Raw genomic sequence first — 72,089 nt, forward strand, 5'->3', positions numbered from 1 at the left:
TGGTAGGGCTGATGATAAGGAGTGTGTGAATTTACCCTCCCTACTCATGCAGACTGCTCTGTGCTTTCCCTATTTATACCCTTTTACAGAGCAGATCCTGTGATCTGCCTTTCTTCCCAGCGTCGAAAGAAATCTCCCAAAGTGCTTTCTTGAAATTCAAGATCTAAAGGGGTCAATTTCTTTAGGAACTCTTGTAGTCTATGTGGTGACTAGATTCTCATCCACTTCTCTCAGTGTTCTTTGGCTACCCTGAGTTAATCTTGTATTGAGAGAAGCAGATGATAATTTAGTTAACATACCCTCAATCTGGAAACTGAAGAGAATCCTGACAGTGTGCTTAGTGCACACTGTTTGCAAATCTCCAGCTACAGCAGCCACAGAGGTACCATGCAAAACTACTGGTGTCGCGGCTTAGTAGTGAGTGGTGATAATATGTGACTAGAAGAAGTCATGATTTGGCCAATTGTAAACAAAAGTGGTAGGAACCTCCAAACCCTCTGCTCTATATCGGGGAGGGATGGAAGACTCTATATATGTTATTGACTTTCAGCAATCGCTCCTTTTTTTGAAGACTGCAATTATGCAGGTACATTACAATCTCATTGAAGTCCATATGAATCTAATATATAAAGCTGAGTGTGGGTGTGTGTGTGTGGATGTGGGTGTGTGTGTGGATGTGGGTGTGTATGTGTGTATGTCCGCTTAAAGAATCTGCACTGTCGCATTTATAATCACGAAATTTTGCACAGACACCCCATGTGACTCATGAGACGTCATAGACTATGTTTTGTTGGGAAAATTTAGCCCCACACTTTACAGTTACTCTCCAAAATACCTGCCACCATTAAAGTCAATGGAGCTGTGAGCTACAGGTTAATAATAGGAGCTGTGATTGGTTGCTATAGGAACAAAATAAATTGTTAATATAAGAAGCTTATGTGTGAAGTAATAAGATGTCTGTGGGGAGACGGATAGATAGACAGAAAGAGAGACAGAGACAGACATAGGCATAGACAGAGTAAGAGGCAGACAGGGAAAGGGACAGACAGACAGGGAAAGAGACAGAGACAGGGAAAGAGACAGAGACAGGGAAAGAGACAGAGACAGGGAAAGAGACAGAGACAGGGAAAGAGACAGAGACAGGGAAAGAGACAGACAGGGAAAGAGACAGACGAGGACAGAGACAGACGGGGACAGAGACAGACGGGGACAGAGACAGACGGGGACAGAGACAGACGGGGACAGAGACAGACGGGGACAGAGACAGACACACAGACAGACACACAAAGACATACACACAGACAGACAAAGACAGACACACAGAGACAGACACAGACAGAAAGAGACAGACACAGATAGACAGAAAGAGACTGGGAGAGAAACAGAGACAGTTACTATCCCGGGCAACACCAGGTACTACAGCTAGTATATTGGAAAAAGTATTTTTAGGTTTCTGGCATATGTTTGCATACTATAATGTTTTTTCTTCAATATTTTTTACCATTTTCTACAGGTCACTCCCCTGAGCAAGCTTGGTGTATACATTTTTATCATTGTGTACATTATTTCTGACAAGCATAAATCAAACGCTGGTGTGAATGCAGCCTTCCATACTGACATCATTCTCCCATTATTGCGCTGATCCTGGCGTTTTAGGCACCGGCTGGTTTACAGCCTAAAATACTTTTTGTACTTATCATTCAAAAGTAAACTTAAAGAAGTGAAGTGTTAATTTCTGCAGGTCTTCTGTCGGTGCTGTCGACTTAAATTACAGGGATTAGGATATAGCGCTGAGTGATTTCTTACACAGCAATGTCTGCAGGTTAATTGCTTATTTTACTAACCACAAGTTCATTCCCCTGGGCAGTCCTCTGACTAAAAATATAATCTTTCCATGAAAAAAAAACCTGTCGCTGCATTTCTTCTGTCATTTTATCTGAAATTGCTTCAAGACTAAATGTAAACTGAAGCGTTCAAATTTTACCTTTTTTACTTGAGGCCCCAACAAGCTCCACTTCTACCCAAAAAGTCATTAGCTCAATGATACAATAAGGCAAGTGTTATGCCGGCGTCACACGGTACGATATATCGTGCGATATGTCGGCGGGGTCACGGAATTTGTGACGCACATCCAGCATCGTCAGAGATGTCGTACCGTGTGACAGCTACGAGCGACTGTGAACGAGCAAAAATACTCACCTTATCGTTGCTCGTTGACACATCGTTCATTTTGAAAATGTCGGTCCTCCTTCTGTGCTCCGGTTGTTCATTGTTCCTGAGGCAGCACACATCGCTCTGTGTGACACCCCGGGAACAACAAACACAGCTCACCTGCGTCCCGCCGGCAATGCGTTAGGAAAGAGGTGGGCAAGATGTTACGTCCCGCTCATCTCCGCCCCTCCGCTTCTATTGGCCGGCGGCTGTGTGACGTCGAACGTCCCTCCCCCTTCAGGAAGAGGATCTTCGCCGCCCACAAATCTCCTTTGATGTTTCTTGCCAGTCTGTCCTGAGGAAGGGAGCTGAATCTCCCGAAACGCGTTGACCTGTGCATTGAATAAAGCAACATTAATCTCTAATCTTCATGATCGGTTAGTCATTGGCGCGGCTTGGACACCCTATTCTACTACTCTCTGTTATCTGCCTTTTGGGGACCGCTGCCATGGCTCGGAGTGACATACATGCTGTTATAGGAGTTGTGACTTTCACAACCCCTATAGGTGAGTAATACCACCCTCCTTCACACCCCCCCTTGTCTACCGGGGTAAGACCCTATTGCGCTTCTTTTTCCACAGTTTTTCCTATTGAATATCTATGGACAGATCTTAAAATTATTGTTTGGAAACGTCACTCTTCAAATATGAGAGAACTGGAGCAGTTTGCAAAATAAGAGTCCAAAATTCCAGGTGAGAGGAGTAAGAATCTGATTGATGGTTATAGGTAGCTGTCACAAACCACCGGGGGGGTCACTCAGAAATCCCCCGCGCTGGCTACCAGTACGTCACAATCGGGGGGGTAACAAGTGGGGGTCACCCCTCCTTTATACCTCCCGACCGACAGACAGAGCACGTGACGCGCTCTCTAGCGCCCCTCTTATAGTCAGGCCAATTATGGAATTGCCCGACCATAAGCAAGGAGGCCGCTATACTACTTATGCCGATTATTGAAGGGTCCCCGGTGAGAGTAAGGTATATATTCCCCCGACCTCCGCGGGCGGAATATATAAAATCTCCCCGAATCTCACTGGCCTCCCCACTTTAATCCTTGGCACAATTCGCTGCCACCAACCGCTTCACGGTAACTATTAGCCGAACACACAGACGTGGGATTCAAGATCGAGATAACAGAACAGCCCAAGATTAATTATATAATTTAATCAGCCTAAAGCACACTAGAAACTACAATATATACAATAGGGAATCTACAGAATATACATATGTCAGAGTACAGTTACAATCAAAGCATGGGTTACAAACAGGCATACACAGTTCCAGCAGTTACCTTGTTGCGTCTGGCCACAGGGGGGCGCTGTAGGCCAGGTTTCTAGGATCCTTCCCACAGATGTTTCCTACACGTGCCCCCAGCGAAAGAACCCTGGAAAATGGCCGAAGTAGGGTTATCAACCTGGGCAGATCCAGGTCCCCTCCTACCTTAGTGACCTCACAGGGAGCACTGCTCCACCCCTGGCTGGAGTTATGGACAATATCCCAACATGGAATATGGGCCATAACTTTGCCTGGGAGCGTCGTAGGCGGACGCCAATGCTCTCATTGTGACAGTTATGAATTTAGCTACAGAACGAGAGGTTTCATGACTTGTCTACTAGTTCCACATTGGCTGATATCACGCCTGGGGCATTTCCCAATGTCCTGCTCCCATAAAAAGGGTGTGCCGGCATCGTCCGCATGCGGAGACACCATTTTTATGGTTGCCGTATTTATCGGAAATATGGCTTGCGAGATATGAACCATTTTTTACTGGAGTCGTTCTGTCTAGCTAGTTCCATAGCCTTGCTAATGAGATACAACTCTTGTTACAGGGTGACGGCAGGGAGTCATCCTGTGTCCATTGTTCCCACACCACCTCATTTCCATATCACAGGACATGGCCATGGAGGTGTAAGTGGAACACTGAGAACAAGAAGGGAGGGGGCACTGCCAGGGAGTGATGAGGGATTATGACTGGAGTCATAATTCATCTTCATATCCCGGGATTTGCCTCACACCTCCCCCCTTTTGAGGGCGCTAGGGGGCAGCACACTCCGGTGTTCCCCCCGTGCGCCCGTCCGCGACCTCTCCTTGTCGGGACAGCCCGTCTGCGTTACCGTGGTCACGGCCCCTTTTGTGGCGAATGGTGAAGTTGTATTGCTGGAGCGCAAGGCTCCATCGCAACAATCGCCCATTCGTCCCAGAGACGGTGTGCAACCAGCTGAGGGGATTGTGGTCCGTCTCCACGATGAAGTGGCGCCCGTATAGATAGGGTTGCAGACGCTGCAGGGCCCACACTATGGCCAGGCACTCCTTCTCCATCGTGGAATAGGCAACTTCCCTTGGTAACAGCTTCCTGCTCAGGTACAAGACTGGGTGCTCTTGGCTCGCAGAGTCCACCTGGCTGAGCACCGCACCGAGGCCGAAGTCACTGGCGTCGGTCTGTACTACAAACGGCCGCGTGAAGTCGGCTGCCTGTAGCACGGGCGGGCTGGACAGGGCGTCCTTTAGGGCCCGGAAGGCTGTCTCGCAGTCCATTGTCCAATCGACTGCAGAGGGCAGCTTCTTCTTGGTGAGGTCCGTCAAGGGCTTTGCCAGGCTACTATAGCATGGAACAAACCTCCTATAGTACCCAGCGGTCCCCAAGAAGGACATCACCTGCTTCTTGGTCCTGGGGGTGGGCCAGGATGCGATGGCTTCCACTTTCTCAGGCTCGGGCTTCAGTGTTCTCCCACCTACCCGGTGACCGAGGTACTGGACCTCGCTCATGGCCAGCTGACACTTTCCCGGCTTGATGGTCAAACCTGCCCGGTGGACCCGCCTGAGCACCTGTGCTAGATGCTCTAGGTGATCTTCCCAGGTGGGACTGAAGACGGCAATGTCATCCAGGTACGCGGCCGCGTACCCTTCAAGTCCCTTGAGCAGGGTGTTGACCATCCGCTGGAAAGTGGCAGGGGCATTCCTCATCCCGAATGGCATCACCGTGGACTCGTACAGTCCAAATGGGGTAATAAAGGCAGAGCGTTCCCTGGCCTTGCGAGTCAGGGGGATCTGCCAATATCCCCGGCTCAGATCCATGATGGTCAGGTACTGAGCCCCGGCCAACTGATCGAGCAGGTCATCGATGCGTGGCATTGGGTACGCATCGGCGACCGTGACCGCATTGAGCCCCCTGTAGTCCACGCAGAACCGAGTGGTTCGGTCCTTCTTAGGGACGAGGACTACAGGCGAGGCCCAAGCGCTGTTGGATGCCTGGATCACCCCCAGCTTCAGCATCTCGTCAATTTCCTGGCGCATGTGTTGCTGCACCTCCGGGGAGACCCGATATGCTGAACGCCGGATCGGGGGATGATCCCCAGTGTCCACGTGATGGACAGCCAAGTCAGTCCTTCCGGGCTGGTTGGTAAACAACCCCCGGAAGGGGAGGAGGGTGGCCCACAGCTGGGACCGTTGGTCCTCCAAGAGCTGGTGGCCAACCTCCACATCCTCAATGGATCCGCCTGCCCTAACCTGGGCTAGCATATCCAAGAGGGTTTCCGCTTCTCCCTCCTCGGGCAGGTTGCACACGGGGAGCGCACATGCCTCCCGCTCATGATGTGCCTTCATCATGTTCACATGGAAGGGCTTCCGCCTTCCACGGGCAGGGTCCAGGGTGACCAGGTACGTTACAGGGTTGAGCTGCTGGTACACGAGGTATGGGCCTTCCCAGGCTGCCTGAAGCTTGTCCTGTGGTACGGGGACCAGTACCCACACCTTTTGACCCACTTGGTAGGTCCTCTCACAAGCGTTCTGGTCGTACCAACGCTTCTGATCGGCCTGGGCTTGAGCCATATTGTCGTGTACCAGTTGCGTCAAGGCCTGCATTTTGTCCCGGAAGCGCATGACATACTCGATAACCGACACTCCAGGGGTGGCCAAATCCCCTTCCCAAGCCTCTTTCACCAGAGCCAGGGGGCCCCGCACACGTCGCCCGTACAGGAGCTCAAACGGTGAGAATCCTGTTGAGGCCTGTGGAACCTCCCGGTAAGCAAATAACAGGTGTGGGAGATACCGCTCCCAGTCACGCCCATGGGAGTCGACCAACATCTTAAGCATCTGCTTTAAGGTGCCATTGAACCGCTCGCACAGGCCATTAGTCTGTGGATGGTACGGGCTGGCCACCAGATGTCGCACCTGGACTTGCTTACAGAGGGCCTCCATCAGCTGGGACATGAATTGGGTCCCCCGGTCAGTGAGCATTTCCTGGGGAAAACCCACTCGGGAGAAAATCTCCAGCAATGCGGTGGCCACCTTGTCAGCCTGAATGGACGACAAGGCCACTGCTTCTGGGTACCGGGTGGCATAGTCCACTACCGTCAGTATGAAGCGTTTCCCGGAGCTGCTGGGGATGGCCAGCGGGCCGACCAGATCCACAGCCACCCTCCTGAAAGGCTCATCGATGATTGGCAGAGATACCAGTGGGGCTTTGGGGCGTGGCCCCGCCTTCCCCACTCTCTGACAGGTTTCACACGAACGGCAGTAGGCAGCCACATCGGCCCCCATTTTTGGCCAGTAGAAATGCTGGTTTAACCTGGCCTTGGTCTTAGCGATCCCTAGGTGTCCGGCCATCGGAATCTCATGTGCGATCCGCAACAACTCCGTCCGGAACGGATAGGGTACCCCCAACTGTCGGTCCCTGGGCCACGCCTCCGGTGAACCCTGCTGGACCGTGGCCCGGTACAGCCGTCCTTGGTCCCAGACCACTCGCTCCGGGTCCGAGTCCGAGGGAGGCTGGGCCGCCTGCTCCTTAAGAGCTTTCAGGCTGTCGTCAGCTTCTAACGCTGCCTGAAACCCCTGACTAGATGTGGCCAGAATCGACGAGACTGTCACATCTTCGGTCAGTACCCCGGGACCTGTGTCCTGGCCTCCACCTGACTTGGCTGCCACTTGGTCAGAAGGGGAAGAGCTATCGGACCTCCGGGAGGCCCCTTGGATTCCAGCACTCCCACTGCGGGTGACAGCGGCCACAGCCGCTGCGACCGTGGGTCGTGCCTGCTCCTCCTCCGTTCCTGACCAAGTCGCCGGTTCAGGCAGACTGACCTGGCTTCCTGACACCCCGGTTGTGGGGGAACCATGCACCGAGATCTTACCTGGGAGCACTTCCGCTCCGGGACCGGCCCCAATCTCACCTGCCTGTTCCCCTCCTGCAGCAACAGAACCCCGCTGTGAAATCTCTGGGGACCCCACATTTGCTGTGGTAGCCCCCACCCCACACACTGGTCCTCCCCCTGCAGCACCCTGCTCTCTGCTTATCCCTGCAGAGGGCAACAGATCCCAGCTCACAGGCTGGTTACTTGTAGAGGCATTGTCACACCTTTCTCTGACCCCCTCCCCTGTCACAGCTGCAGCTGAGTGTGTGTCTATGGTGTCTATGCAAGCAGAAATATCAGAGTTCACTCCCTCCTCCCTTACATCATTCATAGATAACACATTAACATTGTCAGGAGTCATGTCAGTACTGGCTGAAGGTTCAGCCCTTGGGGGGGGCCCAAACTGGGAGGTTATCTGCCCCAAATCTGTCCCAAGTAGCACGTTTGCAGGGATCCGATCAGTTACCCCCACCTCCCTCACCCCTCGCCCTGCGCCCCAGTCCACATAAATGTCAGCAACAGGCAGCGCCGGGTCAATGCCTCCAATCCCGGAGACAGCGAGGGTTTTCCCAGGGATCAAGTCTTGGGGGGACACCATCTCAGGCCGCACCAGAGTCACCTCCGAGGCGCTGTCTCGCAGTCCTATGGTCACAGACCGGCCGACGGTGACAGGTTGGAAGCTGTCCAGGGACCTACCACCACCCCCACCCACACAATACACCTTGGGCGGCCCTTGGGACGGGGACGGAGCCGGGGCCTTGGGACGCTGAGGGCACATGGCCTTGAAGTGTCCAGGTAGGTTGCACTGGTGGCACCGTCTTGGTTCTGCCACGGGCCTGGAGAGGGGAGTTGAGGGGGACACCCCCTGCAGTCTAGGGGCAGGTGGGGCAGTCGCAGAATTCATCTTACCCCCTCTCCAGGTGCTGCTGGTGGCTGCTCTCCTGGCTTCAGGAGCCCGATTGTTGGTGTAGTCATCGGCCAGGGCAGCTGTAGCCGTGGACCCCTTTGGCTTCTGGTCTCGGATGAACTGGCGGAGATCCTCAGGGCAGTTCCACAAGAGTTGCTCCGTGATGAACAAGTCCAGGATCTCCGGTCCGGTGGAAAGCTGCAGGCCTTGGGTCCAGTGGTCGGCAGCTCGGGCAAGTGCCCGCCGGTGGTCAGCCCAGGAGTCCTTTGGTCCCTTCTGTAGGCTCCGGAACTTCTTGCGGTAGGACTCTGGAGTGAGGTTGTACTGTTGGATCAGGGCCCGCTTGATGGTGTCGTAGCCCTGATCTGCCTCAGCAGGCAAGTCCCCAAGGATTTCCAGGGCCTTACCCCTTAAACGGGGGGTCAGGTATTTGGCCCACTGGTCCTTGTCCAGATGGTGCTGCAAGCAAGTCCGTTCAAAAGCAGTCAAGAAAGAGTCCAAGTCTCCATCCTTCTCCAGCACTGGGAAGTCCTCAACACGGACCTTTGGAAGTTTGGTGTCTCGAAGGTCACGTGTGGCTGATGAGGGCCGGAGCTGAGCTAGCTGCAGCTGGTAGTCACGGTCTGCCTGTCGCTCTCGCTCTCGCTCTTCACGCGCTGCCTGCCGCTCTCGCTCCGCAGCCTCACGCTCTGCGTGCCGCTCCGCAGCCTCAGCGTCACGCGCTGCCTGCTGCTCTGCCCTGCGCTCTGCCAGGAGTTCCTTGTAGCCCTTCTGGTCTCCAGCCTGGAGAAGGGCCATAGCCATTTGAAGAAGGCTATCCGAGCCTCCCAGGCTCGGTGGAATGGCACGTGGTGATCTGCGGCACGCTGCAGAGCTAGGCGATTCACTGTCCCTTTCAGAGCGGAGGGCTGGCATCTGGCTCGTTGAGGAACCTTGGGTGAGCTCCTCCTCATCTTGTCCAGCAGTGCCAGGTTGTGCAATGTCCTCGGCAGAACGGTTTTCTGGCGTCGAGCTCCTGGAGGACTCGTGGGCAACCTCCTCATTGCTGTCCACAGCACCGTCCTCCCTCTCTTCGGCTCCTGCCTTAGCATTGGCCAGTTGCATAGCTCTGCTCCTGGTGCCATCAGCCATTCTTGCAGACTTTTGGTCACTGACACAGAACTGACACCTGATGCCTCCACACACCTTACAGTATCTGCACTCTGACACTCTAGTGTTGAGCTAGTCTGAAGACCCCAGCAGCCACAGCTGCTGCAGGCAGTCTTTAGTGTCTGGGAGTATGGGTCTCACACTCACACACACTATTATCTCGATCCCACCGCTATGCCACCAATATGTCACAAACCACCGGGGGGGTCACTCAGAAATCACCCGCGCTGGCTACCAGTACGTCACAATCGGGGGGGTAACAAGTGGGGGTCACCCCTCCTTTATACCTCCCGACCGACAGACAGAGCACGTGACGCGCTCTCTAGCGCCCCTCTTATAGTCAGGCCAATTATGGAATTGCCCGACCATAAGCAAGGAGGCCGCTATACTACTTATGCCGATTATTGAAGGGTCCCCGGTGAGAGTAAGGTATATATTCCCCCGACCTCCGCGGGCGGAATATATAAAATCTCCCCGAATCTCACTGGCCTCCCCACTTTAATCCTTGGCACAATTCGCTGCCACCAACCGCTTCACGGTAACTATTAGCCGAACACACAGACGTGGGATTCAAGATCGAGATAACAGAACAGCCCAAGATTAATTATATAATTTAATCAGCCTAAAGCACACTAGAAACTACAATATATACAATAGGGAATCTACAGAATATACATATGTCAGAGTACAGTTACAATCAAAGCATGGGTTACAAACAGGCATACACAGTTCCAGCAGTTACCTTGTTGCGTCTGGCCACAGGGGGGCGCTGTAGGCCAGGTTTCTAGGATCCTTCCCACAGATGTTTCCTACACGTGCCCCCAGCGAAAGAACCCTGGAAAATGGCCGAAGTAGGGTTATCAACCTGGGCAGATCCAGGTCCCCTCCTACCTTAGTGACCTCACAGGGAGCACTGCTCCACCCCTGGCTGGAGTTATGGACAATATCCCAACATGGAATATGGGCCATAACTTTGCCTGGGAGCGTCGTAGGCGGACGCCAATGCTCTCATTGTGACAGTTATGAATTTAGCTACAGAACGAGAGGTTTCATGACTTGTCTACTAGTTCCACATTGGCTGATATCACGCCTGGGGCATTTCCCAATGTCCTGCTCCCATAAAAAGGGTGTGCCGGCATCGTCCGCATGCGGAGACACCATTTTTATGGTTGCCGTATTTATCGGAAATATGGCTTGCGAGATATGAACCATTTTTTACTGGAGTCGTTCTGTCTAGCTAGTTCCATAGCCTTGCTAATGAGATACAACTCTTGTTACAGGGTGACGGCAGGGAGTCATCCTGTGTCCATTGTTCCCACACCACCTCATTTCCATATCACAGGACATGGCCATGGAGGTGTAAGTGGAACACGGAGAACAAGAAGGGAGGGGGCACTGCCAGGGAGTGATGAGGGATTATGACTGGAGTCATAATTCATCTTCATATCCCGGGATTTGCCTCACAGTAGCTATTGCAAATATTACCGTATTTTTCGGACTATAAGACGCACCGGACTATAAGACGCACCCTGGTTTTAGAGGAGGAAAATGGGAAAATAAAACTTTAAGCAAAAAATGTGGTCATGACACACTGTTATGGGGCGAGGATCTGCTGCTGACACTGTTATGGGGGTAATGTCCCCAAATTCTCTACTAAGGTACCCCATCCTGGTAATGATCCTCCTGCCTTGTATATGATCCTGCTATAAACCCCCATCCTGCTCCTATACCAGCATCCTGCTCATATTCCCCCATCCTGCTCATATACTCCCATCCTGTTCATATACCCCATCCTGTTCATATACCCCGATCCTATTGATATACCCCCCATCCATCCTGCTCATATTCCCCCATCCATCCTGTTCATATACTCCCATCCTGTTCATATACCCCCATCCTGTTCATATTCCCCCATCCATCCTGTTCATATACCCCCATCCTGTTCATATACCCCCATCCTGCCTGCTCATATACTCCCATCCTGTTCATATACCCCCATCCTGTTCACATACCCCCCATCCTGTTCATATACCCCCATCCTGCCTGCTCATATACTCCCATCCTGCTATATGCCCCCATCGTGCTCATATACCATCCTGGTATATGGCCTGTATCCTATAGCACAGAGAAAAAAATAAACGTTTATACTCACCTTTTCCTCACTCCCTCCAGCACCGATCATCTTCCTCTCTGCGCCACTGACCTGCGTGTGTGGAGCCGTTCCCCTGCTGCATCGCGATGTCTTCCTGCCTGTGCCGATCAGCTGACCAGCACAGATCAGCTGACCGGCACAGACAGGAAGACATCGTGTGCAGCGGGGGAACGGCTCCACACACGGGGACGGGTGAGTACACTGATTCACTGCACCCCGCGCTGGTAATGACGCGCGGGGGGCAGTGAATACAGCCGCACATGATCACTCCAGGCTGTAATTGACAGGGGTGATCATGCTGCCGGCTCTTTGCTATGCGCGCGTTCCCGCTCGTCCTCCCGCCCACCTGTCAGTGCCGGCTTCAGCGCTGAGAGATGGGCGGGAGGATGGGCGTGCATATGTAATGACCGGGCCCACGTGGTCACGGCAGGCGCTGCTGCTGCCTGCTCGTGCCCCCGATGACCCGCAGCACCCTCATTCCCAGCCGCAGCCCTATAGTCAGACCATAAGACGCACCCCCAACTTTCCCCCAACATTTGGGGGAAAAAAAAAGTGCGTCTTATGGTCCGAAAAATACGGTAAGTTGAAGGTGCCAACAATTTTGTCCAAAATAATTTTGGAGTTTTGTGTGAAATTATGTCCAATTTACCTTTTTTCTCAGCTTTTTTTTGTGTTGTTACAATAAACACAAAGGAAATAAACATGTGTATAACAAAACATGTAATTGCTATAATGGAAGGTCAGCTCTTCAGTAAGCCTCAGACTTTTTAAGACAAATACAACATAAAAGTTTTATTACTCATGCAAAGGTAATTTGTTCCTTAAAGTTACTCATCTTTTCTGAGCCTAGATGGTAACTCTGACGACTTATGAAAAGGGTTTGACCTAATGTGAAATTGTGCACTCAAAGTATTTGCAAAAATTTGGTGTAAATTTTTGCTACAAAGAATGCTAACGGGTCGTGTAAATTTATTTAAGATAGTCTTAAAATACGCCAGATTTATCAAACCATATGAACCACTGTATTTGAGGACTGTCTATTCTAAGTTTTCACTAAGTACTGTATTAATACACCAATTTGTCTCCATCATTTGTTGTAATTTTGGCCATGTTCTCTTAATTTCATATGATCTGACCTAATTTTATTGCACAGCTGCTATATGCAATTAATTCTCTTTCCACATTAGATGATATCTCCCGTGTGTGATGGTAATATCCTACTTTTCCAGATCAAAATTATTTTTTGTTACTTTTTATTTTCAAGGGATCTGCTGTATAAATATGTATGAAAAGCCAGAGATTTGCATATATTTTTCATTACTACATTGAAAATCACCATTATAATCATTTTACTCACCAGGTAAACAAAATGGGATTGAGAGGCAGCAATAATGAAACCATTGGATTACACAGAATCTGCCAACAGGTTTTTACCACTTAATCTGAGAGCAGCAAACAGTAGATACAAAGACCCTGATTTCAGAGATGTGTCACTTACTGAGCTCCTTGCTGTAATTTTAATGAAATCACTGTTTCATCAGCAGATTATCACTAGAGGACTAGTAAACCTGCTGACATCTAGTCCTCCATATCCATGACCTCTGTTTAACCCTCGCCTCCAATGATAGCCACTGTTAACTTTCTGTCTATGCACAGTTTACAGAGCGCTGTCAATCAGTGGTGTGGGCGGGGCTATCCTGAGCTCTGCATTCAGAGAACTGCTAAATCTACAGCAGATAAAAGTGTGATGTTATCAAAAGTACTGTAAAACACATACAGCTTCACACTAAAATGCTAAGAATGAACAAGAAAACTCTGGTATTGCATTATTGCTATAGGAACACTTGAAAAAAAGAGAGATTTAGTTGATGTATTGGCCAATGCATGCGAGTCCGGTAACCAACAGCAAGGTGTATCTCAATATACCGGGAACCTAACTCAAAATGCCTCTACCTGGGTTAAAAATCTACATGTCTGGGTAGAAAGAATCCAACTATAAAGGAGGATGGACACAGCCTTGTACAGAGCCTCAGTCAGAAAGAAATGCACTACAAATATATCAAAAAGACTGACCTGCACATCCAACAGGTGTGAATAGGTGCCACCTGAAAACACAATAGAACTACAAAATGCATACAGCTGCACTCTGCCCCACTTTGCCTCTCTATATACAGTGTGAGCCCCCACATAGCTGGTATACAGTGTGAGCCGCCACATAGTATACTATATACAGTATGAATCCTCACTCAGCCCCCTATATACAGTATGAGTCCCCACAGTCTGCTAAACACAGTATGAGCCCGCACATACCCTCCTACATATAGCATGAGCCCCCACATAGCCTTCTGTATACTTTATGTTCCCTAAAATAGCCTCCTATAAACATAATGAGCTCCACAAAGCCTCCTATATTCAGTGTGAGCCCCCACATAGCCTTCTATATACTTTATGAGCCCCACATAGCTTCCTATAAACATAATGTGCTCCAGAAAGCCTCTTATATACAGCAGGAGCCCCCACATAGCCTTCTATATACTTTATGGGCCCCAGCATAGCCACATAATGAGCCACACACAACCTCCTATATACATGCTAATGACACACCCTCCAGGGCCGTGGGGCCCTCAGAACCGGGTCGGTTCTGTTGGAGGTCACGGCTGCAGGGCCGACTCCGTGACCCTGGCGGTGTCATTATAAAATGAGGGATATTTACAGGGGATATGTATCGTGACGCCACCTGTGGTATTCGGCAATGTATGGCCAACGCTGCTGGATGGGACCACTGGCGGAGCGAGGCTCCAGGGTAACCGTTATAGGTTTTCATGGAAACATATTCGTGTGGTGCGGGGCTAGGGGCGCACACAATGAGTCCAAGACACAGCGGGGTGGAGTCATGAAGTGTTTACTCACAGTTGGCCTTTCCAGGTTATTGCTGCCCTTAAAGTGCTGAGTTCTGCGGTAATGGGATCCAGCCAATCCCCGAGTAACTTGGAGGCATTTATTCGATGTCCCTTTCTGCAGTCCCTTTCCAGGTCGTCTTCCTGTGCTGGCTTTGCCCTCTTGCCCAGTGCCTCATACACAGTGCCATGAGCCAGTGTCCACGGGCCTTGTCTAGCAGGCTTCTCTGCCCTATCCCCAAGCCCTATGTGGTCACCTTTTCAGCGAATTCGCGTATGTCTGCAGCTTTGGCACTTAAAGATACCTCAGCCTCCGGGTTGCTAGCTGAGCCTGATTTTTCTCCGCTAGTCTAGGGGCCAGTTCCCCCTTGCAGCCTAGTCCCTCCACACCGGTGCGTCGGATGTGGATACGAGCCTCACGGGTGGATCTCTCCCTGCCCGTGACTCTGGGACCCCTTCTTCCTCTCCTGTTTCCTTCTTGTCCTGTTCCTCTATACCTACCGTCTACATTGTTCTTCTACTCCCACCCTCTACCCAAGCTCCACCCCCAGGCAGACTCAGGGGCTGTGCTCTCCCTCAGGTGCAATCTTGCCCTAACCCTAGCCTGAACTGGTGTTGCTATGGGTATGGATGTGTGTGGACAATGGTCTATGCCCCCTCCTTACCAGAGAATGGGGTACCACACCACTGGCTGAGGTGGAGTTCCTCTGTGGCGACTGGACCCTCAGGGGTGCTACACTAACATTACATACACATGAAAACAAACAACACATACTCTCCTTGCTCCCGTTCCTTCGGCGCTCTGCTCCGGCCTCCGCTGCACTGACGCCCTGCTGTAACAACAACACAGACTTAGATATTTTATGGACCTGTCCTGATGGCTGGATATTTTGGAACAGAATGGGTAATCTATCTGCTCAGTCATGTCCCCTTGAGTATTAGTATTAGGAGATAAACCTACTACCAGGCCCGGACTCACCATAGGGCAATTCTGGCAAATGCCAGATGGGCTGGTCCCTATGGTGGGCCGGTGCCTGTAGTGGGCCGCTGTATATGTAGACACCGTCGTGCTCCTCAGCAGTGAGTGCATGCCGGGCACATTAGCTGCAGCAGGAGGCAACGCTGTGCTGTGCCGGCCATGTTGTGTGCTGCTGTGCCAGCCCGGCATGCACACACTGCTGAGGAGCGCGGCGGTGGCGGTGCCGGTGATCAGCACCTTGCTGACGTCATCACAGTGCTGCGGGCGCCGGCACACAGGAGACATCAGGAAGTGGTACGCGCTCCATGGAGGAGCCGAAGAGACAGGTTTAATTAATGGGGATGAGTGGGGAGGGGCTGAGGACACATAACGGGGAACATTTGTGAAGGAACACAGCTTTGTGACAGGCAGAGGGGGAGCACTGTATTCCGAGGGAGGGGGGAGGCAGGAGTGTGTAGTGATGGGGTAGTGTAATTTGTGTGTGATGGGAGGTGCATTGTATTGTGTGTGGGGGGAGGGGTAATGGGGGGTGCATTGTATTTTGTGTGTGTGTGAAGTGGGTGATGGGGGGTGTATTGCATTGTGTGTGGTGGGAGGGGTAATGGAGCGTGCATTGTATTGTGTGTGTGTGTGGTGTGTAGTGGGTGATGGGGGGTGTATTGTATTGTATGTGGGGGGAGGGGTAATGGAGCGTGCATTGTGTGTGTGTGTGGGGGGGGAGGAGGGGTAATGGGGGTGCATTGTATTGTATATGTGTGTGTGTCTGTGTGGGGGGGGAGGGGTAATGGGGGTGCATTGTATTTTGTGTGTGTGTGTAGTGGGTGATGGGGGGTGTATTATATTGTGTGTGGGGGAAGGGGTAATGGAGCGTGCATTGTATTTAGTGTGTGTGTAGTGGGTGATGGGGGGTGTATTGCATTGTGTGTGGTGGGAGGGGTAATGGAGCGTGCATTGTATTGTGTGTGTGTGTGGTGTGTAGTGGGTGATGGGGGGTGTATTGTATTGTATGTGGGGGGAGGGGTAATGGAGCGTGCATTGTGTGTGCGTGTGGGGGGGGGAGGAGGGGTAATGGGGGTGCATTGTATTGTATATGTGTGTGTGGGGAGGGCTAATGGGGGTGCATTGTATTGTATGTGTGTGTGTGTCTGTGTGTGGGGGGGAGGGGTAATGGGGGTGCATTGTATTGTGTGTGTGTGTGGGGGGGAGGTAATGGGGGTGCATTATATTGTATGTGTGTGTGTGGGGAGGGGTAATGGGGGTGCATTGTATTGTGTGTGTGTGTGGGGAGGGGTAATGGGGGTGCATTGTATTGTGTGTGTGTGTGCGTGTGTGTGTGTGTGTAGGGAGGGGTAATGGGGGTGCATTGTATTGTGTGTGTGTGCGTGTGTGTGTGTGTAGGGAGGGGTAATGGGGGTGCATTGTATTGTGTGTGTGTGTGTGTGTGTAGGGAGGGGTAATGGGGGTGCATTGTATTATGTGTGTGGGGAGGGGCGCGGAGTCATTAATTGAGGACTAATTAGTGTGATATCAGTGATATTAGTCCTGGACCTGTCCGCACAGTTACAATCCCCTGTAGTGATGGCAGCGCTTGTAGAGTGATTAGGACACAGGTATGTGGCGGAACAATCCACAAATCAGTGAAGCAAAGAGCAGAAAATACATCAAGGTCTGCTACACACTGCAAAAATGTGTCACATAGTGCCATACAGTACTCACATAGTGCCATACAGTACTCACATAGTGCCATACAGTGTCACATAGTGCCATACAGTACTCACATAGTGCCACACAGTGTCACATAGTGCCATACAGTACTCACATAGTGCCATACAGTGTCACATAGTGCCATACAGTACTCACATAGTGCCACACAGTGTCACATAGTGCCATACAGTACTCACATAGTGCCATACAGTGTCACATAGTGCCATACAGTACTCACATAGTGCAAAACAGTGTCACATAGCTCCATACAGTGTGGCAGAGTGATACAGTGTCACATAGTGCCATACAGTGTCACATAATGCCATACAGTACTAACATAATGCCATACAGTACTCACATAGTGCCATACAGTGTCACATAGTGCCATACAGTGTCACATAGTGCCATACAGTACTCACATAGTGCCATACAGTGTCACATAGCTCCATACAGTGTGACAGAGTGATACAGTGTCACATAGTGCCATACAGTGTCACATAATGCCATACAGTACTCACATAATGCCATACAGTACTCACATAGTGCCATACAGTGTCACATAATGCCATACAGTGCTCATATAGTGTCATACAGTGTCACATAGCGTCATACAATGTCACCTAGCATCATACAGTGTCACATAGCTCCATACAGTGTGGCAGAGTGATACAGTGTCACATAGTGCCATACAGTGTCACATAATGCCATACAGTACTAACATAATGCCATACAGTACTAACATAATGCCATACAGTACTCACATAGTGCCATACAGTGTCACATAGTGCCATACAGTACTCACATAGTGCCATACAGTGTCACATAGCTCCATACAGTGTGACAGAGTGATACAGTGTCACATAGTGCCATACAGTGTGACAGAGTGATACAGTGTCACATAGTGCCATACAGTGTCACTTAAAGCCATACAGTACTCACATAATGCCATTCAGTACTCACATAGTGCCATACAGTGTTACATAATGCCATACAATGCTCACATAGTGTCATACAGTGTCACATAGCGTCATACAGTGTCACATATCGCCATACAGTGTGACAGAGTGATACAGTGTCACATAGTGCCATAGAGTGTCACATAATGCCATACAGTACTCACATAGTGCCGTACAGTGTCACATAGCGTCATACAGGGTCACATGGCGCCATACAGTGTGGCATAGAGTGATACAGTGTCACATAGTGCCATACAGTGCTCACATATACAAGTGCAGAAATATATTACACATTCACCACGCGAACAGTGGGCCGGTGTACCCCCAAATGCCAGGGCTAAATTTTAGTCCCAGTCCGGCCCTGCCTACTACGCTAACGAATGATTCTTTTAAAGATTTGAAATATATTGTCATCGCAGCTCGAAAACACATCACTCAGCAGTGCCTCCAACTATATCGGTTGACATGCTTATTCATCAAGGAAAATTAAAAAACATTATGCAAAAAAATAAGATAATTTATTTGATAATATCCTGGTCCCCCTGATTTCATACATCAACAAACAGAGTCTGAATTGCTATGTAGAACACCACAAGACTTCTAAATACTGCCATGTTTCATATGTTTGTGCTTCTGTTATGGGGTATCTTTAGCAGGTTGTTGTCACCATACTTTTTTAAAACATAAAGTGATTGTACTCCAATGTAGGAATAGGAATTTTTTTTTGTATTTTTTTCTGCAATGATAATATATGATGGTTAGTGTTGAGCGGACCCGGATCCCCAAAATCCGGATCCGCACGGTTTGAGCGCCCCATCCGAGTCCGACCAGTACCCGGGATTCGGGATGCACGATCCGGATCCGTTTTTTTTTTTTTCTTTCTCTCTCTCTCTCTCTCTCTCTCTCCCTCTCGTCCCAGATCCGACTCCCCATTGATTTACATTGCAGCGGATTCCGGATTGGATCCGGACTTCTACGGCAACCCGATCCGGATCCGCCGGACCCGGATTATGACCGATCCGCTCAACTCTAATAATGGTTCATCCTTTACAAATTTGCAGACTGACATAACCAAATACCTCCTCCAATGTCAATACCACTATAACACAAGACAAACTCTCTAGACGAATTAATCTTATGTATCTCGCCAAAAGAAAACACAGAGAAAACAGCCCAGAAGCCAAATTATATTTTTTCAAAGTAACATGTTACGCGATTCCACTTTGAAAAAGAAAAAAACTCTCCATGATTGAATCAAGTAGCTGAGGAACAATTATACCCAAATATTCCTAAATGAGATAAATTGAGAAAGAACACTTTGACATGACTGTGTCCTTGTAAGATATTGCCGCCAGGCATAAAGATAAGCCCGGTTATCTCACAATGCACACATTATTATTCATTTCTTCTGGATGACATCATATCGCCAGTCCTAGAGATGGAGCAAGACAGAAAGTGTACTCACACGACCCAAGATGACCAGATATATGTCCACTACACTGTTATATCGGGAAATTTTGATTTAGTGTTACAGAGCAGAAGATACAGAAAAATGTAGTATCAATTCTTTCTAAACGTAGTGTAGTGTCTTACTTCCATCTAATGATATTAACACATCTTGCTGCCAGCAAGGGCAAGCACAATCCACAATCCACCACTATCTTCATTATTGCAGTTGGTAATGGAATACTAGCAGCAGAAATAATAGAATATCAAAGTGATGAAAATTAGCTAAATATTATTCTACAAAGAACAACACCCCAAGGCCTATGTGAAGGCTTTGCCATTAGGCTACTGTCACACAGAAGAAAAAACAAAAAGCCAGCACTAAATGTGCACTTCAGCACTAAAAATTCCAAACTGTACTTATTATAAAAATTTTGAGATTTTTGGCAAAAAATTGCAATTTCTTGAGCTGCCTCGCCACGTCACGGCAAATCTCATTTGAGGTAGTCCTACACTAAAATATTTTTATAAAATGTGCCATACGGCCTCACATATGAATAGTAGAACTGCTCTTAGCAGCACTCACCTGGTCTATTTCAATCCCGTACCCATGACTGAGTCATGGCTGTGGGCGGGACAGGTCCAAGCAAATGCTGTATGAAGTAAATAGCCTGTGGACCAGGCCTGATGACTTAATGTGAACAGTCACCAACCGCTAAAATCTAGACAGATGGAATACATCCCAAATTGGGGTGCATAGCAAGGTGGGGGTCAGCCACCGACCAATTCAATGAAGAACAAACAAAAAGCCAGCACTAAATGTGCACTTCAGCAAACATCAGTTTTCTGCATTCAGGCACAATCCTTTTTTTTCCTGATCCAACGGATCCGGCAAAAAATGTAAAAACCGTATCCACCGGATCCGTTTTTTAACGGATCCGGTATGCTGGATGCGTAAAAAACTGATCCGTTTGATCCGTTTTGCATCCGTTTTTGCATCCGTTTTGTTCGTTTTTTTTGCTGGATCCGTTTTTTCAAAACATTGCAGCATGCTCAGTTTACAAAAACGGATCTGGCAGCCACATCCGTTTTTTGACACATTACGCCGGATCCAGCGTCCATAGGCTTCCATTGTAAAAGACACCGTATCGCGCCACATCTGGCGCAATGCGGTTTTTTTGCCGGACAAAAAAAGTTACAAGATACGTTGCCTCCGGCCGCCGCTTTAATTAATTTTGCCGCATCCGGAAAAAAACGGATGCAACGCAAAGCCATTAGGCACAATCCGGTAACAATGCAAATCTATGGGGATAAAACGGATGCGGTACCGGATCCGTTTTACCCGTTTTTTTCCGGATTGTGCCTGATGGAAAAAACCTGATATGTGAAAGTAGCCTTAGTGAGAATGTGGCACTGACCAAGAACCACCGTTGTGCAGAGTTCAATTATGGTACGCAAGGCGAGGCAGCAGAAACAAGGGTACAGCTTTATTCACATGCAGTGAACAGGGGTAAGTATTGTGGTAACAGTCAAATTTTCATAATGTATATTGTAGCCGGAGCGCCCCAACTATATGTAAACCCAGCTGTAACAAAGAGCAATTCAACAGTACAAACAGGCTAGCACAAAATGTTCAAAACTGCACTGTGCTCACAACCTAGTGGGCCACCACTAATCGGTCCATGTGGTTACTGTGCTCTGGCTACTGAGGCCTATGTTATGCCCTATTAAGTGCGCATGACTCGCCCACCCCAGGGCTATGGGACACCCGGTGCCGGGCTGGACTAGTCCGGTGGTAGTCAGTGGTGGCTGGGCCCGGCTCCGTGGCCCTGGTGGGTGTCAGTAGAATATGTGGCTTGCTTGTTAATGGTTGTGTTCGTGACGCCACCTGTGGTATGCGGCTAATAAGCCGCCGCTGCTGTGTGAGGCCTCCGGGATGATATTATGGCAGCTATGATGGTACTGCTCCCCACAGGTGGAGCAATGCCCGGGGCACAGTTGGTGCTTGTGAAAGTCTATGGTGCTGTGTGACTAACACGGTGCAGGGCCGACAGGCGAGGAAAGAACCAGGCACAAACAACAGTCTCTTTACCTTTTCCTCTTTTACTCTGGGAACAGTCCAGTCCTGGGAGACCGTTACAGGTGGTGATGGGGATCCGGTCGGCCTGGAAGTACTTGGGGTGATCTTTCTGGCCAGCTGAGTATGAGGCCTACTCCTGTACCTTTCTTGGTGATGATAGGACCCTGCTTCTCTGAATCCAGCAATGGCCCTCTTCGCTGCTGGGACCACTAGCACGTCCCTTCCCTCTGTAAGTGGCTGCGCAGGCCCACTCCCTGGTGCTTCTCCACTGGGGTCCACACCGGGCCCTGATGCTGCAGCTGTACCTTGGATGTGTCTGGGCCAGGGGCTTGCAGCTCCCCTGCCCTTCGGATTCGGCTACCAGGGACGGATTTTATACCCTGGCAACCACAGACTCCGATGTCCGAGTCTCTCTGCTGCCTCTCAGCTACTCCTGCTTCTCTGGGCCAAACTGCTCCAGCTCTAGGCCCCAGATTCACAGGACAGCTCACTCTGTGTCTGTTCACTTCTGCTGCTCCCTACAGACTAACTAACTCCTCCCCCAGGTCAGGCTTAAGGAAGCTCCCTGAAACTTCAGGTTCAGAGCTCCCCCTACTGGCCTGAGGGAGAAACTGCGGTGGATGTTAACTTACTGGCCAGTAGATTTCCCCATTACCTCCAGGCTCAGCATTAACCCTCAGGAGGGCAATGCCGTTGTGGCGACCAGGTCCTAGGGCGCCACACTCCCCCTTAGTTAAATTCAGTACTCCCGGACTGTAGAAACAAAACATAACATGTCATACATTTCATCCCAATATGGGAGGCACATTCTCTTTAACGTTACAATCTTAAACATTTCTATAAGAGTCCAGTGTGGCTCCCTGCCGGGTGTCCATTACACTGCTCCATGGGGGACCCGCCGCGATCAAACCCCCAACGTAGGCTCTGGGCGTGCGTCAGAGCATTGATGACCCCACTCTATGCACGCCGGACGGGTTTTTCTTCAGGGGTGTTTGAGCACACTGGTGCTAACTATGAACAATTTAGGTGTTGGCCACCCATAGTCCAGTGGCCCAATTGTCCATTTTCGCAATCAAAGAAAAAGAAAACATTTTGTGCACAACATGACAGACATTTTGCATAACTATTTACACTCTAATAAGTACTCTTTACTTTATACAGTAGACTCCCTATACCTTAGAGGGGGTTGTCCCCGAGTGCTGCGCTGGGACCTACGTAGCTCTGGTGTTTGCCCCTGACTACGTGGTACGTCTTCTATCTCAGCACTACAGGTGGGCCTAACCCCAATAGGTAAGCGTGATGGTTGCCTTTGTGGTCCAGGAGTCGCCAAGGGTATGACAGGTTCACCACTGACAGGGGGTTGATCCTCCTGTTCCACTGCTGGCGTGTCATCTCGTGCTGGAGCGGACGATTCTTTAGGTGGATCCGGAACCTTTTCTGTTTCTGGCTCGACCAACTGCGGAAACGCCAAAACTGGTACCACTATGGCATTGTTGATTCGGGTCCAAGTTTTGGGGAACTTCCCAAGGATGGTTTGAATCATCTCCCCTTCTTTCTCTTGACTTTGGGGACTTCCTTGTACTCCTTCCATTTCTCTTTGGATTCGGCACCGTTCAGGGCACGCTTTCAGGCGGTCTCGGGAAATTGCTTGACAGGTCTTGCCTTCATCTTTGCTTATGAGGCATACCTTACTATTGTCAAAGTTGGAGGGGATAATGGTGTAGGGCTCGTTTTCCCACTGATCATCCAACTTATGCGTCTTCCGCTTCTTCTTGAGGACTTGTTCTCCAGGTGCTAAGGGAGTTGCTGGGGCTGTTTGATTGTAATGCTGTTCTTGTCTCGTTCTTGCTTGAGACAGGCTCCTTTCCACGCACTCCTGGATATTACGGTACCGCTGCTGCCGTTCTGCATCCCAATCCTCTATTTCTTGAACCGCCTCAGGCGACACAGTCCCCATCTCAAAGTCTACAGGCAACTTGCCTGGTCTGGCTCGCATCAGGTAAGCGGGGCTGCAGTTGGTCGAATTCACTGGGATGTGGTTGTACAAGTCTACCAGATCTGGCAACTTTTCTGGCCATTGGTTCCTCTCTTCCAGCGGTAGGGTCTTCAGCATATCAATAACCACATGGTTCATTTTCTCGCACAGTCCATTGGTCTGGGGGTGGTACGGTGTGGTTCGAATTTTCTTACAACCGTACATGTTACAGAACTCTTGGAACACTTCAGCCTCGAATGCAGGACCCTGATCCGTCAGTACCCTTTCCGGATAGCCGTGCGGTCGACAAAAGGATGCCTGGAACGCTCTAGCTGCCGTCCTGGCTGTCTGGTCCTTCACAGGCACTACTAACAGGAAACGAGAGTAATGGTCCACAATGGTGAGGGCGTACACATAGCCTGACCGGCTTGGTGTTAACTTCACGTGGTCCAGGGCCACCAACTCCAGGGGCTGCTTCGTGACAATTGGCTGTAGGGGAGACCTTTGGCTGGCATCATCCTTCCGCCTCAAGTTACACGGGCCACAGTCTCGGCACCATTTCTCGATCATCTTTCTCATGTGCACCCAGTAGAACCGATCACGGAGTAAGGCCTCCAACTTCTTCCACCCGAAGTGCCCGGCGTTATCATGATACGCTGCTAGGACCATTGGAGCATCCCTCTGCGGAACCACTATCTGCCAGACAAGTTCATTTGTTCGATAGTTGACATATCTCTTGCAGAGCTTGCCCTGGTAGGTGAACAGTCGTCCCCTCTCCTTCCACAGCTGCTGGGCTTCCTCTGGAGCGTCTGGGCCAAGATGGGTCTCAGCTTGCGCTAGCTTCTCTTTGACCAATCGCACGGCCGGGTCACCATTCTGTGTTTCTTCCCAATTATGGTGGAGTAATGGATTGACCGAGACCTCGTGCTGGTTTAAGCGCTTCACTCCCACAGCATGCTCACACTGTGAAACACCCTGGTGATGGAAAGCCGGTAACTCTATCTCTTCGAGTTCATCCAGGTCTTCTCCAGACTCGGGTAAGTGAGGCATTCTGGACAGCGCATCAGCATTGTTATTCTTCTTGCCAGCCCGATACTTGATGGTAAAGTCAAAGTTAGACAGCCGGGCCATCCATCGCTGTTCCATCGCACCTAACTTGGCTGTTGCCAGGTGTGTCAACGGATTGTTGTCCGTGAAGATGGTAAACTTGGCCGATGCCAGATAGTGCTTGAAGCGTTCAGTCACTGCCCACACAATAGCGAGGAACTCCAGCTTGAAGGAACTGTAGTTTTCTGGATTCCTTTCCGTGGGCCGAAGCTTCCTACTGGCGTACGCTATTACCCTCTCTCTGCCTCCCTGTACCTGGGACAGAACTGCTCCCAGTCCCACGTTGCTGGCGTCTGTGTACAGTATAAACGGTTGGCTGTAGTCAGGGTAGGCCAGAATTTCTTCTCCCGTGAGAGCCCCTTTCAGCCGGACAAAGGATGTTTCCAGTTGGCTGCCCCATTCAAATGGAGGGCTCTGCTTCTTAGCCTGCTTCGGCTGGCCCACCAGGAGATCTTGAAGGGGCGCTGCTATCTTGGTGAACCCATCAATGAACCTTCGGTAGTAGCCCACCAGTCCAAGGAACTGCCGCACCTCCTTCACCGTGGTGGGTCTTGGCCAGTCCTTAATTACCGTGACTTTCTCCGGATCAGGTGCCACGCCTTCTGCGCTGACCACATGACCCAGGTACTGTACCTTTGGCTTCAAGAGGTGACATTTGGACGGCTTGATCTTCAGGCCATATTTCGACAAGGACTCAAACACTTCTGCTAAGTGCTTCAGGTGGTCCTCATAAGTCTTGGAGTAGACTATTACGTCATCCAGGTACAGCAGCACGGTTTCGAAGTTGTGGTGGCCCAAGCAGCACTCCATCAACCGTTGGAATGTCCCTGGGGCGTTGCAGAGCCCGAATGGCATACAATTGAACTCACAGAGACCCATTGGTGTCGTGAATGCAGTCTTCTCCTTGTCCGCCTCTGCCACGGGAACCTGCCAATACCCACTGGTGAGATCCAAGGTGGAGAAATAGTTAGCTGACTTTAAGGCTGTTAGTGACTCCTCTATTCTGGGTAGTGGATAGGCATCTTTATGTGTAATGCGGTTAATTTGCCTGTAATCTACACACATTCTCATTGTACCATCTTTTTTCTTTACGAGCACTAGTGGAGCTGCCCAGGGGCTACAACTATCTCTGATAACCCCAGCCTCCTTCATTTCCCGTAACATTTCCTTGGCACACTGATACTGTGCGGGGGGTACAGGGCGGTATCTTTCTTTAATGGGATGATGATCACCCGTGGGGATTTGATGTTGAACCCCTTTCACCTGCCCAAAATCTAGGGGGTGTTTGCTGAAGACCCGCTCATACTCCTGTACCACCCGGTAAACCCCATGCTTTTGGTGTGAGGGGGTGGAGTCGGTGCCCACATGTAATTTTTGGCACCAGTCTTCCGGCTGCCCCTTGGAGCCATTGTCTTCCGCCTGGTCGGACGGGATCAAGGGTTCCACTGCTTTAATGGTATTGTTGCTGACAGTGTACAATTTTGCCACAGTGGCATACCGGGGCAATTTGGCCTCCTCCTCCCCACAATTCAGGACACGGACGGGCACTCTCCCCTTGCGGACGTCCGCTACCCCTCTGGCTATCAGGACTCCAGGCCTACTGTCTGAATACATTGGTTCTACCAAGGCATGGTAATCCTGACCCTTGAGGCCTATTGCGGCCCGACACCATATCAACATTTCACTTCTTGGGGGTATTACAATGGGGAGGGGGTCACTTACCCTCACACTGCCAATTTCTCCTCCGGCCAGCACTACCTGCTGCCTCCTCATCAGGGCTCTCATCTCCCTCTGTAGGACACGCTGCTGCCCGGAGCTGGCAGTTTCAGACGCCTGCTGTAACAAAATTATCACTTCGGCAATACAATTTTCTATCACATTTGTACCAAGAGTTAGCAGTGGGTCAGATTCTTTGCGATCAATATCTACAATTATCATCCCCTGACATGGCAATTCCACCCGCCCCACTTTAATGGTTACTTCTTTGTACCCAATCTGAGGTAAGGGCTGACCATTACTGGCCACAATTGTTAAATCATCATCTGGGCCATGGTCAATGTCTGAATCGGCCCAATATCTTTTGTACAGTTTGTGGGGGATGGTTGTTACCTGGGACCCCGTATCCAGGAGGGCATTCAAAGGGATTCCATCCAGCACAATAGGAAGGACCGGTCGTCCTCCCACATACTTGCTGCGGCTGGGGGTTGAGCCGGGCTTCCTTACACCTGGGGGTCGGCTCCTGGCCCCAGGCTCGGCCCATTTAAAGGACAGCGTCGTGCAATGTGGCCCGCCTGGTTGCAGTTGCGGCAGATCGGTTGTCCTGTTGAATCGTACCGGTCTGTGTCTCTGCCTCGGGTCGGCGGAATCCTTCTCTGTCGCATCCATGGGACGTCCTCTGGGCTGGAGGCCAACTCGATTTTCGCAGGCGAGGGGGTCATTTGTAGAGACTGCACGGTCTTGGCAAGGGCAGCCACAGTCTTGGTCAGCTCCTGGACCTGTTGTCTGAGCTCCGCAGTGGGATCCTTATCCAGGGACTGCGCCTCAGCCCCTGCAGTGGCTCGTGTTGCAGGCACCACCCCGGGGTACGTGATAGCAGGAGGCCGGAGGGGTACTGGGTCATTCGGCGTAGATTCTCTCAGTACCCTGATGGCCTGGTCCTTAAACTTGGCAAAGTCCAGAGCAGGGTTCTGCAGGACCAGGATACGCAGCTGGGTCCTGTGGGCATCTGACAGGAGCCCCTCTATGAACTGCTCAGTTAGGAGTTTGTCTTCTTCACGTACACTCTCTGGGTCCACCTGTTTAACTGCTTTCAGGGCCTCTTGCAGGTTTAGGGCATAGTCCCTTATGCTGTCTGTGGCCCGCTGCTTGCACCCAAAGAATCTCATCTTTATCTCTGCTGCGGTGCAAGTGTCAAACGTACTCTTTAGCTTGGCCAGTATCTGGGCTGCTGTCCCTTTATCTGTATCAGGCCATGACTTCGCTTCACGCTGGGCTGCGCCGGCTAGCTGTCCCATTAATATGCCCACCTTCTGGCTCTCAGTCAGCGGATACACCCGGAATAAGCTGTGCAGGCTTTCTCTGAAGTCACTCAAGGTATGGGACTCCCCGGAGTATTGCGGCAGCCATTCTGCTCCCGGTATGTACGGCATGGTGATCGGCATTACCGGCGCTACAGTGGGGGCCGGGGCGACGGCGACTGGGATTGCTTCTGCTGGTGCGGCGGCGTCTCGGGCTATGGCAGCCACCTGCTCTCCCTCTGAGTCGGACATCTTCCTCCCCCTTAGTGAACCTTACCAGGCTCCGTTCACTTTTCAAATTTTCTTCCGGGTCGCGCGGGGTTAACAGCGCTCTGCTCTGATGGCGCGCTCCCTTCGCGCTCTTTGTCAGGCACGCCCCCCTTCTTCCTGCGCTCGGCGAGGCTAATGGCGGCGGTGGTCTGCAGCCAGTACACAATCTTTTAAGCACAATTCCGGCAGGCGCACAGTACCCGGTGGGACCGGGCACGAAATCCTGTTCGTGACGCCAAAAGTTGACTCGCCCACCCCAGGGCTATGGGACACCCGGTGCCGGGCTGGACTAGTCCGGTGGTAGTCAGTGGTGGCTGGGCCCGGCTCCGTGGCCCTGGTGGGTGTCAGTAGAATAGGTGGCTTGCTTGTTAATGGTTGTGTTCGTGACGCCACCTGTGGTATGCGGCTAATAAGCCGCCGCTGCTGTGTGAGGCCTCCGGGATGATATTATGGCAGCTATGATGGTACTGCTCCCCACAGGTGGAGCAATGCCCGGGGCACAGTTGGTGCTTGTGAAAGTCTATGGTGCTGTGTGACTAACACGGTGCAGGGCCGACAGGCGAGGAAAGAACCAGGCACAAACAACAGTCTCTTTACCTTTTCCTCTTTTACTCTGGGAACAGTCCAGTCCTGGGAGACCGTTACAGGTGGTGATGGGGATCCGGTCGGCCTGGAAGTACTTGGGGTGATCTTTCTGGCCAGCTGAGTATGAGGCCTACTCCTGTACCTTTCTTGGTGATGATAGGACCCTGCTTCTCTGAATCCAGCAATGGCCCTCTTCGCTGCTGGGACCACTAGCACGTCCCTTCCCTCTGTAAGTGGCTGCGCAGGCCCACTCCCTGGTGCTTCTCCGCTGGGGTCCACACCGGGCCCTGATGCTGCAGCTGTACCTTGGATGTGTCTGGGCCAGGGGCTTGCAGCTCCCCTGCCCTTCGGATTCGGCTACCAGGGACGGATTTTATACCCTGGCAACCACAGACTCCGATGTCCGAGTCTCTCTGCTGCCTCTCAGCTACTCCTGCTTCTCTGGGCCAAACTGCTCCAGCTCTAGGCCCCAGATTCACAGGACAGCTCACTCTGTGTCTGTTCACTTCTGCTGCTCCCTACAGACTAACTAACTCCTCCCCCAGGTCAGGCTTAAGGAAGCTCCCTGAAACTTCAGGTTCAGAGCTCCCCCTACTGGCCTGAGGGAGAAACTGCGGTGGATGTTAACTTACTGGCCAGTAGATTTCCCCATTACCTCCAGGCTCAGCATTAACCCTCAGGAGGGCAATGCCGTTGTGGCGACCAGGTCCTAGGGCGCCACACGCACACCAGTAAAGACTCACAATACAGTCAAGGGAGAACAAGTCCACGCCCGGGAGTTCGGTGCTGTGATACTCGTCAGTGCGAACATTATCTTGCAGTACAGGGGGAACTCTTCTTCTCTCAGGGGCTCGTGGTCTTCCGACTCCTCCGGGTGACATCTTCTTCTTGTCTTTGGATTCGCACTCCTAGGAGTATCGGAGTCCAGTACTTGCTTGGTGGTGAGCAGGGCTCTCTCTCAGTCCAGCTCACTGTATCTCTCGCAGCCAACACCGTACCTTTTCCCAAACCGCCGTTTTTGCATAGACTACAGGCAGCATCTCCTCTATCATACACTCTCAGGCAACCCAACTTCTCCTGCAACCTATAAAAGACTCTGGAATCTTAGTTTTAATGTTCAAAAAGGTAGAAATTTATTAATACAAAAGTGCTCGTGCAAATATTACATAAAATTCATTGTACATAGGATGAAATTTGGAATATTGGGAGGGATGTATGATCGCACTAAAGGGAGTAGTGCAACTCTGGTGGCAATTACACTATCTGGGCCAATTAGCCTTCAGTAATATCCTATATGCAAATAGACATGTAGTAAATAGGCATATTTTAACGGCACAGGGACTTCAATTAATGGGGCATAGTATATATATTGATCTTTCGTTTTCTAATGGCATGCTATTGATTATATTGTATCATGTGGAGGTACCCCTCGTGGCCACAATGGTCAAGAACAGTCCATACCACATATTTATTCTCCTATAATTAGTATGGGGTTGGTCGCCCACATCAATAGCTTCCATTAACAGTATTCCCCCATAGATAAGTCAATTTACCTGTAGCCATTAATAAACAGTAAATGTGACGCCCTGGGCAAGCCAGGGGTCACAGGTCAAGACACCACCACACACCCTACATTCCCTGCAGGCACACCAAGGTCAGAACACAAATCCTTGTTGCCTTCATCCAGGGGCTGATGTCCACACCAGGGGGTGGGCCAGGCGGTTGGCTCCGCAGGGGGTGGGCTCAGACAGCAAGGTTGGCAGACGGTGGTGACCGTCTGCAGGAGTGGCCTATTGGAGTCTACCGTAAGGACCGTGGACGGGTGGTGGCGTGGCAGTACCGGACCGGTACACAAAGAGAAGCCAGCACCATTGGCAGGGGCCTTTCGGATCCCAGCAAGGCTTGGAGTCGCCGTACAATTTGCCAAATCCGTCAGTGAAGGGGACCTCCGGGTCTCCCAATAGCCAAAGTCCCGATTGAAGGCAACCGTCCAACCATATTGGAGAGACACCGCCACCGCCAAGGCACCAGTTTCTCAGGGCCAGTGCCTGCGGGCAAAAGAGGGGCTCCTCCGGCTCATATCCAAGCTGGGGAGCGGGTTACCGGTGGGAATCCATCGCTATCAACAACCGTATCTAGGTGCAGGGAAGAGACAGTCACCACTAACTTACAGGGAACATCTACACCGCAGCCGTCCGAGGGACCGGTCCAACCAGCCGTTTGTCTACCATGAACTGTGTCTTCATCCTTGGGCTGAGTGAGTACCTCCGTGCCGTGCGGCACCGCGCTGCCCCTGCGCCCCTGCACCTCCACAGGCCCCATAACCCGCCTGTCAACCATCCTAACTCCCCATCAACGGGCCCCGGGACCACCAACCCCCCTACTCACGGAGGGGAGGGCCAACATCTAGCTGCTCCATACCACCACTCCCGGGATCCCCATACAGGGCAGCGGTGGTGTCCACACAATCACCACAACCGTGGGTGGCGTCACGGACAATAAATCCCCAAAACCAAACCCCCCTTTTCACTCACGGGCGAGGAGCGCCGCTCGAGTCCCCGGGATCCGGCCCATCGCTCGAGCCACCGAGCAGCAGCGGCCGCGGCAGCAGCGGCAGCCGGACCCGAGCAGTGGGAGAGCGCGGCGTCCCCTCCTCCACCCGCGACATAAAGGTCCTATGTAATGCCACCGATTGCACCTGCCCCAACCTCGACGCGCGTTTCACCGCACTGCCGGTTTCATCAGGAGGTATGTGCCATACTTGTTATGGTTACCTTATATAGCACTCATGATCTGATCCAGGTGCGCATTCCCCATCCGGTATTTAGGCACACATGACTAAATGATGCGCATCCTGTGCGCGAGTCGCCTATCGAACGCGCCACATGTGACATGACCGCGAGTCACGCGGCCTGCGAACATGTGACACGAAATCGATATGAAAGACCGGATGTGACATCCAGATGCGCATTCCCCATCCGGTGTATGGGCGCACGTGACCGCGTGATGCGCATCCTGCGCGCGAGTCGCTTGTCGAGCGTGTCACACGTCACATGACCGAGATTCTTGCGGCCAGCGAACACGTGACACGGAGCCGGCATGAAAGACCGGATGTATCATCCGGTCTCCATGTCAACTCTCTCTGTCAGCGAGTCACGCCCAGGGAATGCAGAGCGCACCCAGCCACTGCGTCCCCCCGGACCGGTTAGTAACTGGATCAGATCATGTATCATAAATCATATGTTACAGTGATGGGCATTGAATTATCAAATTTTATCACTTACTTAGAACCATTCACATGTGAAATCATACAATGTGCAAGGAATATCTACATATACCGTCATATAGTGCACACGGAATAACATTATTCATACCAAAGCACAATTTCTTTACAGTAATATAAACAGTCCCTATGCACATCTTACATATGTATATATATGCTCATATATATTCTCAGATCCTGATGAACATTTGCAGAGTAATAAATACGTTCATCCACAGATACTGTTATCTCGTAGATTTTCTTCATCAATATGAGCTTGATTAGATTTTTGTACTGTTGTTCATATTTCACATATGAAGAATCCATATATTCAGGACGCTGGTTATTCCTTACCCATGTCCATCACCTTTATGGTGCTATAAACTGGGACCCAGACAAACAAGAGAGAAAGAGAACAGGGAAAATTAAAATTCTGTATAATGAGAAAGTGTCTATTTTAAAATTCGCGCTATACAGGCAAAAAGGGCTTAAAGCTCAAGGATTCATTTAACCCCCTTGGGGTCATAGTGTCAAGCACCACTATCCATTTAGTTTCTTTCTTCAAAAGTTCATTTTTGTAGTTTCCACCTCTGGCTCCTAGACTCACATGGTCAATACCTTTTACTTTAAAGCTAGTGGGGTTGCATTTATGGTGGGTTAAAAAATGCCTTGGTATGGTTTTTAGTTCTTTTATGTCTTTGCATCCTTTGGCATTAATAATATCTCGGATGTGCTCTAAGGTTCTAACCCTCAGCTGTCTCGTGGTCATGCCAATATATATCATATTGCATGAACAACTTGCATGGTAAAGCACCATTTCGGTCTTACAGGTTATATTAAATGTGATGGAATAACTTCTTGTATTTCCCGTATTGTCAAAGATGGTACATCTTTGCACATATCTACATGCCGAGCAGTTCCCACATTTAAAACATCCCCACTTGGGTCCCCTTTGACTAAATGGGTTGCTGATTGGAGGGACATAGTGACTTCGAGTCAGTATATCTTTCAGATTTTTTTATCTACGCCAGGTCATTGACGGATGCAAAGTCAAATGCCTGGCCAGATCCTTATCTGCCAAAAGTACCTGCCAGTGTCTCTGAAAGATTGTTTTAATATCATGCCATCGGCTATTAAATTCTGTGATAAATCTCACAGGTTGCAACTCCCTACTTTTATTCTGAGTTGTCAAAAGGGCTTCACGATTACTTTTAGCTGCTCTAATGTATCCTAATCTGATGTTTTTAGATTTATATCCTCTTTCAGCCAAGTTCCTACTCAAAAGTGTGGCTTGATTTTCAAAGTCTCCTGCTCTGGAGCATATTCTCCGCATTCGCAAGAATTGCCCTGTAGGTACTGCTTTGATAGTCTGAGGGTGATGGGAGGAGGACGCATGCAGCAGTGTGTTTGTAGCCGTCGTCTTTCTAAATACATCCGTAATTATATGTCCCTCCTTATTTCTCATGATTTGAACATCCAAAAATTCCACCCTCCAATAGTCATATTTCGATGTTAATTTAATGTTTAAATCGTTTTTATTCAAATTTTGCAGAAATATCTCCAGGGATGCCTCAGAACCCTGCCATACAAACAGAACATCGTCAATATATCTATACCATGAAACCACTGCACAAACCCCTCTACGGACTGAACCACATCTCGTTCCCACAGCCCCAGGAAAAGATTTGCATATGAGGGCGCACAAGTCGCCCCCATTGCCACTCGCTGGAGCTGTAGGTAGTAACGATCTTTAAAAATAAAATAATTGTGAGTCAAAACAAAATTTAATAATTTCATAACAAATTCTACTAACTCATTATCCATATTTGTCATCCGCAGAAAGGTGTTACATGCAGTGGTTCCATGGTTGTGAGCAATAGATGTATACAGCGCCTCGACATCACATGTAACTAATATCATGTCTGGATCTAATTGAATGCTGTCGAGGCGCTTCAGTATATCTGTCGTATCTCTGATATGTGAAGGCAGGGTCCCGACACATCCCTGGAGATAAAAGTCTATGAATCTGCATACTTTTTCATTTAACCCCCCAATCCCAGATATTATTGGGCGTCCCAGGGGGTTATCTCTATTTTTATGGACTTTTGGAGACCCAACTTCTCCTGTTCCTGCTCAAACTTTTCTCCCACTTTCCCTCTTTTCCACCCTTTTTAGGCTGACAGTCCAAGTCTGCAACTTAGAGGGGGAGTGCCTACTTAGCCGGCTAGTCCATAGTACACAGAAAAACAGTGGAGCACTGTCTCTTAAAGTCATAGCACTCTTAACGGTTTTGTAGGGGCAAACCACTAAAAGAACATGGCACTAAATAAAAAATTTGAAATAGGGGTTCTTCTGTTACTGTCTCATACCTTCATTGTAATGCCCAACTTTTGTTTCCCCTCTTTGCCCGCTAATCTTGTTTGTTAAATTTACAGTTCCTAAAAAAAGGGATGAGCTCAATCTGAACCGGAGTCATGCTCCTTCACAAGCACATGACCACTACAGTAGTTACTTCTGTGATATGTGTACATCTTTGCTTTTCCATTGATTTTTTTAAAGGGTTTGTCTAATCTTCTGCTTTCTTCAGAAATGAACCACTCCTCTGCTTCCCGGTTTCCCACTTGTCGGGGACAGTATAATCCTGAATGTTGACAGTTTGGACTTGGGACATTGGCACACCTCTGGGCTGAAATGTGCTCTCTCAAAAGCTGCAGGCAGAGGCAGCTTTGCCCCTACAGTACCGAAGAACCACATAGGGGAGCTCACATGTCATAACAATGTCCCGTGGGCCATGGAAACATGGCTTTAGACATCACTGGAACTGCGGCCACATTGCAGGAGAGTATAGGCTTATTTTTACAGGGGTAAACAAGGGGAATGAGAAGGGGTTGTCAAAATCGTGGACAACCCCTTTAATATGTTGGCCATAAAAACAGGCTTAGGCTTCCTTCACCTGTGTCATAGTGTTAATTTGTTACCCTACTACTACACGTGAAGCACATGTCCCCCCAGCCTCACTGCTATAGCCAAGAAAGCTTGAACAAAGTGACAAATGATTGGCCAAATTCCAATGATCTTGATCTTCTTCATCCTATATCCCAATTCCATCAGGGCACTACATTTCTGGCTATGTACAGTACAGACCAAAAGTTTGGACACACCTTCTCATTCAAAGAGTTTTCTTTATTTTCAGGACTCTGAAAATTGTAGATTCACATTGAAGACATCAAAACTATGAATTAAAACATGTGGAATGAAATACTTAAAAAGTGTGAAACAACTGAAAATATGTCTTATATTCTAGGTTCTTCAAAGTAGCCACCTTTTGGTTTCATTACTGCTTTGTACACTCTTGGCATTCTCTTGATGAGCTTCAAGAGGTAGTCACCGGAAATGGTTTTCCAACAGTCTTGAAGGAGTTCCCAGAGATGCTTAGCACTTGTTGGCCCTTTTGCCTTCACTCTGCGGTCCAGCTCACCCCAAACCATCTCGATTGTGTTCAGGTCCAGTGACTGTGGAGACCAGGTCATCTGGCGTAGCACCCCATCACATTCCTTCTTGGTCAAATAGCCCTTACACAGCCTTGAGGCATGTTTGGGGTCATTGTCCTGTTGAAAAAAAAATGATGGTCCAACTAAACGCAAACCGGATGGAATAGCACACCGCTGCAAGATGCTGTGGTAGGCATGCTGGTTCTGTATGCCTTCAATTTTGAATAAATCCCCAAGAGTCACCAGCAAAGCACCCCCACACCATCACACCTCCTCCTCCATGCTTCACTGTGGGAACCAGGCCTGTAGAGTCCATCCGTTCACCTTTTCTACAAAGACACGGTGGTTGGATCCAAAGATCTCAAATTTGGACTCATCAGACCAAAGCACAGATTTCCACTGGTCCAATGTCCATTCCTTGTGTTCTTTAGCCCAAACAAGTCTCTTCTGCTTGTTGCCTGTCCTTAGCAGTGGTTTCCTAGCAGCTATTTTACCAATGAAGGCCTGCTGCACAAAGTCTCCTCTTAATAGTTCTTCTAGAGATGAGAAGGTGTGTCCAAACTTTTGGTCTGTACTGTATATAAACTTAAAGTGGAGCCGTGACATTTGTCTTCACCAGACCAATTTCAGAGGAAGCCAAGATAGCTAATAAGGCTGCTGTTTTTTTATGGACAGAGAAGCATTCTTTAGATTTTCCATGCATTTCTGCACCACTTTTGAGGTGGCAATTATTAGTAAACCAGGTGAGCTCAAGTCTTTGCAGTGAACTTGCAGTGACTCATGATTACCTAAGGTCTTCTCAACCTCTTCATGTACATCACTTGGCTCCGCACAAACATTGTAATAATCGTAATGTTTATATTTCTACTGTAGTATCTTCCAGGGTGTTTGATATGTTTATGGTATTGGTGAACTGTCATTTTTCTCTGCAATAGCAAATAATGCAAGGAACTAAATAAAAAATTTTGTACAAGATGTCATTGTGATAGTTTTTCTACATCCTATTGTTACACATTTATCATGTAATGTAGCATTGACAAGAGCATATATTTTGCCAAAAACACAAGCCAATGCAGATTAGAAAAAAGTCCAGAACTTTCTGGAGCCCTTCAACAACAAAGAAAATGGAGAGGGGGAATTATTAAATCTAGTCCTCTTGAAAATGCAAGGAGAATTTTTGCTATAGGCAAATAATTAATATTCTAATTAGTTTCAACTATTGGATCGAACAACCCTTCCTTACTGTTAAGAAAGGGAGACCAATTCAGAAAAAAATTGTCTTAAATACTCAATAAATTGCAAATACAAGTATCACGAAGAATCCAATTAATGACAGTATATGGTGACTAAAGAAATGATTTATATCATTGGTCCCCAACCTTTTTTTACCTAGAAGACACTATTGCATCACTATTGCAATCAGCTTCAGGCACCTCCCTAATCTGGAAGTATCCTATGTTCAGTTTACCATATGTATCTTCATTGCCACTCACATCTTCTCTTCTATATGGGGCTACTCCCAAAAGTCCCCATCTGGAGACCTTCTCCTCACAGAATTTTGGTAGACTTGGTACACCAAGGCAGCAGACAGCCGCAAGCCACACATTATAGGCCCATGAGCCACACATGGCTTCCAAGTTTCAGGTTGGGGACCCCTGATCTATATAGTGGCCAAATAATAAGCTCTAATATTACTTCCACACACCCCTTACAGAATACTGCTACAAAAATCCAGATACGTGATAGTGCTCAATTTGTGACTGAACAAGAAAAGCAACAGGAATGGGTAGAATGGATGCCCAGAAATGTTAGAGACCAGGAATGATCGAATACCTCAAATATTCGGCTTTGCGAATATTTGCCGAATAGGTCGCCGCTATTCAACTATTCGCGAATATTCGATGCGAAATGTAAGTCTATGGGAAACCCAAATAATAACGATTCAAACTATTTGGGCTTCCCATAGATTTACATTGCGCATCGAATATTCGCATAGCGACGATCTATTTGTCGGATATTCGCGAAGCGGAATATTTGAGGTATTCGATCATCCCTATTAGAGACCCATTTGCATTTGCTCCATTTTACCTCTCAATAATCTGATGATGTCTAGATGACGTAAATGTTTGCTTAATCTAGAAAAACTAAGTTAATTTTCTAAAGTAATGAAGAAAATGAATTTCTGACTTCCCAGATTTAGCCAGTTGTGTATTTGCCAAATTCAGGGCAGCATGGTGACTCAGTGGTTAGCACTGTTGCATTGCAGCACTGGAATCTTCAGGTGAAATCCCACCAAGGACATCTGCAAAAACTATGTATTTTCTCCTTGTGTTTGCGTGGGCTTCCTCTGGGTTTTGAGCCCCAACAGGGACAGTGATGATACCTGTGTTACACACCTTTCCTGGATCCGTACTTTGCTTTCCTCACCCTGTTCCGCTAAATTCTGTTGTGCTCCACATCCCTTTAATTTAGGGTTCTCTTTAACTTGCATAAACATAGTTTAAGGGTTTGAAGAAGATAGTAGCTATTGGGAAGGTTAAAAACTATGAGAAGGGTGTCCAGGATGCTGAGCTGAGTGGACGTGGGGAAGAGGAGCTCCTGTTGACCCTCAGCTAAATCAGCACTTATCATAAGCTTAATCCTACTCACCGGCTCTCAGGATGGGACCACGGAGGATTAAACCATCGCAGCAGGCATCGGTGCCCCCCCCGCTGCACACCACGGCGCTGAATACTTTCTTGGGCCTGGAACAGGGTCCAGGGGAGGCCCGGACGCCATCTTTCCAGGAGCATGGAGGGGAAATGGAGGCACTGGCCCGGCCTGCTAAGCAGCAAGAGAAGGAGGAGTGGGTGAGCGGGGACACAGGGGAAAGTGGAGGAATCCCTGCAGCAGTTCCAACAGGGAATGCCTTGGCTCAGCAGCTCTGCACTGCATCGGATCCTCAGGCACAGCAGCAGCAGGCCCAGGAGCACATAGTGGCTGTGGGAGATAAGGTGGAGGTCGGGGGGCAGCCCTCCCCACTGCCGGGAGAAGGGACTGCAGCCACAGCTGGTAATATCAGGGAACAGAGCAGCCTGCTTCCCCCCTCTGGGCCTCGGTGTGGAGATCAACTTCCCCAGCTTCCCCAGCACCAGACTAAAACTCCAGTGTCTATTACTGCAGGTGCTCACCTTAAAGGGCCAGACACCTTCTATAAGGACATGCATGATTTCATAAGTAAACTTCCTTCTAAAGAGGACTTTCAATGCCTCATACATGAGGTTAAAGCAACTTGCAGGTCAGAAATAGCTGAAGTGAGGAGAGATTTGCAGCAATTGTCTGGCAGAATTGAATCCCTGGAGGAAGAGCATGACATCACCAGATCCCATGTATCAGAATTACACAAACTGGCAACATCGCAACAAAAAATTATGGAGGATATGCAGTCTCACATAGAGGATCTCGACAACAGAGGACGCCGTTGCAATGTCCGTGTGAGGGGGGTCCCAGAGTCAGATGGGCCCGAGGACACAAACTCCATACTACAATCCATCTTTAATGAAGTGTTGGACGCTCCCCCTTCTAACATCATCAAGCTGGACAGGGCACACAGGGCTTTACAGCCGAAGAATTTATCCACCCAACCCCGGGACATCATTTGTTGCATCCACGACTTCTCCACCAAAGAACTGATCATGGCTAAGGCTAGAATGAGGCGCACGGCATCTGTGTTCAATGGCAAGGAAATCCAGCTTTTCCCGGATCTTTCTCGCATCACACTCCAGAAAAGGCGGCACCTCAAACCCCTCCTCACGAGCCTGAAGGAGCACCAGGTTCCATACCGCTGGGGTTACCCGTTTGCACTAACAGCGCGCAGAGGGGGTAAATCGGCGACCCTTCGCACTCCAGCAGATACCACTCTGTTCTGTGAAGCACTGGACATTCCAGCGGTCTGTATCCCAGATTGGGACTTGCAAAGGTTGGAAGGTCCGCCCCCTCCCGTGTTGTCCAAGGTGAGGGGTGGAGGGCGTGGGGCTTTGGGGGGGAGAGGAGGTAGGGGCCGCGGGTCGCTCCCCTCCCCGGCTCGCCGTTGAGGACACTCCTTAACCTGGTTGGTGCCTATTTCTTATACCCTCTGAGTTCCAGTGGCTGAGCATGCTTTGTGATACTGTGACTCTCTCTACAGCAAGCCTCTGACTGTCCATTGTGTCATCTGCGGCCCTCTGGGTCTGTTGAGCTGCATAAGGGGGGGGGGGCTGTAGCCACAATGATGCCGTGGGGGGTAGGGGGGTTGGCGGGAGCCCGGTCCCCTTACTTGGAGTTAGTGGTTGAGGTTTTTTGTTTTTTTTTTCTCCCTTGTTTCCTTTAGGCACGGGCCCGTGCCCACTGGACTGATCCCCGTGGGAGGGCTACTGGGGAGTGAGGTGGGTGGCTCTCTCAGCCCAGACGGGTTGGGGAACCTCCCTCTAGGTCTCTCCCTTCCGGGTTTACCCCCCGGGAATCTATGCCTAAGGTTTATGCATTTTGGTTAATGTTCTTAATTCATGTTCATTTCTATGTTTGTCCTTGTCTTCCCCCCTCCCCGATGTTTTTTCCTTATGTGTCCTTTCAGGTACCACCCCTTCTAGAGTCCCTGGGAGCTGCGGCCCTTTGTCGTATGGACCGTCTCCTCTGGCCGGCTTCACAGGGGAAGTCATGCCCCCGACGGTATAGGTGTGCCATTAGCTTTTTCTTACTTCTAAGTTTTAGGTATGACCCGCATTATCTCTCTTAACGTAAAAGGTCTGAATTCACCCCGTAAGAGGAAATTGCTGCTACAGGAACTGAAAACATCAGGTGCAGACATAGCCTTTATCCAAGAAACACATTTTGTGGAATCAAACACTTTCAAATTTGCATCCCACCGCTTTCCCATCCATTACTCGGCTTACTCGGGCTCCAAGAGGGGGGGAGTTGCTATTTTAATATCCTCCAGTTGTCCTCTACAAATTACGGGTTCTCACTGCGATCCAGAGGGTAGATATGTGATTCTGGAGGGCCAACTGGGGGGATCCCCGCACATACTGGCCAACATTTATGCACCTAATGAAGGGCAGATACGCTTTCTTAAGAAAATACTCGATCTGATAGGCGGACTGGCACCGGCCTCTACGGTGTTGGGGGGAGACTTTAACATCCCCTTTTCGGAGGTGGCCGACAGACTCTCTGTGGGTGGACACCCTCCATCGGGTGCTTCGAAAAATTTGTCCCGGGACTTTCGTAGGCTCATTAGATCAGGCGCTTTATACGACGCTTGGAGGGTGGACCACCCGGGAGAGAAGGCCTTTTCCTTCTACTCGCATCCGCATCAGACGCACACCAGAATAGACTATTTTTTCATTGACTCACAGCTGCTGGGGCGTCTTGAGCGGGTGGAGATGGGATCCATTACGTGGTCAGACCATTCCCCACTCACAATGGACTTCAAGAAAGATGGTCCTCGACCTAGGCCTCAGCATTGGCGCCTTAATGAATCTCTGATCAAAAATCCCGACACTAGGGCCTTTTTAAATAAGCAACTGGTCGAATTCTTTCAGTTGAACACGGGCACGGTCACGTCGCCGGCAACACTCTGGGAAGCCCACAAGGCAGTGATGAGGGGACTATGCATTAGAGAGGGCGCCAGGGCTAAAAAGAATGCCACAAGTCAGCGGGACTCTATAACGGCCCATCTTAAGCTACAGGAGGGGAGACTGGCGGCTGCCCCATCACTGACTATTCTTAGGAGAGTCATCAGCCTTAGAGAAAAGTTGAGAGACTTGGCAATTGGCAGAGCAGAAATATTGCTAACCTTTTCCAAACAAAGATACTATGAAAGGAGTAATAAGGCTCATACCTTACTCGCCAGGCAGCTTAAGGAGCGCGCTACATCCTCATGCCCTCAGGCTCTGCGCGACGAAAAGGGCATTATCCACTATCACCCCGCTTCAATAGCTGACATTTTTTTCAATTACTACAGCAAGCTTTATAACCTTCCGGTTCCCCCGGGCATGGCTTCGCGCGGGGCTGGGGCACTTGGGGACTATTTTTCGGCCCTTGAGCTCCCTTCACTGCCTTGCGGAGCAGCCGCGGCTTTGAATGAAGAGATTACTACAGAGGAACTGGAGCAAGTTCTGGAAGCCCTGCCTGGCGGGAAGTCACCGGGCCCGGACGGCTTTACTTATTTTTATTACAAGGTGTTTGCGGCGGAGCTCCTCCCACACATGGCCGCCTTGTTTAACTTTTTCCTTCAGGGTGACCCTATCCCTCCATCCATGCTACACTCCCATTTAATCCTCCTGCCCAAGCCACCCAGGGACCCATTGGACTGTGCTAATTATAGACCAATAGCCCTTTTGAACTCCGATTTGAAGATGTTCACCAAGCTCTTGGCGGCCAGGCTTAATCGATGGTTGCCCCAACTCGTGTATAAAGACCAGGTGGGTTTTGTCCCTTGCCGTCAGGGGGGTGACAACACCAGGAAGGTCATAGACCTGGTGGATGTGGCAAATCGGACGAAGCAACAGGCGTTGGTGTTGAGTCTAGATGCAGAGAAGGCTTTTGACCGCCTTGCGTGGCCTTTTCTCTTCAAGACACTGGAGGTCTTTGGGATCTCGGGTGGCTTTATGCGGGCCTTGAAGTCCCTGTATAGCGCTCCTACGGCCTCTATCAAACTCCCCCTCCACATCTCTAAGCCTTTTCTCATCTCCAATGGCACCAGGCAGGGGTGCCCCCTGTCCCCCCTCCTTTTTGTGCTATGCATAGAGCCCCTCGCGGCCTCGGTCAGGAGCAACCCAGACATCTCGGGGGTCCTGGTCAGGAATAAACCGTTTAAAATCTCGCTTTTTGCCGACGATGTGCTCATTACACTTACTAACATCCATGTGTCCCTTCCAATTTTAATGTGCACCTTGAGTAGGTACGGGAGCCTTTCGGGGTATAAGATCAACTCTAGCAAAACGGAGGCAATGCCCTTGAATCTCGACCCGGTGGCCCTGGATTACCTGCGTTTGAATTTTAAGTTTCGTTGGAAGACAGATGCGGTCAAGTACCTGGGGGTTAACCTCACATCTACTTATGATTCCCTCTATAACCTTAACTTCCCCCCCCTTTTCCGAGAGCTGAGAAATCTTTTGAGCAAGTGGTTGCCCCTCCCTCTTTCGTGGATGGGGCGCATTGCGGCGGTTAAAATGAGCTTGCTCCCAAAATTATTATATTTCTTTGAAACCCTCCCAGTTAAGGTACCAATAAAGGAGCTGAAGTCCCTTCAGGCGGCTATCCTTAGATTTATTTGGTGTAACAAACGTCATAGGGTGGCCAGGGAGGTGTTGATGGCTCGGAGAAACAGGGGGGGGCTTTCTGTCCCGGACATCCTAAAATACTATTGGGCGGCCCATCTTAGGAGGATCCCCTGTTGGGTGTCCCTTTGGGCATACAACAGGTGGACTGAGATTGAAAAACTTTGGCTGGCGCCTATACATCCAAACGCGCTCCTGTGGCCCCCGGCCCGGTGTGATTCGCCCCCCCCTCTTCTTGGACCGATGCAGTTCACTAGGGACCTCTGGGCATTTTGCATTAGAAGATTTCCTTTGGCATCCCCCTGCTCCCCTCTGGTGTCCTTCATATACCAACCCTTGCTCCCAAGCAGTCTGGAGTCGGACATGGTGCACCCCTGGCTCAAGGCAGGTCTATTCAGATTTGCAGACATTATAGATGGAAGTACAATGCAGATCCATTCCTTTGAGTACCTTAGAGATAAATTCTCTCTCTCTAATCGAGAGTTTTTCCAATATCTGCAGATCAGAGACTTGGCTGGCTCCTTGTTTGGCAGGGCAGGGGCCTCGATTCCCACAGATTTTGAGAAAATTTGCAGAAGGGGCACTGATACTAAGGGACTAATTTTGGAAATTTACATTTTGCTTTCTGAGTCACGGGAGGGGCCCGAGGGGTCTTTTCCATACATGCGGAAATGGGAGTCTCTATTGGGAAGGCGGATACTTCCTCAGGAATGGGCAGCAATCTGGGGAAACGCCGCCAAGACGTCAATATGCACACTATATAAGGAAAATATCTATAAAATTTTGCTATTTTGGTACCACACTCCAGATTTCCTTCATGGCATAGACCCCTCCATACCGGCTTGTTGCTGGAGATGCGGGGGAGGCAGGGGCACCATTCTGCGCATATTCTGGTCCTGTCCAGGGATAGTCCCCTTCTGGGAGCGGGTTAGAGGGTTGATCCATAAAGTACTATATATAGAGGTTGATCTTGATCCCCTGATCTATGTTCTGGGTCTTGGGAATGGGGGATTGGGAAAAACGGCCTCTAAGCTTTTGTCCCACATCCTTACGGCGGCCAGATGCTTAATTGCAAAGAATTGGAGGCAGCCAGGGACACCCTCACTCCAGAGCCTCAAGTATAGATTACTGGACGTTAGACGCATGGAACATCTCACGGCACTATTGCATGACACAGTTGACCGTTTCCAGGCCGTGTGGGCACCATGGGACTACTTTGCGGGACAGGAGGATCTGTGAGACTGAGGCCTATGGGTCCTATGGAAAGAGCATGGACTCTTGAAACCCTTCCCTCTTCCCTCCTATTTCTCCTCTCCCCTCCTAACCCTCCTCACCTGTCCTGTCATTGTTTGTCTAGGTTCGATAAGAATTCTGAATTTTATGTTTTATTTTATGTATGAAAAACGTAAATTGAAAATCTCAATAAAAATTCAAAGTTTTAAAAAACTATGAGAAGAAGAGAAAGAAAAATAAGTGTCACTCACCACCGGCGCATTAGTTTGTGCTTTTTTATTCAAAAATCACATGGGAATCCAGAGTGAAGACAGACTGGGCCAAAGCTGTTTTACATCTAATTATGTTTCATTTGGCCCTGTAAAGTTAAGACTATTATCAAAAACGTTTGACATATTAGAAGCTTAAATCAGGTGGTAATGTTCTTAACGTGATTTGGGTGCTGAGACCCCACTGACTGCTATAATGAAGGGGCTGAAGTGATCATCCAAAATGTAGCTCTTCTTCTAAAATGATAGACTTTCAATTGAGCCCGTCTTCAGTCTTGGAGGGAAACAATCAATGGGCTCTTAGCACTCGGACCCCCAGATCACCTGACATGTCAAAGGTTTTCTGTGCAATTATACTTTAAAGGGAACCTGTCACCAGGTTTTTCCCTCATGAGCTGCGGCCACCACCAGTGAGCTCTTATATATAACATTCCAGAATACTGTATATAAGAGCTCAGGCCGCTCTGTATAACGTAAAAAACACCTTTATAATACTCACCTAGGGGGTGGTCCAGTCCGATGGGTGTCACTGCTCTCGGTCCAGCGCCTCTTCCATCTTGTGGGATCCCCATCCTCCTGCCCAGCCTCGTGTGCATGACATGTCCTGTGTCATTCACACAGAGGCCTCCATTGTGCTCCTGCACACTTTGATCTGCCTGGCTGAGGGCAGATCAATTTACTGTAGTGCGCATGCAGTACTGCAGTGTAGTGCGCATGTAGTAGTGCACATTACAGTACTTTGCTCTGCCATCAGCAGGGCAGATCAAAGTGCAAATACGCAGGAGCACAATGGAGGTGTCTGCATGACTAGACCACACCCTAGGTGAGTATTATAAAAGGTGAGTATTATAAAGGTCTTTTTTACGTTCTACAGAGCAGCCTGGGCTCTTACTGTATATTCAGTATTCTGGAATGCTGTATATAAGGGCTCACTGGTGGTGTCCGCAGCTCATAAGCAAAAAACCTGGGGACAGGTTCCCTTTAAATTAGGACATTTTCTAGATTCCCAATATTGCCACTTGATCATTCTCATAAAGCCCATGACCAAGACTATCACCCCAATTGCTAAAATATATTTTTCAGCTCTAAAATCATATCAATAGTGAATGTTCAACTGTACACTACATTTGTTTTTATATAAGATATTTACTACTTGTACATGCTGACTGATTTCCTAATTATGTATGATGATGGTATATATCCTTAAGGCCGCTTTACACGCTACGATTTATAATAATAATAATAATTTATTCATTTATATAGCGCTGTTAATTCCACAGCACTTTACATACAATTGCAATACTGTCCCCATTGGGGCTCACAATATAGGTTCCCTGAGAGTATGTCTTTGGAGTGTGGGAGGAAACCAGAGTGCCCGGAGGAAACCCACGCAAACACGGGGAGAACATACAAACTCCTTGCAGATGGTGTCCTGAGTGGGATTTGAACTCAGGACCCCAGCGCTGCAAGGCTGCAGTGCTAACCACTGAGTCACCGTGCTGCCCTCTGACGATCTCAGTAGTGATGTGACACGCCCAGATCGTAGTTACGATTTGCCGAGATCGCACATAGGTCGTTTAGTAGCGGTCACAAGTAACGATCTCACAAGCGACGCAAAATCGTTCAGCGATATATTGTTTGACCAAGGCGGTCATGTGGATGTTGTTCGTTGTTTGCAGGGTGTCAAATGTACCAATATGTCTGCTGCGTTCCAAACGATGAACAATATTTTGAAACTGAATGACGTGTCAACGATCACCGATTTTCAATCTATTTGCGATCGTTCGGAGTCGCCCGGAGGTGTCACACGCAACGATGTCGCTAACGATGCCGCAAGTGCGTCACGAAAACCGTGACCCCCATGACATATCGGCAGATAAATCGTAGCGTGTAACGCCGCCTTTAGACATGCTACATAAAGCAGTCAAGAAAGTTATTTCCACAGAAGCTTAGAAATTGGTGACCGGCTATCAGAGCTGTTTTGACTTCCTAATTTCCACTAATTTCTTCTTCGCCATGAGATATAAAGCAATCTTGGGGACTTATTGCCGTTTTAAGATAAAAAAAAAATACCACAGCTATGTATGGGATTACCATATTGTGAAATCAAAGCTTTTCCCGTGAATTAACACAATGATGTTTACACCTGGGCAAAGTAGACTAGTCATGAAAAGGTCTGCGCCCAGGGGTAATAGGCGTCAACTTAGTAATAAAATGTGTCTGAGTGATTTGTAGCCAAATACCTTGTTCTATCTACTCCAGGTTTGACACCATAAAAAATATTATATTGATTTACATGAAGTAAAGAGGTATTCTGTGTAACTCTGAGTTTCTGATGATAAAAAAAGAATAGATGATAATTGCTTTAAACATAAGGACCGCACTTTTATCTAGACCAGATTCCCTGTGACAAGTTTTCAGTTCCATTGTTTACTATGCAAACTTGCCATCTTTTTTTAAGGTTTTTCAATTCAACTTTTCATGGTCATCTCCAGAGGTTTTCCTTTACTTTAGAATTAAGAAATATTTGGCATTCTACATGACTCTGAATAATTTACCAATTGGAATTAAATCTTGGAAATAAATACTTGTAGTACAATACTAATTTTAACTTTAAATAGGGCTTAAGGATACTTTTTAGGATCAGTAAGTTTTATTGGTCTACCTTATCCTGTTATCTTGCTGTAAGTTCTGTATAATTCAGTGTCTGGTGCACACTAGTCAAGTGTATATAACTACAATTCACATATTCACTGCTCCCCCCAACCACCTCTCAGTGCATTCACTATCACTGCTGAGACATGGGAAGGAGTATAGGCCCCTTTACACACTGAGACTTTCTAGCGATCCCACCAGCGATCCCAACCTGGCCGGGATCGCTACAAAGTCTCTGGTGAGTCGCTGGTGAGCTGTCAAACAGGCAAACCTGGCCAACGACACAACAGCGATACGGACCTGCAGAACGACCTAGCTAGTCATTGGGGACTTTGTAAAGCAGCTTTTTGAAAGGGAAGTCGCTAACGAAGTCGCTGTAAAGGCCCCTTTACACACTGAGACTTTCTAGCGATCATGCTGCACAGCGGGAAACAAAGGACCAAAGAATGGTCCTGAGAGATGTGTAGTGATCAGCAACCTCACAGCAGGGGCCAGGTCTCTGATGTGTTTCACACACTGCAATGTCGCTGGGGAGGTCGCTATTACGTCACAAAACTGGTGACGTTACAGCGATGTCGTTTGCGATGTTGCAGTGTGTAAAGCCACCTTATGGGTGGGGGCAACAGTGAAAATTCAGTTCAGATTTACTATCACTGATACCATCAATGAGAGATGGGAGGAGGGAGCAGGGCATATGCAGTTTGTATTTACATATGCTTGAAAAGTTACTATGTCACACTGAATTCTATGGAGCTTACAACAAGATAACAGGATAAGGTAGATCAATAAAACTTACTGATCCTGAAAGGTCTCCTTAAAGCCTATGTAAAAATAAAATTGGCATTGAACTACAAAATCAAATGACAGATTCCCTTTAATACTGTGTAAAAATACATTCCATGTTGGTCTTTTCTTATTGGCTGTATATTCATATACCCTGGCCTATAAGTCTCATTATGCAGATTTATGGCCTAATGTGAAGTGGAAACTTTTCACGTGAACATTGCCTAAGAATATGATAAAGATACCCAAGCAAATACATAGCACAAGTTTAGAGTTATCACTTTGGTATATAGTTATAAAAGACTATATCATTTGTGTTAAAAATCAGGAATTAGGTTCTTCACTAAACTAGTTTCAAACATTAATTTTGTTTCTCCTCCATTCACATGTAATGTGTAATGCTGCCACCACACACACAGAGCAATGAGAACCAGGAAGTGAATTCACAGCGTTCTCATGCATTACCTCAAAGCACAGCTGAGAAGCAGAGCTGCAGGGTATGCAAGGAATAATCACACAGGCTGGGTCAAACACCGTACGGGCAGAAGCAGGACCGGAGGAACGAGCAAAAGCGGAGTCAAAGTCAGGCCAAGGTCAGTACCGGAGGAAGCAACCGAGTGGGGAAATAGGAGAGGGGACAGCGGACAGGAGGGACGACCAGGGAATGGAACACAGACAAGGGCACGGGGGCACAGGAACAGACAGATCAGGATATCACTCACAGGACCAGCAATCACAGGCAAAGCAGTGCTAAGCTTATAGCCGGCACTGATTCACTGGAAATGCCAGCTTTTAAGGCATCCAGGGTCTAGAAGTGAGGCTCGAGAGAAGGCTCCGCCCCCTAGCCATGTGGACAGGGAGGCGAACCATGACATAATGTTTATTTCTCTTTTAAATTCTTGCTTTAATTTGACCCAACAACACTCGTACTTGAGGTTACAATTAAATGATGAGAAACTGTCTTTCAAAAATTTCTACAACCCCAATTCCAAAAGAGTTGGGACGCTATGTAAAATGTAAAGAAAACAAGAATGCAAGGATTTGGAAATCTCTTACAGCCATATTCTATTCATAACAAAACATAGAACAGAGATCAAAAGGTGAACGTTAGATATGGTTTCATTTTATTTTAAATAACTAACTTAGAAATTGATGGCAGCAACACATATACAAAAATGTGGGGGCAGGGTTAAGAAAAGGCAGTAAAAGTAAGTGGTACTAAAAAATAAGTAAAATAATATTTTTTCAAATAAATCATATGACTGTGTATAAAAAGAGAATGTTAGAGAGGCAGAGTCTCTCAGAAGCAAAGAAGGTAAGAGAGTCACCAATCTGTGAACATCTGCGTCTAACAATTGTTAAACAATTGCAGAAAAATGTTGCTCAATGTCAAATTACAAGCACTTTGAATATCCCATCATCTACATTACATATTATCAAAAGATTCCAACACTCTGGAGAAATACATGTGCACAAGGAACAGGGCCAATGGTAAGTATTGGATGTTCATGATCTATGGACCCTTAGGCAGCATTGCAATAAAAACAAGCAAGATTTGGTTGTGTAAATCACTTTATGGGCTTAGGAATACTTCCATAAACCATTGTCTGTGAACACAGTTCATCATGCAATCTACAAATACAAGTTAAATCTCTATCCTGTAAGAAATAAACCATATATCAACACAATCCAGAAATACTACTACTACTACTAATAATAATATAATATTTATTCATTTATATAGCGTTATTAATTACATAGCACTTTACATAAAAAACTGTGTCAATTGGGGCTCACAATCTAAAGTCCCTATCAGTATGTTTTTGGAGTGTGGGAGGAAAACGGAGTAAGCGGAGAAAACTCACGTAAACACGGGGAGAACATACAAACTCCTTGCAGATGTTGTCCTTGGTAGGATTTGAACCCAGGACCAAAGTGCTGCAAGACTGCAGTGCTAACCACTGAGCCACCGTACTACCATTTTCTTTTGGACAAAGCTCATTTAAAATGGACCGAGGCAAAATGGGAAACTGTTCTGTGGTCAGGTAAATCAAAATGTGACATTCTTTATGGAAACCAATGATGCCGTGTGCAGTGGACTCAAGTGGAGGGGGGCTATCCAGCTTATTAGTGCACAGTTCAAAAGTCTGCACCTCTGATAATATGGCACGGCACGGGCAGCTTACACATATTAAAGGCATTATGAGTGCTGAGCACCATATAGAGGTAGTAGATCAACATTCAGTGGTGAAATAAGTATTAAAGAAGTACCAACTTCCTAAATAAATATACAGTATTTCTAAAGGTGCTATTGACATGAATTTCTCACCAAATGTCAGTAACAACCCATTCAATCCACATAGGCAAAACCCCCCCGAAAACTATAGATGTTCATGAATAAACTTATGTGTAATACTGAGAAATGACATTGGGAAAAATTGAACACACTTACTGAAATTTATTTAAAGCATCACTCCGGCTTTTTTTTTTAATTGCACGCTGGAGTGGTGCTTTAAATCTAAGTTCCCGGATCTCTGTCTTATACTCACCTTACGGAGGCTTCATCTTCTATTGCCATTACACCGGTCAGTCTCCTGTGTTTTGTGAACTGCCGGCTACTTTAGTGTTTGCTGGAGTGTGCCATAAGTGAGCCTAGTTTTGGCTCTCATAGAGATGCATTGGGAGCTTGTGACGTAACTTCTGACTTCTGGGCAGTCAGAAGTTACAGTCCCAAGATGGCATTGGTAAAAAGTGACGTGGCTGGAAGGTAAGTATGTGACGGGACAGGGGACTTAGATTTAAAAGACAACTCCAGTATTGAAAAAAAAGGCTGGAGTGGTGCCGTAATACTTAATACAAAAGCCTTTATTAGTGATTAGTGGCATGCATTGCTCAGGTGTGATTTTGGACCATTCTTCCACACAAGCACTGTTCAAATCCTGAAGGCTCAGTCGATTCCTTCTTTAAACTCAGAGCATTAGTTACTGCCATAAATTTTCGATTGGATTCAGGTCAGGTGATTGGCTGGGCCATTCTAGCAGCTTTGTTTTATTTCTTTGGGATCACTGTCTTTCTGAAGTGTACACCCTTGTTTCATCTTCATCATGCTGTATCTTCAGCATACAGTAGAAATATATTTTTATCAAGAATGTCTCAGAACATTTGTTCATTTTTCCTTCTATCAATTACATGACATTTGCCAGTGCTGAATGCTGAAAAACAGCAACACACCATGATGTTCCCACTTCCAAACTTCACTGTTGGTGCTTTTGGGGTGATACGCTCTTAGCCTCCAAGTATGGTGTGCATTATGGCATCCTAAGAGTTCAAGTTTGGTCTCATCTGTCCAGACTCTATTCTCCCAGTATTTAACAGGCTTTTCTAAATGTTGTTGAGCAACCTTTAAACTTTGCTTTTTGTTCAGCAATGGAGTCGTGCCTATAAGACATGGAGGTTTGGTGCATTACTTAAGCTGGTGTCACACATAACGACGACGACAACGACGTCGCTGCTACGTCACCATTTTCTGTGACGTTGCAGCGACGTCCCGTCGCTGTCGCTGTGTGTGACATCCAGCAACGACCTGGCCCCTGCTGTGAGGTCGCCGGTCGTTGCTGAATGTCCAGCTTCATTTTTTGGTCGTCACTCTCCCGCTGTGACACACACATCGCTGTGTGTGACAGCGAGAGAGCGACGAAATGAAGCGAGCAGGAGCCGGCACTGGCAGCTGCGGTAAGCTGTAACCAGCGTAAACATCGGGTAACCAAGGGAAGACCTTTCCCTGGTTACCCGATGTTTACGCTGGTTACCAGCCTCCGCTCTTGCTGCCAGCGCCGGCTCCTGCACTGTGACATGTGGCTGCAGTATGCATCGGGTAATTAACCCGATGTATACTGTAGCAAGGAGAGCAAGGAGCCAGCGCTAAGCAGTGCGCGCGGCTCCCTGCTCTCTGCACTGTGACATGTAGCTGCAGCACACATCGGGTTAATTAACCCGATGTGTGCTGCAGGAGAGCAAGGAGCCAGCGCTAAGCGCGGCTCCCTGCTCTCTGAACTGTGACATGTAGCTGCAGCACACATCGGGTTAATTAACCCGATGTGTGCTGCAGGAGAGCAAGGAGCCAGCGCTAAGCGCGGCTCCCTGCTCTCTGAACATGTAGCACAGCGACCTTATGATCGCTGCTTCTGCTGTGTTTGACAGCTAAGCAGCGATCATAACAGCGACTTACAAGGTCGCTGTTACGTCACCGAAAATGGTGACGTAACAGCGACGTCGTTGTCGCTGTCGTTTAGTGTGACACCAGCTTTATTCTTTTCTTTGAAACAATTGTAAATGCTGATTCCAGGTCTTTCTGTACCTCTCCACAGGTGATCTTTGTCTCTTGGACAACTCTTTGTTATGCATATACTGTACGTTTTCCAACATGGGTAAAGAGGTAACATAACCTCTCACTGCAGCTGTACTTGCATGAGTTCCTGTACAGACTAGTATCCCTAGCTGCACAACACCCTAAAATTCTTGCACAGACTGTAATATCTCTAGCCACTCAACTAGAAACCCACAACTCGGATCTGTCTGCCTGAAAGGCCACGGAGTTATCTCTCGAACCTCTTGAGGAAACAGAGGGGAGGTAATTAACACTACAAATAAACATAGGGTAAGGGTGGCTTTACACACTACGAGATCGCTAGCCGATGCTAGCGACGGCGAGCGTGATAGCACCCGCCCCTTTCGTTATGCCGATATGTGAAGATCGCTGCCGTAGCGAACATTATCGCTACGGCAGCGTCACACGTATTTACCTGCTCGGCGACGTCGCTGTGACGACCGAACCGCCTCCTTTCTAGAGGGGTAGTTCGCTCGACGTCACAGCGACGTCACTAAGCGGCCGCCCAGTCAAAGCGGAGATGAGCGGGATGAACATCCCGCCCACCTTCTTCCTTCCTCATTGCTGGCGTGTGGCAGGTAAGGGGAGGTTCCTTGTTCCTGCGGTGTTACACGTAGTGATGTGTGCTGTCGCAGGGACGAGAATCAACTTCGCCCAAGCGACAGCAGCGATAATTGGGAGAGGACCCCCATGTCAACGAGGAGCGATTTTGGACGTTTTTGCAACGATCCAAAATCGCTCCTAGGAGGCACACACAACGAGATCACTACAGCGGCCGGATGTGCGTCACAAAATCCGTGACCCCAACGAGATCGCTCTAGCGATCTCGTAGCGTGTAAAGCCCGATTATGTATGCAGAGTAAGACAAAGACCCAAGATGTGGAAATATAAAACATGTACACAAATGGACAAATAATAAATAAATAAATGTAAACAAGGGTAAACTCCTAACAACCTAACTGTCAAGTGTGGCATGGCCTGATGTCATCTCGAGGCAATCTAGGACCAGAATCTAGGACCAGAAGGTCACAGCGTACTAATGATTGCAGATCCGCGTTAGTGCCTGCTCGCCATTTACCCTGAGTTGAAGAATATTTGATTCCATCCAGCATGGAATTGGTTAAGGTTCATTAATTTTTATTCTGCAGTGGTCTAACAGGTAGTTGTAACCTTAGCTGCAGTCACTCCCTTCTGCTATAAATATTCGCTCCTCACTCCACCCGATATTGGCTATAGATCTTTGCTATTGCTGTCCACTTGGAAGGAACCAGTCTCTGGAGAAAGATGAGGTGTCACTTCAGTTGCAGCTGAGAAGTTCTTGCTGGAGTATTATTTGTTGTGTCTTTTTCCCCTGTTTGTCTATCCTACCTCGTGTTGTCTTATTTTAGTGGCGAGACTCTTGCTGGCCCTCACTAGCCAGGGTTAGTTTAGGTTCAGCAAGGGCCTAGGCATGTGATCAGCGACGAGGGCAAGACGTTAGGGAGTCCAGGTATCAGAAGAGTGATAAGAGGTGACCCCACTTCCCTCTTCCTAGTGCCAGGGTCCACCGTTGTATCATATTTCTGGTGTACCCTGTGTGTTGCAGTGCTTGCCAGGAGTTCCCTTATACCTGGTGGACCCCCGTTAGGCACTGTGTGGCACTAACAGAAAACAAAAGGTAGGTGTAGGAAAGGCAAAACAAAATACACAGAGAAAACAATACTGGTCTCTGCCTAAATCTCTTAGCTGCAGGGTTGGACCTCCTTAGCAGTTATCCACATAGAAATATAGCTAGAAGACAATTCTGGTATATGGAAAGTATAAATAGCATCACCAGGGATGTGATAGGAGAGAGAAAATGAGCATGAGAAAACACCTTATAAAACAAACAAGGATGGTCTGTACCTTAGGGTACTTTCACACTTGCGTTATTTTCCTTCCGTTACAATCCGCCCTTTTGGGAAACAGCGGAATCCGTTAACGGATTCCGCTGTTTCCCATAGACTTGTATGGTTGACGGATTGTACCAAAAGGAGCTGCGTTGCTTCCGCTGGGCGACGCTCCGTTGCTTCCGCCCAGCGGGAGGAACGCAGCATGTAACGTTATTTTGAGCAGCGGAATCCTCTGGATTTCACTGCGCATGCTCTTTTTTTTTTTTTTTTTTTAAATCAAACTTTATTTTGGCTCGCGGTGGCCGAACGTTCAGCTGAGCGCCCGGCCGTCGGCAAGCGACAGCGCTCAGCTGAATGACCGGCCACCAGCATGCCCGGCCGCCGGCAAGTGACAGCGATCAGCTGATCACCCGGCGGCCGGCTGCAGGGAGCGATCAGCTGATCACCCGGCGGCCGGGAGCGATCAGCTGATCACCCGGCAGCCGGCTGCAGGGAGCGATCAGCTGATCACCCGGCAGCCGGGAGCGATCAGCTGATCACCCGGCGGGCGGGAGCGATCAGCTGATCACCCGGCAGCCGGCTGCAGGGAGCGATCAGCTGATCACCCGGCAGCCGGGAGCGATCAGCTGATCACCCGGCGGGCGGGAGCGATCAGCTGATCACCCGGCAGCCGGCTGCAGGGAGCGATCAGCTGATCACCCGGCAGCCGGGAGCGATCAGCTGATCACCCGGCGGCCGGCTACTGGGAGCAATCAGCTGATCACCCGGCGGCCGGCTACTGGGAGCAATCAGCTGATCACCCAGCGGCCGGCTGCAGGGAACGATCAGCTGATCGTTCACTATAGTCTGCCGCTGGTAAAACCGGAAAAAAAAAAAAAAAATCAAAACGAATTGCGTTGTTTTGCAGCATCCGTTGCATCCGTTGTGTCACTATATGCAACACATCCGTTGCATCCGTTACACAACGCAATGCAACGGATACCGTTCAACGCAAGTGTGAAAGTAGCCTTAGCAGGATCCATCTGAAACCCTTATATAGAAACCAAATGTCATAAGAAATGTACCTGCTGAACCTCAAATTAACATTTCTCCAGTTTCTCAAATAAATGGTTGTCACCTAGAATTTGAAGAACCTGTTGAACATGCTCATAGTGCTCCTCTCAAGAACGCAAAGTAAATCAATATGTCAGTCAAATAAATCACCACAAATCTACCCATCGGAGAGCAAAACAATTAATTTATGAAGGTTTGAAAAACTGCCGGAGCATTAGTCAACCCGAATGGCAGCACCAAAGTTTGAAAATGACCTTAAGGCGTATTATAAGCCGTTTTCCACTAATCACCCAGCTGAACACATATGAGATTACATGCTCCTCTCAAGTTAAGTTTAGAAAACCATTTACCTCAGCTAGTTTATTAAAGAGGCCAGGTATAAAGGGCTAAAGGATAAGCATTACGGATCATGATTTATTTTTGTCTCTTAAGCGGGCTTTACACGCAACGACATCACTAATGAGATGTCATTGGGGTCACGGAATTCGTGACGCACATCCGGCCTCGTTAGCGACGTCGTTGCATGTGAAACGCACGAACGACCGTTAACGATCAAAATTACTCACCTAATCGTTGATCGTGCTAATCTTGATTATCGTTGCTGTTTCAGGATGCAGATTGTTCGTTGTTCCTGCGGCAGCACACATCGCTATGTGTGACACCGCAGGAACGAGGAACATCATCGTACCTGCAGCCTCCCGCAATGAGGAAGGAAGGAGGTGGGCGGGATGTTCAGCCCGTTCATCTCCACGCCTCCGCTTCTATTGGGCGGCCGCTTAGTGACGCCGCTGTGAAGCCGAACGAACCGCCCCCCTTAGAAAGGAGGTGGTTCACCAGCCACAGCAACGTCGCTAGGCAGGTAAGTATAGTGTGACGGGTGTAAGCGATCTTGTGCGCCACAGGCAGCGATTTGCCCATGACGCACAACCGATGGGTGCTGTGTGTAAAGCCCGCTTAAGATCCAAGCAATAAATCTTTTTTTATATATATAAAAAACCCGTCCTGTGTACCTGTACCCATACTCCTGCCTGTACTCAAACCTGTACCTGTCCTGCCTGTATCTGTATCGGTACTCATCCAGTCTGAACCTGAACCTATCCTGTCTGACTCCTGCCTTTGACTCTGACTTTGTCTCGCCTGCTGTCAGCCCAGACTCCAAACTGTGGCTCCAACCCCACCTTGCCTGTTGCCAGTCCAGACTCTAGCTTGTTGTCCTGACTCTATCCTGTCTTCCACCATTCGGGTCAGCTGCTGTAGATTTGGGGACTACCTTGGAGTGGAGCCTGGTGGCTACCTGCATTACAAGTCTAACACCACAACCAGATGCTCTAAAGAAGACCTGGTAGCCGCTAGTCATGTCCCTCCAGGGTAAGCCCAGGCTCCGTGGCGCAATAGATCCACGTTCCCATTTCCATTACATGCGCGTCCCCACAGCCGTAAAAGTAGTGGGTGAGTAAAGTTATTGTTCTTAATTTTTTCACTTGGCAAACCTATAGAAATGAATTTGGCATAAAGTACATATCTTTTACTACTATATCAGAAGGACAGATTTCTGTCTACTATTTAATTTTGAGTACAATACCATTCGGGCACATTATAGCATAAAAATAGTAATTAGCTTTAACGATAAGCTGTGCTAGTAGTTTACGCCAAAAAAGACAATTTAATTACCCTGGTGCACATGTTAAAACCTGTCTGTCTGTTCCACGCAGTATAATGTGCTTTTGTTTTAATTACGCTGCAGAACAAGATGCAAAATGCTCTGGTAAATGTCATTCCCTATGTTTACCACAACTTACTTAATTATGGATGAAACATTTGAACAACCACAATGAGTTATCTCCCCAGAGATTGTTTGCAGATCTATGTATTCATTTATCTTGGATGTGTTTTTTCCAGAAGCATAAATTGAGTTATCCAATTTTAGCTCACAGACTTTTAAAGTAGAGTGTCCCTCTCCCCCTGACGCTGAGAATAGACTCTTTAGCTGAAAGTGGGCCCATCCCAAAACACTGGCCCAGAATAGAACTTTCCCTTTTATATGGACAAGTATTTTTTTTTAGCAGTTTTATTTTGATAATCAAGTTTATGAGCAAAGGAACTACTGCAATTAGGTAAACAAAATATAATAAAGAATTAAAATAATTTACTGTATTGGACGTTTCAGAGGGGTTCATTGGCAAGTTAACCAAAAAGCACCCCGCTTCAGGGATCCCCAACCATCATCTGTTCTTTGGTGAAACCCAGCAATAATATTCCGTTTCCCTGCAGCGCCACCTCAGGGGCATTATGCATTACACAGTGTCCTTTTAAGTAATGGGTTTTCTGTGTAATGCAGGGCAAGACAAGTCCTCCAGAGGGAAAGACACTTTTTTAGCAACTGTACACTCTGGCCGGAAGAAATGTATATAAGGATCCTGAGAAGATGATTTCCTGTGCTAACTCAATTCTTTAAAAGGATTTTTGAAAGAGATTTCTGATCCAGACAACACTTGGAATTTTTATATCCATATCAGTTGGTATTATTGGTATCCTTGATTGTTTGTTATTACTTAAAGGGACTCTGTTATAACAATTTTGCTATGTAATCTGAAGCCAGCATGCTGTAAGATTTACATGCAGTTTACAGCCAGCCATTTCTTATCTTAAAGTGTGTTTTTGTTTACCTGCAATGTTAGTTTAAGCCTCTTAGGGGTGCTTCACACATAGCGAGATCGCTACCGAAATCGCTGCTACGGCACGGTTTTGGTGACGCAACAGTAACCTCATTAGCGATCTCGCTGTGTGTGACACTGAGCAGCGATCTGGCCCCTGCTGCGAGATCGCTGCTCGTTACACACAGCCCTGGTTCGTTTTCTTCAAAGGCGCTCTCCCGCTGTGACACACAGATCGCTGTGTGTGACAGCGAGAGAGCGACGAAATGAAGCGAGCAGGGAGCAGGAGCCGGCATCTGGCAGCTGCGGTAAGCTGTAACCGGGGTAAACATCGGGTAACCAAGGTGGTTACCCGATATTTACCTTAGTTACCAGCCTCCGCAGCTCTCACGCTGCCTGTGCTGCCGGCTCCGGCTCTCTGCACATGTAGCTGCAGTACACATCGGGTTAATTAACCCGATGTGTACTGTAGCTAGGAGAGCAAGGAGCCAGCGCTAAGCAGTGTGCGCGGCTCCCTGCTCTCGCGGTTATGATCGCTGCTTCGGCTGCTGTGTTTGACAGCTAAGCAGCGATCATAACAGCAACTTACAAGGTCGCTGTTACGTCACAGAAAATGGTGACGTAAGAGTGACCTCGTTGTCGCTGTCGCTTAGTGTGAACCAGCCCTTAAGTTTAAGCTTTATCATTAGTGGGTCTCAGCAACATGTGAGCTGTAGTACGTTTCCGCCACCTGCTGTGATTAGTGGCTTAAGGTGGTGTCACACACAGCGACGACGACAACGACGTCGCTGCTACGTCACCATTTTCTGTGACATTGCAGCGACGTCCCGTCGCTGTCGCTGTGTGTGACATCTAGCAACGAGCTGGCCCCTGCTGTGAGGTCGTTGCTCGTTGCTGAATGTCCTGCTTCATTTTTTCGTCGTCGCTCTCCCGCTGTGACGCACACATCGCTGTGTGTGACAGCAAGAGAGCGACGAAATGAAGCGAGCAGGGAGCAGGAGCCGGCGTCTGGCAGCTGCGGAAAGCTGTAACTACTGTAAACATCGGGTAACCAAGGGAAGACCTTTCCCTGGTTACCCGATATTTACCTTCGTTACCAGCCTCCGCCGCTCTTGCTGCTAGTGCCGGCTCCTGCTCTGTGCACGTGTAGCTGCAGTACACATTGGGTTAATTAACCCGATGTGTACTGTAGCTAGGAGAGCAAGGAGCCAGCGCTAAGCAGTGTGCGCGTCTCCCTGCTCTCTGCACTGTGACATGTAGCTGCAGTACACATCGGGTTAATTAACCCGATGTGTACTGTAGCTAGGAGAGCAGGGAGCCAGCGCTCAGTGTGCGCGGCTCCCTGCTCTCTGCACATGTTGCAGCACAGCGACGCGTGTCGTTATGATCGCTGCTTCGGCTGCTGTGTTTGACAGCTAAGCAGCGATCATAACAGCGACTTACAAGGTCGCTACTACGTCACAGAAAATGGTGACGTAACAGCGACGTCGTTGTCGCTGTCGTTTAGTGTGACCCCAGCTTTAGTGTAACGTATGCAGCAGCGATCCCACCAGCAATCTGACCTGGTCAGGATCGCTGCTGCGTCGCAACATGGTCGCTGGTGAGATGTCAAACAGGCAGATCTCACCGGCGACCAGTGACCAGCCCCCAGCCAGCAGCGACGTGCAAGCGACGCTGCGCTTGCACGGAGCCGGCATCTGGAAGCTGCGGACACTGGTAACTAAGGTAAACATCGGGTATGGTTACCCGATGTTTACCTTAGCTATCAGCGCACACCGCTTAGCTTAGCGTGTGCAGGGAGCAGGAGCCGGCACTGGCAGCGTGAGAGCTGCGGAGGCTGGTAACGAAGGTAAATATTGGGTAACCACCTTGGTTACGCGATGTTTACCTTGGTTACAGCTTACCGCAGGCTGTCAGACGCCGGCTCCTGCTCCCTGCACATTCAGGATTGTTGCTCTCTTGCTGTCACACACAGCGATGTGTGCTTATCAGCGAGAGAGCAACAATAAAAAAAGAACCAGCACTGTGTGTAACAAGCAGCGATTTCACAGCAGGGGCCAGATCGCTGCTCAGTGTCACACACAGCGAGATCGCTAATGAGGTCACAAAAAACGTGACTCCGCCGCTATCTCAGTAGCGATCTCGCTGTGTGTGAAGTACCCCTTAGCTAGAATAAAGAAGCGCTGACAGGGTCTTACCAGATAAACAAACGAGGTGATATATAATATAATACACTCACCAAATGTGGTTGTGAAAGGTCACAACCACCATAGATAGCATGAGATAATGGCGGCTATAGGGGCCCCACGTGGAAATGTCTTTAAAGTAGGAGGAGAAAAAGGGTTAATCCCGCGCAATCCGCCAGAATAAGATGTGGAAATGTTGATAGATTAATGACTCTTTTATTCAATAGGTCTATACGTTTCGAGGTATGAAAACCTCTTCCTCTGGACCAGAATACCAACTATCATGGTGTGGGCGGGGGCAGCTTCCAGAGCTTTGATAAATGTTAAAATAATATATTTCACTGTCAGAAAGGCTGCACCCAGTAATCCAAGTGATACATCGTTAGATTCAAAATCTCTTTGCCAACATCATGCTACTATCAGGTGAGGTAGCAAAAACCTGCTGACAGATTCCCTTTAAGATGTTAGCTTTTTTTTTATAAATGACTGTAGACCAACTGTATATCATTTGAGTGTTTCAATAGCATGTTGAAATAGATTTAAAGGGGATGTGCAGTGGAAACAAGTTATCACCCTATATAGGCTATAGGTGATAGATCGATGGATGTCCGATGGCTAGGACCTGTACCAATCAGCAGAACTAGGATTTTTTATTCCCAACGAGGCACTTATATACCTGTTACAAAATGGAATGGAAGCTCAGACGCCTGATCATTGCTCCATTAATTCTCTATGGGGCTGTCAGAAAAACCTGAGCACAGTGCTTTTTTTTGTGTTTTATTTTTTTTTTTAGTAATGGAAAAATAAGTTTGAAAATGTCTTAAATATGTGATATGTTTCTAAATAGATCATTTATGTAATTAATACTGTGTAATTAGTGTCCTCTACAGACGGAATTGTTGCTCTACTAGTACTAATTATACAAACTGTGCAATCAGTGCACTAAGTTAAACTTCTAATTAAGGTTTTTGGGGGTATTGTTCTGTGAAAGGAAATGTACCATGCATAATGGAATTTTTCAGTACCACCCAGATTTCCACAGGAAATGTGCCTAATAGATGTTCTATTATTATATGCCAGCTCACTCGGAATCTTCCACTTGGTTTATAGAATACAAATGCTGGGCTGATTAATTTTTTGTGGCTAATGTTTGACCTACCTGTCCATCTCTGACACTTCGGGACCTTGGCATAGACCAGTAAGAATCTTTTTACTTGGGCGATACAGTAGATCGCAGTCTGGGAACACAGAGTCCCAACACATTGGCACAGCAAGGTTAAAAAGCAAACAAACAAGCAAGGCAAGACACACCAGAAGTCACAGTACCAAGTGGGAAGAAAAACAACGGAGAACGGCAGGTTTGAAGAAAAACTTAGATAAGGTCGTAGAATCCACAGAGATGATTGTAATGTAACAGTAAGGCCTAAGCCACACGGCATGAAAATCGGATCGAGTGGAGTGCGATAAAACATTGCATTCCACTCGGACCAATATTAGCCTATGTGCCAGCACCCATGAGTGATTATTTTCTCGTCCCCAATCGGACCGAGAAAACATTTGCAGCATGCTGCGAAAGTAATGCGAGACTCTTTCTCTCGCACCCATTCAAGTCTATGGGATGAGAGAAAGATCGCACTGCACTTGCAGTACACCGGTGTACCGCGAGTGCAGTGCGAGAATGTCAACAGCCGGCTACGGAGGAGAGAGGGAGAGAAAGTCTTGGAAGGTTGTGATGTGCTGCATCACTCCATTGTTTCATGGAGCGAGCAGGAGGTCACTCTTCGATGTAAGTCTATAAGAGCCTCATTCTGTCTCTCATAGAGTTGCATTGAGCTTTTGTGACATAACTTCTGATTTCCGGCCATTCAGAAGTTGTAATAGGATAAAGAGTTGCACACTAGTCACAATGTATATGGGAATGATGAAAAGCAAAACTGCTATGGGAATAGTAGACTGAAAAATACAATGAACTATCTGAAAAAGTGAAAAAACATGAAAAATGGAATCTGCATAACTTATATGAATAATAGGAATATAAGAGATGTTTAGCCATTGTATTGATCAATGCAAAAGAGCCCCCAAAACCAACGCCAAGGTAATCTCTATTTTTGGGGTCCCTAACCTATATGTAACCTCACCTGCAGTTAAAAAACTTGCACTGTATGGGAAGCAAAGGACCAAGCTATACATGTGAAGTTGCAGTCACAAGGTGTCGCCACAAGACTGGAGCGACACCGAAAAAAGGTGAAGACGCCAGAGGGTGAGTATATGAGTAGGAGCAGTGACCTTAGATCCAAAGCACCACTCAAATGGGGAGATACGAAACAATACACTGAAGTGGAGCTTTAATAAAATCTTCCAGGATTCTTATATAGCCTAAAGGCCACGTCTCACTAAGCGGCATCGCTAGCGACATCGCTGCTGAGTCATGGGGTTTGTGACGCAACAGCGATCTTGCTAGCGATGTCGCTGTGTGTGACATCCAGCAACGATCTGGCCCCTGCTGTGAGGTCGCCGGTCGTTGCTGAATGTCCTGGACCATTTTTTGGTCGTTGCTCTCCCGCTGTGAAGCACACATCGCTGTGTTTGACATCGAGAGAGCAAAGATCTGAATGTGCAGGGAGCAGGGAGCCGGCTTCTGCGGACGCTGGTAACGGTAACCAAGGTACACATCGATTAACCAAGCAAAGCGCTTTTCTTGGTTACCCGATATTTACCTATGTTACCAGCGTCCGCAGCTTCTAGAAGCCAACTCCCTGCTCCCTGCACATGTAGCCAAGGTACACATCGGGTAACTATAAGCAAAGCGCTTTGCTTAGTAACCCGATGTGTACTCTGGTTACCAAGCACAGCGTCGTTACATGGGTCGCTGGTGGCTGATCTCTGATCGTTGTGGAGATCTGCCTGATTGACAGCTCACCAGCGACAATGTAGCGACGCTCCAGCGATCCTTGCCAGGTCAGATTGCTGGTGGTTCTCTGGAGCGTCGCTAAGTGTGACTTTACCTTTAGGGGCTGATATGTGCAATTGAACTACTTCGGCAACTAAATAAAATAAGCCTCTTAAGCTGGTGTCACACTAAACGACAGCGACAACGACATCGCTGTTACGTCACCATTTTCGGTGACGTAACAGCGACCTTGTAAGTCGCTGTTATGATCGCTGCTTAGCTGTCAAACACAGCAGAAGCAGCGATCATAAGGTCGCTGTGCTACATGTTCAGAGAGCAGGGAGCCGCGCTTAGCGCTGGCTCCTTGCTCTCCTGCAGCACACATCGGGTTAATTAACCCGATGTGTGCTGCAGCTACATGTCACAGTTCAGAGAGCAGGGAGCCGCGCTTAGCGCTGGCTCCTTGCTCTCCTGCAGCACACATCGGGTTAATTAACCCGATGTGTGCTGCAGCTACATGTCACAGTGCAGAGAGCAGGGAGCCGCGCGCACTGCTTAGCGCTGGCTCCTTGCTCTCCTTGCTACAGTATACATCGGGTTAATTACCCGATGCGTACTGCAGCCACATGTCACAGTGCAGGAGCCGGCACTGGCAGCAAGAGCGGAGGCTGGTAACCAGCGTAAACATCGGGTAACCAGGGAAAGGTCTTCCCTTGGTTACCCGATGTTTACGCTGGTTACAGCTTACCGCAGCTGCCAGTGCCGGCTCCTGATCGCTTCATTTCGTCGCTCTCTCGCTGTCACACACAGCGATGTGTGTGTCACAGCGGGAGAGTGACGACCAAAAAATGAAGCTGGACATTCAGCAACGACCGGCGACCTCACAGCAGGGGCCAGGTCGTTGCTGGATGTCACACACAGCGACAGCGACGGGACGTCGCTGCAACGTCACAGAAAATGGTGACGTAGCAGCGACGTCGTTGTCGTCGTCGTTATGTGTGACACCAGCTTAAGTCTCCTATTTTAAATCAGGTAATCCAGGCACTACATTATACTAAGAAAAGATGTTTTAACTTGAATAGCTGTGTAGATTGTGAATATTTAGGGGTAAATACACCTATTCAATTAGAATAAGAGATTAGCCCATCCTATACACAGTATTACAGTAGATACATGAATATAATCTCGGCCAGCTGCGTTTGCTCTATTCTAAATTTACAGGAACTTAATGGAAATTAGAATTATTCAAACAGTGGGTAATGTATAGGAGGCACAATAGCCACTGACCTGGATGTGTCCATGTCAATAGATCAATTTAGCCAGCGAGGCCTCCTGCAGAGTCCTATTTATTACTATCCAAAAGGGCAGAATGTGGAAGGAGTCTGTGGTATAGTCAGGATGTAAATCTGCCTTCAATAACTTATTGTAAAGCTGCAAACAATGGCTATATAATAGTAATATTGCTTCCATTGATTGATGCTTTAACCAGTTTTGGACCAGGCCATTTTCCTTTGGGACCAGGCAATTTTTCAGGGTTTTTTCATCCATACGTTTTAGAGAGCTTTAATTTTTGCTCATTTGCATAGTCAAATAGTTTTGCATCTGTTTTTGTTATTTTCATTTTTCTCTTTTTTATGTTTTTGGCTATAACAATAAATATAAGTGGAAAAATAAAGCAAACACGTTGTGTTTGTCACATTTTCTTTTTTTTATTTTTTATTACCACAAGGGACCACTAAAATACATTTTAAAATGTATTCTTGTTTTGTGACAATTATTTTTTATAAATTTGATATGTTTCTTTCTGACAGGGTGTAGAACGGTAAAGACATTTGGGGGGCATTTCAAAATTTAAATCCTTTTTTTTACCTGATTTCCCCTGTAACTGATAAATTAGCCCGAGTTACAGTGGAAATGCAACCTCATGGCTGCGCGATGCTATGTTCCTGAGTCAGCAGCTCTTGATCTCTTCTTATACACATTGATCAGTAACTCAAGAGACAGAAACACCATTAGCACTTTCTATAGCGTTTGTTCAGGCCTGTGTATACACTGATTGGAAAAGCAGTGACCGTAACAAACAATCTCTGCCTTCTGTATGGAGAGCTTTTTGCTGGTTCCATGCTCCCACAGAAATCATATACAGCAGCTGCACAATGCAGAGTAGAATGCGACTGCCCAGACATTTAAAGTCTATGGGCAGTCCATAGGTTGTTAAAGAGTAACCATTGTTCTAATTTTTATTTAATGCGTCATGAAAGTAATCAACTACCGTATGTAATATATATCTGAGAAATGTGCTTCTTTCTCCTCCTGGATGGATATCCTACTCTCAATCCACAGGTAAAATCTGTAAATTCTGTATTGAAACAAGCTAGATTTTCTCATTTCTGAGACAGAAGATGACAATGGTGCTATTAAAATGCTCTGGACAGGAGAGTGTGTGTGTGGGGGGGGGGGGGGGGGGGGGTAAGATCTGGAGGCAGACACAGACATTCTTGCAGTAATGTCTCCTGAAAAGTCAGTTGCAGTTCTCCATACAATTTTATGAGCACCAACTGTCATCTCCTATCTCAGGCATGGGAAATTTGTCTTCACTAAATACAGATTTTACCAGTGAATTCAGATTTTTGAGAATAAGTGATCAGTCCAGAAGATAGAAGTAGATTTTTGTTATAAGATATAATACAGTCTCTTATTTTGTCATTTACTACGGATTTATGAAACATTTTTAAAGGGAACCTGTCATCTGAAAAAATGCTCATAAACCTGCAGATATTGGGTTTATCTGCAGGTTCATAGCATTCTTAACTAGCTCGGCACCTGCTCTTTGAACCCCATTGCCGGGAGGAAAAGAACTTTATACCTCTGGCAGCATTTCAGTTTCAGTCACGGGCTGCGGTGCAAACGAAGCTTCATCCATCGCTCTGTGTATCAAGAGCGGCAGCGGTAACTGCGCCCCCAGCACTGACTGACAGCTCCTCTGTTGCTGCGGATACAGCTGGGGGGTGTGCGTATAGCCTCCATTCTCGATACAAAAAGCGGTGACTGAAGCCGCGTCAGCGCCACCCCAATGACTTAAACCCAAACGCTGCTGGGGGGAATAAAGTTCTTTTCCTCCTGGCAGCGGGGTTCAACGTGAAAGCATCGGGCAGGTTAGGAATGCCATTAACCTACAGATTAGCCCCATATCTGCTAGTTAATAGTATTTTTTCACATGATAGGTTCTTTTTAAAATTAAGGTTATTTTTTAAGTAGCTTGAAAATCTCTTTAAAATTTCTCCAGACAAGGGATTACTTAGCACATTTTGTTTTAATTCGCGCGCTCTGGGTTTTTAAAGCAATTTTAAGGGTTGGTCTGGTTAGGAAATACTGATGACATACCCTTAAGGCCCTGTCACACACAGAGATAAATCTGCGGCAGATCTGTGGTTGCAGTGAAATTGTGGACAATCAGTGCCAGGTTTGTGGCTGTGTACAAATGGAACAATATGTCCATGATTTCACTGCAACCACAGATCTGCCAAAGATTTATCTCTGTGTGTGACGGGGCCTTTAGTACTACGCTACATACCTATATAAAAAGATTCCAGGCGCCATTCCATAACAATCTAATGTTGATGACCTATCCTATTGGAAATCAAAAATATATTCTGACATGACAAGTATAAATAAATAAATAATAAAATCAAGAGTAATAACATATTTTTTCATCCATAGAGTGTAATGGAAATTGCTTGAAAATCTTTTTCACAGTAATTTACCTCTAGAGTCGCTCTAGTTGTAGCACCAGCACAAACAGTATTAGGCATTCACATGCCATTTTATTAATACTATCAAATTATTATAAGAAAGTTAAAATATTAGAATTGTCTTAATAACTTATTGTCATTCCCTCATTATTGGTGATTAGGATGCAAAATAGTTCGAGATGAATTGTATGAAATATTGCATATGGTTGTTTAGCCCAAGAAACTAGTCCTCTCATTGCTGGACTGAATTTGAAAGTACTTATCCACCAAAGCAGTTAACACCCACATGCCCAATATACTCCATTTTCAGTGGAAACGGACAATGATGTCATGTGTAATGACATATCAAACTTCAAGAGCAGTGGTCAACTACCTTTATGACTTTGAGAGCCACACTCAGCTCTGGGAGAAGGTTGCGAGTCACATTCAGCTCTGAGAGAGAGTCGTGAGACAAACCAGCTTTGAAAGAGAGTCACGAGCCATATTCAGCTGTGAGAGAGAGTTGTGAGCCATAATCAGCTCTGACAAAGGGTCGTGAGCCATAATCAGCTCTGAGAGAGGGTCGTGAGCTGCATCCAGCTCTGAGAGAGGGTCATGAGGCACATCCAGCTCTCAGAGAGGGTTGGGAGCCACAGTCAGCCTTGAGAAAGGGTCGCTAGCCACAATCAGCTCTGAGAGAGAGTTGCAAGCCACATCTACCTCTGAGAGAGGGTCACTAGCCATATTCAGCTTTGAGTGAGGGTTGCAAGCCACAATCAGGTCTGAGAGAAAGCTATGAGCCACAATCATCTTTGAGAGAAGGTCATGAGCCACATCCAGCTCTGATAGAGGGTCACAAGCGACATACAGCTCTGATAGAGGGTTGTGAGCCACAATCAGCTCTGAGAGAGGGTGGCGAGCCACAATCAGCCCTGAGAGGTTTGCAAGCCACAATCAACTCTGAGAGAGGGTCACGAGCCACAATCAGCTCTGAGAGGGTCGTGAGACACACTGAGCTCTGAGAGACAGTCACAAGACACATTAGCTCTGTGAGATGGTCACGAGCCACATTCAGCTCTGAGAGGGTCATGAGACACATTGAGCTTTGAGACAGGGTCATAAGAAACATTCAGTTCCGAGAGAGGGTTGTGAGCCACAATCAGCCCTGAGAGAGGATTGGAAGCCACAATCAGCTCTGAGAGAAAGTCGCGAGCCACAATCAGCTCTGAGAGAGGGTCGTGAGACACATTGAGCTCTGAGAGAGGGTCGTGAGACACATTGAGCTCTGAGAGACAGTCACAAGACACATTTAGCTCTGTGAGATGGTCACGAGCCACATTCAGCTCTGAGAGAGGGTTGCAAGCCACATACTGCTCCTGCCCCCCTCACAGTGGTGTCACTCAGAGCCACTATTACTGGTATGACAAAGATTCTTCACAGAAATCACACGGAGGCAATATGCCAAGATCCAGGGGATCCTAGCCTACCCCATCTAGATCTGCTCTTCTGTGCTTGCCTACTCTCAAAAGTCACCATCTGGACACTTGCTCTTCATAGATGTTTGCTAGACCAGGTGCTAATGAACCAAGCTGTCAGAAAGCTGCGAACCAGACATGAAGGGTCCGCAAGCGACATGTGGCTCCCGGCCTACAGGTTGGGGACCCCTGATCAAGAGGAAGTGAGCAGCAGACACATTACTGACTTCCTCTTGGAGTTTGATGCATAGCAGCAAGTATCGACACCAGTGGAACGGAACCAGCAGCGGACGTAAGTATGTGTTATTTTACAGGAGGCAAACATGCTAATTGAGAAGGGGTTGTCTGAGTGGACATGCCCTTTAAGATCATCTTTCTAGTAGAAAATCTCTTTAACACCAGTCTGCAACCTTTTTGTTTTTGTTTTACCAAGCTTCATATATCAGAAAGTGATCAATCACATAAAGTAATAACTACTTCTCAGTGGTGATTTTTTTAAAAAGTGAAATTGCTGATGAAACCAAGATTATGCTTAAAAATTGTTACAAAAAATTGCTTCTGCGGATTACATTGAATTAAATTGTACTAAAATATTTCTCCAAAATCACTTTTAGTTATTAAAGAAAACATTTTTATAATGTGGTGTTTTATATTGTGGTTCTTGACAGATAACAAATAGTGTGTCAGCATAAATATGAAATGGAGGACTTTCTATGAAAACAGATATGTAGGTTTTGTTATGCCTCTTTGTGCTAATTCTTTCCTTTTTCCGCTTACAAGCCTCTAGTTGTCATCAGCCTATCCTTATGGCTGTCACAGCTTTTTATTTTCTACAAAATATCCAAAACCTTTCAAGGGCGCACAAAGAGGTGCATGTTCGTGTCAACAGAAGTAAGTTGTTAATTTTTACCAACTTGAGAAATTCATGAATGCCTTCATCAAATTGTCCTCCTACTACTGGAAGGATTAAAATTCTTAGAAACAGAAAAATGATTGTGAGCCAAAGGTCAGAAGAAAATGAATCAATCTTACAAGCTAAGATTTGGTGCCTTCCTGTGATGTAATAATAATAATAATAATAATAATAGTTATACTGGACCATTCCATAAAGGATTGCATGTATGATAATATTCCGATGTCGGATCATCTGTAATGCTCGCGGTCGGTGTAGAGGCAGCGAGCGAGAGTAGTGTACCCACTGGACCACATGGGGGACCTGGATTTACCCTTTAGTGGGAGAGGCTTAACTTAGCGCTTACGGCAAGGTGGCCATCAAGTACCACTCCCAGGGCAGTGACCGGGACTGTGGCAGTTTACTGCCAGAATAAGTACGGACACTGGTACAGGCACAGGTATCGAAAGGTACAGTCAGGATAACTAAAGCAGACAGAGAGGCGGGTGCGCACAGATCGAATGGGCATGGCAGGCACAGATAGGTATAGGAAGGCAAGTAGAGGTGACGAACACAGGGATAACGGGGACAGGAGCATGGAAGCTGACAACTAGCTAGCAGATTGGTATACTGACTAACTAAGGCATTGCACAAGCACCTCCCCTACTGGGAGGGTGCCTTAAATACAAATACATAGCATAGGCTGAGAGGCATTTTCTGGAAAGAGCACACTTAACTAAAGGACCGTTGAACGCGTGTATGCTTACTAGGCGCATTCCCGGAGAGCCTGTGCAGCATGCCCCGGGCAGATAGGGAGGCAGACGAGCTGCGGAGGAAGATGCAACCTGGCGGTGGTAAGTTGGTGTCCCTACAGGGACACTGGCACTACAATATCACATGTTAACAACAAAAAAACAAAAAAGTGAGCCGGAGTATGAGATGGTATACATGGAACTTGTGAGACCATGTTCACACTGGCCATGAGACAAAGAGAAACCAAGGAAAAAAAATGTGAAAACATACCCTGCTGTAACTAAATAAAAGCATAGTGCATATAAACATAGGGTACTTAGTAAACACTGTTTTTGATCAAAAAAAGCATAAAGCTATCCCACCAAACGTCAAGGTATACCCAGTTGGGATAGTACCTACACTCTCTAATATTAAATTCTTACCATGGGTCTAAAATAGGCCTCAATGTGGCTAAGGGCTGAGAGCGACCGGGTCCCAACAGGACACACACAGTCAGGGGGATTCACAGAATGAAATGTCCAGCTCGCTGAGAAGGGGGCCACTCACTGTTTGTACTGAATACAAAAAAACTACATAAAAACAAAAAAGTGAGCCGGAGTATGAGATGGTATACATGCAACTTGTGAGACCATGTTCACACTGGCCATGAGACAAAGAGAAACCAAGGAAAAAAAGCGAGCTGGACATTTCATTCTGTGAATCCCCCTGACTGTGTGTGTCCTGTTGGGACCCGGTCGCTCTCAGCCCTTAGCCACATTGAGGCCTATTTTAGACCCATGGTAAGAATTTAATATTAGAGAGTGTAGGTACTATCCCAACTGGGTACGCCTTGGCGTTGGTGGGATAGCTTTATGCTTTTTTTGATCAAAAACAGTGTTTACTAAGTACCCTATGTTTATATGCACCATGCTTTTATTTAGTTACAGCAGGGTATGTTTTCACATTTTTTTCCCTTGGTTTCTCAATATCACATGTTAGTGAATTTACACCTTCACTTACAGCAAAGATGGGCTGCAGTTGTACATTGCCCAGGCCAAAAACTAGTACTCTAGCAGAATACAGCTAAGCCCCCACTAAGTGGAGGCATCACAGGTGCAGGAGGAGCAAATCACACACACACTTCCAAAAAATGGAGGGGACGATTGTTGGATAAAACTTCACACTGATGGCTTGCATAGAGCGCTCTTCACGCATGCAGATGCACAGTCACAAGCCCGCAGCCTATTAGGTGCCGCCCATACTATTAGATCAGGCGGGCTGCCAAGCCGCACTCCATCTTAATTTTTGGAGGATATTTATTCCTTTTTGGGTTGCCATTTTCATATTTACTGTACTACAAGCATGAGGTTCCCATGACGAGGGTTGTAGGCTACCGTATTCTGACCATAATACCAACTGAAACCTCGTATTTTTTTGTACAGGATACAGCCAGGCCCCTTTCTGTTGGGCCTTGCATATTAGAGTTCCTGTCCCTGTGTGGTGCACAGATGGAGTACGGCTATTTAAATAATATTCAGCCTTACAGCTGATAATTGGCTGTGAATATTCACATGGTGTGGCTTGTTTAAAATTTTTACATAATTCTTAAATAATAAAATATTTACATTTTAGTAGGGGGTTTTCTGTTTTGGTTGTTGTGAAAAAAAATGTAACAGCAACGGACCGGTTAGTGTAAAAAGCAAAAAATTATATATTACGTTTATTACCAGCACCAACACCAATACTGGCACCAGCCATCCAGACAGAAGTACTTCCAACGCAGGCCTTAAAGGGGTGGTTCACTACTCTGCAATAGTGGCCACATCCCTGTAAAACTGATAAGGAAGGCTTTTTCTAAATACCTTGTTCAGCCAATTGTGCCTCTGAGCGGTGCTATTGTGGTCCGCTCATCCCCATGAAGTGACCCCCCCGGGCACCAAGACCTCCGAGATCCGGTGATGTCACGTCAACTTCCAGTTGACACAACATCACCGAGGTGGGCCCCAGTCTTCCTGAGTGACTGTGCTGTGGGTGGAGTTTCACCGTTCAATACAGCCCAGCATTGCTCCTGTTTGTGGAGTTCTGCAGCCAAGGAGAGAGCGCTGAAGATGCTGTACTGTGATGAGCAGTGGAACACCACCCACAGCCCAGTAACTCAGGAAGACTGGGCCGGCCTTGTTGATGTCAGGTCAACTGGAATTTGATGCACCATCACCGGATCTCAGAGGTCACGGAGCCCGTGGGGGTCACTTCATGGACATGAGGGGACTACAATAGCGCCACTCAGAGGTAGCATTAGCTGAACAAGGTATTTAGAAAAGCCTTCCCTATTAATTTTACAGGGATGTGGCCACTATTGCAGAGTAGTAAACAATCCCTTTAATTGCTCTCCTGTGATTTCTGCAAGCATATTGGTGGGGAGGAGGCAGATGGCATTACAGAAAATATAAATGATGTTACATCTGACAGTGACATCATCAGCTTTACTCATGGTTGTGTACAGAAGGTTTGCCTGATCACAAATGACTGGATAGTTTTTGGACCATTTTTTCATTTAAAAAAAAAAACAAAACAAAAAAACATGAAAAGTCATGTCAGTGCACTATGTTAGTAAATAGTCTGTTTGTGTCACGGTCGTTTCTCTGTTGTTGAGTGTAGTGACAGGTTCGGCGT

This window comes from Anomaloglossus baeobatrachus, chromosome 8 (assembly GCF_048569485.1).
Source record: "Anomaloglossus baeobatrachus isolate aAnoBae1 chromosome 8, aAnoBae1.hap1, whole genome shotgun sequence".
Taxonomy (NCBI): Eukaryota; Metazoa; Chordata; class Amphibia; order Anura; family Aromobatidae; genus Anomaloglossus; species Anomaloglossus baeobatrachus.